General features: G+C 32.9%; 4 protein-coding genes and 1 long non-coding RNA gene across 8 annotated transcripts; 2 read left to right on the top strand and 3 right to left on the bottom strand.

The window, feature by feature from the left end:
- Window positions 1-7,504: 7,504 nt before the first annotated feature.
- Window positions 7,505-10,222, bottom strand: ASHR2 (ASH1-related protein 2). 2 transcript variants are annotated; one of them, XM_047299952.2, is made up of 3 exons: window positions 10,104-10,222; window positions 9,941-10,009; window positions 7,505-9,009 (listed from the first exon to the last, which is right to left on the bottom strand). In XM_047299952.2, the coding sequence occupies exon 3, from the start codon at window positions 8,767-8,769 to the stop codon at window positions 7,525-7,527; it is 1,245 nt and encodes a 414-aa protein (XP_047155908.1). In that variant the 5' UTR covers window positions 8,770-9,009; window positions 9,941-10,009; window positions 10,104-10,222; the 3' UTR covers window positions 7,505-7,524. The 2 variants fall into 2 exon arrangements, with proteins under 2 accessions (XP_047155908.1, XP_087960110.1); XM_088103984.1 differs by having other exon boundaries at window positions 7,505-9,061; window positions 10,104-10,220.
- A 7,585-nt stretch (window positions 10,223-17,807) lies between these two features.
- LOC148205963 (uncharacterized) lies at window positions 17,808-19,556 on the top strand (the record flags this gene model as incomplete). The annotated part of the gene is made up of 1 exon (XM_088105875.1): window positions 17,808-19,556. A coding segment is annotated over one exon (954 nt), but the record flags the coding sequence as incomplete, so codon positions are not given.
- A 5,231-nt stretch (window positions 19,557-24,787) lies between these two features.
- On the bottom strand, window positions 24,788-33,313 carry LOC124826982 (protein NRT1/ PTR FAMILY 8.3-like). Of its 2 annotated transcripts, XM_088103983.1 has the most exons (6): window positions 33,129-33,313; window positions 32,807-32,912; window positions 32,508-32,725; window positions 31,706-32,262; window positions 28,266-28,379; window positions 24,788-25,747 (listed from the first exon to the last, which is right to left on the bottom strand). In XM_088103983.1, the coding sequence occupies exons 1-6, from the start codon at window positions 33,177-33,179 to the stop codon at window positions 24,925-24,927; spliced, it is 1,869 nt and encodes a 622-aa protein (XP_087960109.1). In that variant the 5' UTR covers window positions 33,180-33,313; the 3' UTR covers window positions 24,788-24,924. The 2 variants fall into 2 exon arrangements, with proteins under 2 accessions (XP_087960109.1, XP_047155912.1); XM_047299956.2 differs by lacking the exon at window positions 28,266-28,379 and having other exon boundaries at window positions 33,129-33,311.
- A 1,161-nt stretch (window positions 33,314-34,474) lies between these two features.
- Window positions 34,475-40,336, bottom strand: LOC124826983 (protein NRT1/ PTR FAMILY 8.3-like). Its single transcript, XM_047299957.2, has 5 exons — window positions 39,987-40,336; window positions 38,968-39,073; window positions 38,672-38,889; window positions 37,430-37,986; window positions 34,475-35,643 (listed from the first exon to the last, which is right to left on the bottom strand). The coding sequence occupies exons 1-5, from the start codon at window positions 40,035-40,037 to the stop codon at window positions 34,821-34,823; spliced, it is 1,755 nt and encodes a 584-aa protein (XP_047155913.2). The 5' UTR covers window positions 40,038-40,336; the 3' UTR covers window positions 34,475-34,820.
- Window positions 40,337-49,533: 9,197 nt separating this feature from the next.
- LOC148205962 (uncharacterized) lies at window positions 49,534-53,379 on the top strand. 2 transcript variants are annotated; one of them, XR_015785895.1, is made up of 7 exons: window positions 49,534-49,808; window positions 49,894-50,058; window positions 51,893-51,977; window positions 52,074-52,144; window positions 52,428-52,489; window positions 52,943-53,018; window positions 53,113-53,379. It is a non-coding gene; the product is annotated as an uncharacterized LOC148205962 (long non-coding RNA). The 2 variants fall into 2 exon arrangements; XR_015785896.1 differs by having other exon boundaries at window positions 52,060-52,144.
- Window positions 53,380-62,135: the final 8,756 nt, after the last annotated feature.

Raw genomic sequence — 62,135 nt, 5'->3', positions numbered from 1 at the left:
TCTTTAATTTTGTTGTATTATGCTCTAGGTGCCTGTTTTAGGCCATATAAAGCCTTTTTAAGCAAGTACACATAATCTTCTTGCCCTTTTCACAGTGAAACCTTCAGGTTGTTCAACATAAATCTCCTCCTCCAATAAACCATTTAAGAACGCCGACTTAATATCAAGTCGGTAAACTTTCCAACCCTTTTGTACAACTATTGCAAGCATAAGTCTGATTTTTTCTAATCTTGCAACAAGAGCAAAAGTGTTAGAAAAATCAACACCAAAAATTTGAGCATACCCTTTTATAACAAGTTTGGCTTTATGCTTGTTGATTAGCCATCAGGATTCAACTTTGTTCTAAATACCCACTTCACACCAATCACTTTTCTATTTGTGGGTCGTGTCACTAACTTTCACGTTTCATTTTTTTCAATCATTAAGAGTTCTTCTTTCATTGTTGTAATCCATTTGGAATCTTTTTCTACTTCCCAAGAATTTGTTGGTTCAAGTACAACCACATTACATCTTTGGTAAATATCAGAAGTTGATCTCATACCTCTAATTGGAATGTCATCAATCAGCTCATTTGTATCCAGTTGAGAATTTTGAAACTTGATCATGAAATTCAACTACTTGTTATTCATCCCACTCATCATTTTCCATGAAATGAACATCTCTGCTTATTAAAATTTTGCTAATGTTTGGTTGGAAAATTCTATATGCTTTAGAGTTTGAGTTATACCCAACAAAAATCTCAGCTTTTGCTTTTTTGTTTAAGTTATATCATTTTATCTGTGGAATATAAACAAAACACAAGCAACCAAATACTTTGAGATTTTTCAAAGAGGGTTTAAAACCATACCAGGCTTCATATGGAGTTTTATTTATGACAACTTTTGTGCAAAGCCTGTTAAGAAGGAAATTGCAGTGTGTGCAGCTTCATCCCAATACTCTTTTGGCAAATGTTTCTCAAACATTAAACGTTGAGCCACCTCCATAATGGTGCAGTTCTTTCTTTCACTGACTCTATTTTGTTGTGGAGTAAATGGTGTTGTGAGTTGGTGTTCAATTCCCGCTTCTTCACAAAACGAATTAAATTGATTTGAAGTGTACTCCTTGTCGTTGTCAGATCTCAATGCTTGAATTTTATAACCACTTTGTGTTTCAATCAATTGCTTGAATTTCCAAAATATACTAGCAACTTCTGACTTGTATTTAAGAATATATATCCAACACATTCTGGAGTAGTCATCTATAAAAATCAAATAATACCTACTGTCATTTAGAGATGGAGTGTTGTGAGGTCCTGCCACATTTGTGTGTATCAATTGCAACTTTTCTACAGCTCTCCAAGTTGACTGTTTGAATGGAAGTCTTGGTTGCTTTCCTTGTTGACAAGTTCTACAGTCTGGAATTTCATATTCAAGACAAGGGAGATCTTGAACCAATTTTGTTCTTTGCAGATTCACAACGGCTGGATGATTGAAGTGTCCAAGCCTCTTGTGCCAAACTTCAGTGTGGACATTTGTTGTAGAGAACGATGTTTGCTCCTCCTTCATTGGATCAAGCGCAAAGCTTTTTCCTTTCATTTGTATGTTGAATACCTCGTTGTCATTTGTATCTTTGATCAAGCACTTATCACTTTCAAAGATGAATTTGAAATATTTTTGCATCAATTGGCCAACACTCAACAAATTATGACTGATTTTAGGTACAAATAACACATCTTTGATAAGTTTTGTACTTGAAACACTTTCAATTGCTATTGTGCCTTTTCCTTTGACTTCAATGTATTCTCCATTTCCAATCTTTATTATGGAAATCACAGAAGTATTCAATTTTTTAAAGAGATCACAATCAAATGTCATATGATTAGTGAAACCACTGTCAATTAGCCACTTCTTGCTTGAATTGGGAATGGCAAGGCAAGTGGCCACAAAAAGTTGCTCTTCTTCTTCATTAGCAACTTGAGCAACATTCTTTTGTTGGACATTCTCTTGTGTGACTATCTTTAGCTAATTGTTGCTTTTGAAAATTCTTTGATGGTGTCCCATTTTCAAGCATTTTTCACATTGCTACTCTAGTTTTCTCCAACACTTTGAAGATGGATGATTTTTCCTTCCACAATGTTTACAAGGAGAGAAATTAGATTTTTCCCTGTAAATTTCAATTTTTTTGTCTTTTCGCCCATAACTAGAGCTAGCCTTCGCAACCAGTGCTCCTTCAATAGGTCCTTCAGACCTCATAAGCCTTCTTTGTTCTTGTGCCTATAATGCATTCAACAATTATGCCAAACTAATATTGGACAGATTTCTAGAGTTTTCCAGGGAAGTAAAGGTAGCTTCAAACCTTTCAGGAATAGTCACAAGAATTTTTTGTACTAATCTGGAATCAGGAAATTCAGAACCAAGTAATCTTACTTTGTTTGCGATTTTGAATAATTTGTCAAAGTACTCCTTCACTATCTCAGATTCATCCATCTTTTGGAATTCAAATTCCCTAATAAGATTTACAATTTTCATTCCTTTAATCCTTTCATCGCCTTCATACTCCTTTTTTAAGAAATTACAGACTTCAAAAGCTGATTTTATCATCATGATTCTGAGAAAGATTTCAAGAGAGACGACAGCAAATAATGAAGCTCGTGCCTTCGATTTTCTTGATTTTCCCTCCTTATGAGTTTTGATTTGGGTCATTGTTTGGTTTGTAGGTAATTGAAGAAATTCATAGTCCTCCTACACAACTTCCCAGAGTTCATTTTCCTCAAGATGAGCCTCCATCCTTACTGCCCAAACATGATAGCCTTCACCGTAAACAACAGGTGGTGTCAGTGTCGTCTATGGTGTTTCTGAATCCATAGAGATGAAAAATGATTTTTCAAATGTCCCTCAAGAAGAGAGCTTTGATACTAATTTGTTGGAGGTTTTTTTAGTAAAAGCTACACTTTTATTGAATTGATGAATACTTAAAAAAGATTCAAACTGCACAAAATTGCACAAAGCAGGAAATAGATATACATGGGACACGATTCCATGTTTAATAACTTCCTAAGAAATCAGAAACTGACTAAACTGTTTGAAATAGTCAAACATCTTTAAAAAAATAAACAGAAATTAAATGAAAGAATAAATTGTTGTAACTGCTGCAACTAAAGTATAACTTTAACAAATTCAAATAAGTCTACAAAATTATATAACTTTAAATAAATAAAATTTTTATAGATATATTGTTCATAAAAATAAATATTGTAAAACATAAATACTTGTATTGTCATTAATTTTGATGTATTTCATTAAATATATAATAAATAAAAGAACTGTAGTAGTGGCGGAGGACTTAGGTTTTATTGTTTAGAAAAGGTTTAAACCCTCGGATGGTCCTCAAGTTTGTTGGGGAATCTCAAGTGGATCCTCGTATTTGAAACGCTCTCAATTGGGTCCAAATATTTGTAAAATTGAGCCAATTTTGCCTTGTCCGTTAAATTGTCACAGACAGCGTTAAAAGGAACTGACGTGTTTATGCTGATGTGCATCGTTTGATTAGGTGGAATTTTTATTTAAATTAAAGAATTATGATATGGAAAAATTGAATTGAAGACCATTAACCAACGCGCGTTCTTCATCCAGTCAAGCCATGGGCCTCGCCGCCAGCCGTCGGTCGCGGTTGGAGCTTCATTTACAGGTCTGATTTCATCAGTTTTACATTTTATACTCTAAAAATCGGAAGTCTTTGTGATCTATATGTACTAAATTAAACTTCTTACTCTTAATTGTTGTGATAACGAAGACTAGGTTCTTGTAACTACAATAACCAACCCAAAAACCACAATTGTCTCATCACAAACCATACACCTCCAATCCATCTCTTCTTTGAAAATCAAATACTGAAACGTAGCTGGCAACACAAAGCTAAGAATAACAAAGATGCTATTACCAATAAGTGATAAAAAATATGCAAAGTTAGGCACAAAAATTGCCACCAAACTCACCCCAACACCAACAACCACCTCAACCACAAATAGTACTTAGAATTCTTCACCAAAAGGAAAGTAACCTAAAGCAGCAAACGCTACAAACAATAGAGAAATGAGAAACATTGTCGCATCCAAAACCCCACCAAATTTCTCCTTATTCTTGGCCTCTAATTCTTGCACTCCATATGTCTCTTCACAAGACAACCTTGCAGATATTCTAACGAAGGGGTTAAACAACAACAACTTTGAGAGTATTGTTTCCAAGCTGGAAATGAAAAATACTTATTCATCAACTTAAGGGGGGTGTTAGAATCTATTTTATGTCAGAATCATTGTTTTTTATTAGTTATATTTTTTCCTTATTTAATAGATTATAATTATTGTGAATAATAGGGATATCCCTTAATCATAAGATCTGGTTATCTAGGAGTTATTATTATGCTTCCTAAAATAGCCTCTAACCTTGTATATATGGATTGTATTCTTGTCATAATAAAAATATAAAATTCTACCCTAAATTATGATATATATTTTTAACAATCCGTATCGTACTCTGAGTTTTATTATTTTCGCTGCGCAATATCAGTACCGATTGTTCCAACACTAAGGTTTGATTTCGATCACCAATTGGTGAGTTATAGGCTTTTTCTGGAGTTCCTTTGGATGGAAACATTGGCTGGGAGTTCTTTCTAAGGTAAGGAAAGCTAGGTGTCTACTTTTAATTGATGCTGTGTAAATGAGTTTGATGCTTGTATGTTTGTTAATGTTAAGAAGTGGATTTTAAGCCTAACTCAACCCCACAAAACTGGCTTTTAAGGTGAGGTTTGCACCCACTTATACATTATAAATTGGACTTATCTCTAATCAATGTAAGACTTCCAACAATTAAATTGATTGAGTTTAGAATTTCAAGAATCTTGTTATACTAATTTAGGTAATTAAGTATGTTTAGCTAATTTGATGATTCGTTCTAACTGTGGTTAAATTTGTTAAGTCGTTGTTGTTATGAATTACATGTTATAAAGTTGTTTGGATGATTCTATTTGACTCCTAAGTTGTTTAGAGTGGTGAATGATCAAATAACAGGGTTTTAAGGCTAAGAAGGGAGGGCTTTAATAGGTGAAAGTGTGAGATATGTACTAGTGTGAGGAAACAATTTTTCCATGTATGTTATGGGTAGGGATGGCAACGGGTCGGGTCGGGCACGGGTAGTGCCTACCCGCAACCCGACTCGCCGGATAAAATCGTACCCGCTATCCGACCCGCTACCAGCCGAGTTCCTGTTTAAAAAATACCCGCGGGTATTTTAAAACCCGCGGGCACCCGCGGATACCCGCAAAAAATTAAAAATATATATTTAATACATTTTAAAAATAAAATTTAAATAAAAATACAAATATATATATATATATATATATATATATATATATATATATATATATATATATATATATAATATAAATGAAATTAAATGTAAATTAAAATTTAATTTTAATTAAATTTAAACTAATAAAATATAATTTTATTTTATTTTTAATTAAATTTAATTAAAAAATATATAAATTATTTATTTTTAATTTTTTGCGGGTAACGGGTACCCGCGGGGCGGGTAGTATACTACCCGTACCCGACCCGTTTAGAAGTGGGTATTAAAATACCCGCTACCTGTTACCCGCGGGTAGTAAATATCCGCAGATAGTTACTACCCGCCACGGATTTTACCCGCGGGTAAAATTGTCATCCCTAGTTATGGGGCCAATTGAAATTTGTTAGAAGTATGTTTTGGATGAAAACTGATCTAGAACCAAAAAGGGTGGTCAATGGTTAGTTTTTGAGTGGTTTTGAGTGCAAATTGAAGGTTTGGTTAGTGAAATTTTGATGTAAGGAATTGAATTGGGGAGTTTAAGGTTTGTGTTTGAGTCATCTAGAACTTATGTAGGCCTTTAGTTTGTTGAAATTGGTGTAGTAAGTTATAGAAGTGAGTTTAGGTAGTCTAGAAAGATCAATTTGAGTTTAGAGTGATCAATTCAAGTTAGAAGTATGTTTTTAAATGTTTATCCGCAGTATGGAGCAATTCCACTAGTTTCACATACAAAAAGGTTTTTTTAGATCTCTAAATTATTTTCTTTTCTTCATTCTCTTAAATTATACAATTATTTTCTTTTTATACAATTTCATTCAATAGTATATCAAATTGTTTCTAACACACACTTTATTTTTATTTCTTTTGAATATTATTCTATTACTAAAATTATATAAAAAAATTGTTTACTATAAAATAATAATTTAATATTATTGTTATAAATTTTTCTTATCAGCATCCAACATATATTAAAAGTCAAATGATAAAATATTTATATAAAATTTCAATTATTATTAGTTTAACTTTTGTTCTTATTTCATTTATTACAATTTTTATTAATGTATAAAAAAGAAATTTTATTAGAATTTAAAGAATGAGAGAAAATGACATTTAAAACATTTTTAAATTTGAATATTTGTTTTGTTTTTGTAATCTTTTAAGAGTATTTTTTAATTTTATCAATATTGTTTCGTTAATTTTTACAAATTTAATAAATGTTTATTTTCATAAAATTTTATTTGGTATTATAATTTTAAAAATTAATGAAACAATATTGATAAAATTTAAAAATACTTTTAAAAGATTACAAAAAAAACAAATATTCAAATTTAATAAATGTTTATTTTCATAAAATTTTATTTGGTATTATAATTTTAAATATATAAAATTATAATTATAATTTATTTCTAAACATTTGACATTGAAGGAATGATAATAAGTTATTAAGCAATAAAGAAAGTACATGTACGGACATGGATACAAGGGTATTTCCGTTACCTTGGTGAGTATGAAAATAAGACAAAAATTTCATATTATTGGGTTTGGATGTTTGGATGGAGATAAGAATGGATTTTTTCATTAAGGATAACTATGGTATAGCAAAACTGGTCTCCGTCACGGTCTTTGTCCCGTCCCATTGTCATCCTTACTCAAGAATGATTGTTTGGCGGTAATTCAACATCATCTAAACATCTACAAGAGTACGAAAACATACTAGGTCAAACCAGAAATGAATAATAACAACAAAAATCAGTTTGACTCTGACTATCCATATGACCAGAAAGACTACTCATTCTTTTTCATTGATAACCAATTACTTCTACTACAATCATCTTAAAAGGCCCATGAAAAAAGATCCAGACTTTAAGAACGGGCTTCAGGCTCCTAAAACAAGTTCTTCAATTGTAAAAACACAATCAATGTTTTCTACAAAAAGAAAAAAACAGCGTTACTCAGTGACAAGTTTATGGGTAGGCCAATATGTGAGTGTCTGCGCCTGTAATAGAGTGAAAATGGTGATCACTGAAATTAATGAACATGTGTGTAAATATGTATGTGTGAAAATTGTGATCACCGAAAGTAATCAGCACATGCAAAGAATCATAGAAGTTAAAATCCAATGGTGCCAAAAAAAATCTATAATACTGATAATAAAAACATTTAGAGGAAAGCAGATTACTTACTCAAGTAGCATGCTAGATGCTTAGTCCTCCATAAGACCTTCATCTACATCAAAGGTATCGTCACTCTTCAATTTTCCACAGACATTGCATTCCATGAAATTAGATGGAGTATCACCCTCCGGAGGTAATGGAGCTAATGTTCCCCAGCAATTCGTTCTATCACACATGTATTTTAAAAAGAAATATGCATGTGGGAAATCATTATTATCTTCAAGAGCATGTTTATCAGTGTCTGACGCTTCCATAGTTTCAGATTGGTCCTCATCCATAACCTCCTCCTCATCCTCAGCATTATCTTCAACACTATCATTATCTGACCAATTTGACTCCACATTACATCGATCACAATTACAGGAGAAGCCATAGTCGTCAATCAGTCTCTTTTGCCTACTAGAATAGTTTTCATTCACAGGGAAATAACTCAAACAAATCTCCCTACCTTGGGGAACATCATGAATCATCCTAATAATAAAGTCAGTATTATGGCTGTCTTCATGTGGATTGATGTCCACATAATCAAATCTGCAGGCATTGGGAAGGCAGTCATGGTTAAAAAAGGAAGCATAGGGGTAAATACCATAGGCTCTGACAGACCTCTGGTCGTCATCTGCGGAGAAGGGCTGCATTATTCCAAAGGCATTGAGCTTGTCCTTGACAAGAAGTAAAGAGGTGAGTTCTAAAGAAAATCCATTCTGGGGACTAATGATAGATAGTGAGCAGAGAGATGAAATAAGGGGGTGTAGGAACTTGGATGCAGCAATGGTGGTATCATCAGGAGAACCCTGGAGAGAAAGCAAAATTTGGAAGTCTGAAGGGGAGATATTGGCAAGATTGTAGGCAGCTATGAGAAAATTAGCCTGGACTTGGCGCTCAAGCGGCTGTTCAAGCAGTAGAGAATTGGATCTGAGACTAGATAACGCTTGACATACCCAAGAAGAATGGGAGGAGTTCGATGCCTTTGAAAGACAACTTGAGCTGCAGAAACGATGGTAGCGACAATTGGGGCACAAAACTGTGGATGACGAAGAATCTCCCAGTAAAAATGGAGGCAAGGTTCTGAAGCAGTGATCACAGAAACATGAAGTTGAGGCAGAGGATGACGCTGACAAAGACTGTCTGATCAAGGGCAAAGCTGAATACAGCAGAATGGGGGAGTCTTTCAGGACAATTTGACCAGCTTTAAGAGGCTGAGATGCAACCATTCCCCTCCCTCTTCCTTGTATTTCCTCCACCTTCAAAAGGGAACTCGGAGCAGCCAAAGACATTTCTAAGTATTTTCAAACTGCCAACTGCCAAAACTAAATAGGTAACCTTGGGGAGGCTGCACCTTTTCTGAATTTCCACACTATCCCTGATAGCAATAAGTTTGTTGGCTATATTTTCTTGCTTTGCACTACTGGGATCGAAAGACAGCTTGAACTAAGTGACTTACAGATTGTGTACAAACTATACAACAAGAATGCGCTTTTCCTGTTCTCCGACTGACTGAAAGCCAGAAAAAATAGCTGCAAGATGAACCACAATAATGATGGGATGACAGGTTTCACAGTGAATTATCTGTTTTATAAAGCATTGTGGTAAATATTAGTCAATGTGCCTTTTCTTTTTCATAAAGATCCAATCCAAATCAGTACATCACATTAAAATGTCAGTAGCAGTATAGCCTATAACTAAATAAGTCATTAGGGAACTGCATTTCATCATAACGACAAAAACCGTCCAAATATTTTTTAATTTAGCTGAGTACAACAGAGATTTCACCTTTTCGTTATGCCATTTTCACTTAGTGGATATGTTTCGGTTAGTTTAAAGAACCAAGTACTATTTTCTTGTAAACTAACAAAACATAAGAATTCAAAACATTCATTTCTATCACTTAGATACCCAGATGAAATATATGCCGGGATTGATAGATGCATTTCTAGAGAAGAAATCATGATGAAAGCCAGGACAGTCATTCTCATTTTTCAATAATCAATATGCTCAAGGGGAGGATACTTATGCAGCTTGCTTCTTCTGAGTTCCTTGAGTTTAATGCTAATTAGCTCACCCTTCTTCATTTTTTTTTCTAAGTCACAGTGAACTGGGGTTCAATTAATCAGTACCACTTACGATGAAAACATTTATGGATAGACAAAGGGGATATAGGGATGGACTTGAAGGATTTCCAGGTTTTAATCTAACAATGCGAGAGCTAAATAGGACTGGTGAATGGGGCATTCAAACAGGAGATCATAATCCAATAACTATAAATTGCTTGTTTTTCCTCAATGCAGAGAAATAATGTGATTTTTGACAATTCCCCATTGTTTGATTTGTGGAACACAGCCCTTGTTCAAGAAGGTCTGTATTCTACAAAATTGGGATAAAAACAAACAGAAAAGGAGGAATTACAAATTACGCAAACAGAACATAACAATGATCAGTGTAACTTACCCGTCAGTCACAAAATTGGAGCTGCTTCCACACAAAAATCAATAAATATAGAGTGGTTGGAAAATGAAACTGCACAGCACAACAAGGAAGAAATAAAAGCGCTATTATTGTTATGATTATTGCGACCTTAAATCGAACGAGTATATAAGTGCATTTGACTCACCTCATTGACAACAAGATTTCAAGGAAGAACAGCCACTGATGCTTCTATAAACCCAGAAGAAAGAGAAACATTGAATTCATTCGCCATACAAAGGGTTTTTAAGAGTGGGTCGGGCCCTTTCATTATTGATTCGGTCTCCTTGGGTCCAAATATCTGGGCCTGAAACACCCGAGTAAAGGAGTTTTTCTACATTCCATAATTTCCATTTGCACCCTATAAATTTTAAAATTTCAAATTTGTCTTGATGGTATTAAATGTAAGCAAATGTGGTGTTGTGTTCTTTGAGTGTTGTTAGACACTTAAATCATTGGATGATGGCGTTTGGTAAATGATAGTATTTTATTATGATTTTTAAGGTTTACATCTTGAGCATTCAAAACTGAATGAGTTTATTCACAGGTGCATTTTATAAGCCCCAGTAAATTGTATTGTTATTTTTTAACCTTAACTGGTATTATTTAACCCTTTAGAGTTTGTATTTTCCTTAACTGATTTCAAGTATCATAAGTGGATATTTTTTGTAATTTTCTCCTGAGATTCTTAATAGTTTTAATGAATTATTTTGTTAGTAATTAACTAGCCTTATAAGTCTTAGATAAGTTACATTTTCTTTTAGAAAATTGGTACTCACTCTATAGTTGAGACTTTTTATTTCAGATAGATCATGAGTGTTCAATATAAAGTTAAAAAAGTTAAACTACAAAGTATTAGAATTAATAAAAGAACTTATATCTAAACATTGTAGTCACCGAATATAACATTAACATATTAAACTGTTACATGTAAAACTAATGAGATATTTGTGTCCTTACATAAAATTCAACAATAAAAAGCACATTAAAGATTTACATTTAGAACTGATTATAAATCATTATCCTTACATGTTACAAAATACAACAATACAGACACATACTTAAAACTTACTCAACTCATTTCTCAATTTTAATATATTTTTCAAGTGTCCTTAAAAGTTGGATAGAAAATAGTTGCACGTTCTCTTTTAAGTGGAGTGACTGTCATATAATTGCTTAAAACAATGTCAATACAAGTCAACAGTTTGGCTTGAATTCATTTGAAAACTTAGTTAACAAATTTTGTAAGAGAAATTCATGAAATTAGACTATACAAACTTTAATGATTCATATGATCTATAGTTTTGAACTATGAAAGAATACCTCTGCAATGAAAACACAGGAATCATCATTGAGTAAATGTTTTATTTTAATAAATTGTTCATTCTCATAATATACATGCTTCACACACATATCATGTAACTATTTACAACAAATTGAATATGAATAAGAAAGATACAAAACTACATATATGAAAGAATCAAGTACTTACCATTGTGCAACCATCATTTAACTTTTGAATGGATTTGTCATCAATACAAACTTTTTTAACTCTAAAAATATAGCTAAAATATGAAATTTTCCACATAGTAGTCATATATCATAGACCCATCAATTTGGTCCCTCTTACATGGTTTGATCCTGACTCACGTGAGTTGGGGGCAGAAAAGTTCACAGGACCAAAAAGTCTCATAGAGAAAGAAGGTTTCACCCCGCACCTCCAAGCATTTCATATTGCACCTCTAAGTATTTTCAGAATGTCAACTTTACCCCTACTTAAAACAGTATTAATATTTAAATCACTTAAGTGGTCAAAGATTCTCTGTAGTTTTTATTCTTCACGTTGCTTTCAAATATCATTGTCTCACTTTCACTCTTTCTCATTTTTGAAAAAAACCCTCTCTTTCGCATTTCATTTTCCAAGCACAGTTACATCTTTGTTTCGTATCTCATTTCACTAGAGCTATCAAAATGGGTCACAACCCGCGAGCCAACCTGACCCACCATGAGTTTGAGCCGGGTTGGGTTAGAAAAAATTGTACTTTTTTATGCGGGTCAAATTTCAACCCGGCTCGTTTAAACCCGGTTCATGTGGGTTGAACCCGTGGTGGGTCGGGTTGCCCCACCAACCCACCTACATAATATTATTTTATTAAAATTTAATTTTAATTTTATAAAAAAATATTTATTATTTTGTTTTTGCTTGAAAAAGTTATTTAAGTTCCTTATTTTCAAAATTAATTAAACACCCATGTTAGGAATGAAATTTGTTTAGATTTGTATTATAGAAAGTTTGTAATTCAACCTTATTTAAAAAAAATTGTAATTAAGTGAGCTAGTGAGCCAACCCGTTTACCCACCAACCCATGGTGGGTCGAGTCGGGTTCGAATTTTTCTGGCTCGCTAATAAATAAGCCGGGTTGGGTTGACTCACTAATTAACCAACCCGTGGTGGATCGGGTCGGGTGGCCCGTTTTGACAGCTTTACATTTCACTCTCGTGACACACGCAACATCATTCGTCTTCTTTCACTTCTTCGACGCACACTTCAGGCACACACAGGCACCACACCACCACTACTTCCACTGGTTTGTCTTCTCCCACTGCTCCCAAGGCACACAAACAGCATAGCAACACAACTTCTTGCTTCTTCTCGTTGGTGGCCAAAGATTGGTGGATTCTGCCATATTTATTTTGATACTTTGTTGTAGATATAGTAGTGTAGAGGACTAGAAGTTGTTACGGTGGTATGATCTGCGTTTGGTCGAATAGCAAAGGCGAAGGGGGATGAATCAGATCTACATATCTGATTCAGCCTATATCGAATATGGACATCCGATGTAGTCTGAATCGGATATGCAGATCCGATTCAGTCCCCTTCGCGCTTGCATATTCGACCAAATGCAGATTCGTCTTTGACCTTTATTTGTGCTCTTCTCTGTATCCTGTCTATTTTGTTCTTCGATCTTTCTCATATTTCTTCCTCTTTCTCTTTCCAACCTAAATTCTACATCATATTAGTATATATTAGTATGGAGAAGCAGTATATGTCGCATAGAGTTACATGTTTTCTCACGTTCCAGGTTTGCATGAGAAAGGTTGTGTTTTCATTGCATGTTTAAATAGAATGGGTCCCACGAAGAGGTTGGCAAAGAAGAATTTAATGTTTCTAAATGGTAGTACAAGGATTCTCTACATAGAGGCAAGTTCTTTGTTTTCGACATTTGTGTTCTTTTTAGAACTTATGGTGGATGAGTGGGGTCTTGTGATGTAAGATAAGTGATCGAGGGTTGGGTTTTGATGTACATAGGGGATTATAGTACAATAGATATATGAAAAAGGGTATAAGTAGTTGGTTTTAGGGTGAGGAAAAGAGAAGGAAGCTAGGAGAAAGAAAAGAGTATTTGGAATGTACCTAAAGCGAAGGGAGTGGTTTCATAAAATGAGAAGAGAAGTGGAATTGATTGGTCATTGTTATAAAGAAGAGTGAGGGTGGTGGAGCGTTTTGAAACCTAAGAAGATTATCTAAGGCATGTATTGGTTAGAATCATTTGATGTTGTGGAGGGTTAACATGTATTTTGGGGAAATGGTGTACGTAAGTTTGATTATGGGAGAAGAAAACAAAGAAAGAGAGGCAAGATTATGGGACTTGGCACTAGGTGGTGTTAGAAATAAAATTGGAGAGTTAAGTGAGGGAGCCACGGTGTTAGAAATCAAAATGCATCACCAACATAGGAGTCGCGGTGTTGCATAACAAAGAGTGTTATTTATATAAATATTTATTTATATAAATATTGCAATTCATTTTTTTAATTCTATAATTATTTGAATTGGTTATTTTTTTGTAATGTTTTTAATATAAGAAAATAGATATGGCTCGTACTTAAGGAGGTTCATCTTCACATCGCGGAGAGAGTTCCTCACAGGGTGAGAGAAGGAGACCTACTGCTTTTGCTCGTAGAAGACGTGGAGTAGTTGAGTCTGATGTTCACGTTGAGGACCATGAAGATGTGAGATTTCACGATGATGCAGTTGAGGATCATGCACTTGAGGAGCATGATATTGAGTAGGAGGAGGAGCATCAGGATGTTCCTGAAGGTGGACTTCCTGAAGGTCTAGTAGATGCTTAAGTATTGACACATTACATTCACCATATTGCTTATGTGACATGGTAGGCTCGAGTAACTGCCAAACTTTATTTTAATGATTATTGTTTAGTTGAAATAATTTTATATTAAATATTATTTTTTAGGATAGTGTAGTTGATCTCCCACGGGAAGAAGTTAAACAGATTAGGATCTTGTCACGAGGGCATTAGAGACATCGTTTATGGTTCCGGTTTGATGTCTCTGGTGGCATCTCATATGACTACGTCGATAGGGGTCTATTGTTAGCATTTGTAGAGAGATTTCATTTTGAGACCAGCAATTTTCATCTCCCCGTGGGTGAGATGTCTGTGACTTAGATGATGTGTCATCCTTATTGCACCTTCAAGTTTTAGGCCAATTATGTAATATAGAGGAAGTAGATTTTGAAGAAAGTCGACGCGCCATTGTGGAACTTTTAGATGTGGATGGCGGGAGAGTTGGTGATGAGTTACATGCAGCTCACGGTGCGAAAGTCAAATTGAGTTGGCTTTGAGACATCTATGTTGAGCACTATGAGCAGCAGTAGTGGGAGTATGTTGCCCTGAGATTTTTGTTGCATCTAGTTGGATGCAGTATATTTGCTGATAAGACTGCCACATTCATTCGCGTGTCTTACCTTCTTCTCTTTGGAGACGTACATGCATATGTTCGATATGCTTGGGACGTTGCTACACTAGCATATATGTATGAGAAGTTAGGAGATGCCAGCTTGGCTTCGACCAAGCAGATGACAGGTTATTTGACTTTGTTATAGGTACAAATTTAGTTTACACTTTATTTTGGTTGAATTGTTTCGATGTGGAATATGAAATAATTTGTAATTTTCTATTTTGTAGAGTTGGATATATGAGCACTTCCCTACTTTGGGAAGAAGGCGTATGGTGCCTTCAAACATGGAAGACAGATCGCGTGCTGCAAAGTGAGAGTCACTAAGGGAGGGTTTCACCCTCTTAGAGGTCAAGGTACACTTGGATGCGCTGACATATGATTCAGTCATTTGGTACCCTTATGAGTTACATCGGGAGACTCATCCTTTTTATGACATTTGTATGTTCTCAGGATGGATCAGGATTGGTGACATGCTATGCCAACATTTTTCTGAGCGTATTTTGAGACAGTTTGAGTTTCAACAGTCCATCCCTCGAGACCCACCCATTTTTTCAAATGTAGACATACTTGCGACTAATGATGCTTGATTGCACTATCAACATAATGTTATTAGGTGTGTGTCCGCAGCCAGATTCCCATCTGATTGTGTTGATGGTTACCTTTCATGTTATAAGATGATATCACATCCTTACATTATTCTGATGACGAACTGTCGAATCTTACATTATTCATGTGTAAACTTGTTTTATTGTAGTTACATTAAGATCATTATTTTGCTTGAGAGTCAACAAAATATTTGCAGGTCTTACTTGAGTTTTAGTCTAATCAACAAGTACTGCTTGTTTAGTAGGATTTAACCTATCAGCATAAAAATGTCTACTAAAGTTTCTACTAAATCGTGGTTGTGGTATCTACATATCACTTGCAATACCCACCCATCACCTTAAATTATATGCAATCCCTCTTATTCATTCAATTAAGTTATCACGAGAGTAAAATATTTCATTTGTTGTGAAATAATTCGTTAGATCTTCCTCAGCAACCTCATTTTTAAACGACGAAAACTTTGATACGTCTATTTGGAATATAATCACCTATAACAAAATAAAACACTAATACAATAAATCCAAAATTTATAATTATATTACAAAATCATAAACTTATACAATAAACTATACATTTATAAATTTATTAACAATGTAATCAACTTTAGAAAAAATACACCAAAATAAAAAAAAACATAAAACTATATAAAAAATTATAACAAATTTTCATATTAAATTTTCTATTTACAAATTTATATAAAATAAATATTTAAAATACATTGTTTATATTAAGAAAAAAACAAAAGTTAATAATTATAAAAGTTAACATAAGTCGTTGTATTAAATTTTTGTATAAAACAAACTTAGTTAAATAATATTAATAAATCAACATGAAAAAATCATAAAAAATCATAAGAATTATTTTTTAACAATTACATATTATTTAATTAAATTATTAATGGCTGACTTTAATTTTATTCAAAAACAGTTTTCTTCTTATAGAAAAACTGTTTTATTCTTATGGAAACTGTTTTTGAGCAACATCGAATTCTATACTTTTTGTTGTAAACTTATAGAGAATATATTACTAGGTGAGATTTTTTTTTACAGTAAATATAATTCCATTACATATTGTAGATCGAAAAGAAAATGTATACGATATATATATATATATATATATATATATTATATATATATATATATATATATATATATATATATATATATATATAAGGATTTTCATATTAAATATAATTTTATTAATTTTAATAAATTTATAGAAATTGTTTATGTTTAAAGCGAGTCTGAGGTCTCTACTGCACGTGCTTTTTCTCTTCTTGTGTACAATTAATGATTCAAATCTCCTTCTTCTAGTTTCGCAGAGCGACCTGCAAGAAAACACTCTGACGCTCAAGTTAGTGGGGTGTCCTCCAAGGTCCTCAATCAAATCAGAAAAATCCAAATGTACCTGGTTATTAGTGTTGTATTTATAGGTGTTACTATCGGCTTATAACCAACCGAACGGTAAAGATGCAGAAGAGTCAGCCGACCGATGATGTCTCTCAGGTCAATGAACCGATCCGTAAAAAGAGCCGTTAAGGTAATCAATAGTAATAACTGTCAGGGTGTTAATGAAAATAAGTGTCATTTAATGACAATTAATATTGTCATTCGGTGGTTAATGAGTCAGACCTAACAGTAAGCTCATTATAATTTATAAATATATTTCTGGCAAATGAGACAGGTAACTTTTAACTTGAAGTGAACTTAGAGCTCTGATAACTAATCTTGATTACAAGATTATTACGCAAAGTCACTGACTTGAGCGTCGGAGTCTCTTTTGCAGGCACCCTCCTCCGCGACTTGGACAAGGAGAAGAGAGAAGATAACACAACTGGACATCGGAGTAGACAACTTTGATGTTTTGGATCAGGGTTCTAAATCCTGCTGAAACATTTTGGCGTCCACCGTGAGACCGAGCGGCATTCCCATGAAACCACGAGAAACCAGACATGCCCTCAATCTCGATATCGTTACTTCGAATCAACATTAGGAAATTTCGTTATACGATGAGCACTTGTCAAATTCCACCAACAAGACACGTGTCAGAGGTCCCCTCAGTTTTTGGAGGAAAGCCCTTGAAAAGATAAGCACTTTCTTCTCAAACTATGAATAAGATTTTCGTTATAAAAAATATATTATATTGAATTTATTCTCTTTAGATTAATGTATATCACTGTGAATGAAAAGAAAAAACTTTTCGTCGCATAACGTTGCTTATGTTTTGCCATAGAAGTTAAAACATCTCATCACGGATTTCCTTACGTGATTTGCCATAGAAGTTAAAACATCTCATCACGGGTTTCCTTACGTGAGTTAATGGTCATTTTCAGATTATCAAAAAATCCATAACTTCAATTCATTAACAAAATCACAGATTCATCGTATGCTTAAAACCATTCATCCGAGTCATACAAACTCTACACATCACATACATATTTTACTAACTCTCTATCGTTCAATATTAATTTGGACCGTTCGGCCTTTAATTACATCTATTGTTCCTTACATCTAATCATACCGTTCAGCCCTTAAGTGCGTCTCCTGTTCAGTATATCTATGTTATTCCTTCCATTTGGAGGAAACAACAATGTCATGCTCCAATTATTCAAGAACGTGTTAAAAACAGGGACCGTGACGATGCGGAACAATATCCAGTTTCACCGTCTCCTTTGTCGGTAGACACGGGAAATCCTCATCAGAGAGGGCTGCCGCCTTCATCGTCGCCGCTGCGGCCGAATTTTCTGACAGCGAAGAAACCACTCCCAACCCCGTCCGCCGCGATTCTTTCCTCTCCTCCTCATGGGGTGATACTGTCAAGCCTGGACTCTCGGCCGCCCCACCAGCGCCAGCACCTTCATTGGCGTCACTCCTCAGATCCCAAAACGCGCAATCAAAACCAACCCCAATTCGAAAACTTCACAATCTCTACTGGCAAAAACAAAACAAGATCAAAACCACGATTCCAATCAATGAAAATCCAATTACAACAGAAACCCCTAATTTCCCAATTTCCACAAACCCCAATCCCCAAAATCGATGTCGCTGCCACGTTTACCTACGGCGCATTATCGGCCTCGGAGTTCGGTGGAATCTCGGCGGTTCAGATCCTCCGGCGGATATGTTGCAGCTCTGCGTTGGTCGTCGCTCGCGCCGACTGGGTGCCTAGGAACCTCCGCATGTTCCTGAATCATAGGTCTCACACCTTCGTCAGAATCTGGAACCATTCGGACCGCCGGAAGCTGAAGCGTTCGGAGCAGTGTCTGGATATGTGTTGCGATCCTCTGGATTTGAGGTATTTTGCGGAAACTGAGAACGTTGAGAGTCTCGTTCAAGATTCGGTGGAGGAGATAGTAGAGAGATGCCTTGGTTACATAGTGGAGAAAAGGAATGATGGTTTGGCATACCAGTTTGCTTATTTGAATTGCATTGAAAAGAAATGATTTTTAGAAGGAATTTAGGCAGGTCGCAACAGACCCTACCTCTAATGTTAAGTCACAATGAAATCTCCATACTTTTCAAAGAGCAAGAAACAGTAGTCCCTGGTGGTTTGGCTGTCGGCGAGAATCCATTTGGTGTTGTTCTCGGGACAAGCGTTGTGCATCTCTGCTGATTAAAGAGTTTAGCTTCTCAGACAATTGAAAAATTATTTGCGCCCGACAAGTGTGCTTGCCACTTCCACCAAAATATATAATACTTTTAGTACAAAAGCAAGAAAGCTGCAGCACTTTGGATGGCCATATACTATATATACACATTCGGATGCATTTCAGAATCACCAAATATTATATTATTATATAATATACACATTCGGGTGCATTTAAGAATCACCAAATATTATATTATTATATATGCTCAAATGCAGGTTTGAATTCAAAAGTAGGTTTGAAGATACAATTTCTTTCCGCTTAAGGTCGTCAATTAAGTTTATGACGTGGATATCTGCCTTATCACGTCAAACAGCCTTATCACGTCAAACAGTGAGAATGGTGGAAAGACCCTATTATGGGCTCAACGTTGGGCTCCGACAACTTGGCTCTTGTTCAAACCTTAACCAGGCACCTCAGCTCTTAGTTAACATTATTCGAGCGGTGATAATTTATATATTCATTATCAGTATTTTTGCAGTTTATTTTCTTTTATGCAGGTCACATGACTCGTTATTGAGAAACACGCGAGATACAATTGTAAAAGTTCTTCTGTTATATTCCGTAAATTCAAATTTAAGTTCTGACTCACTATAGCGGCGAGAAATGGACATTAAAGTCAATCACTACTTAACGGCGATGATCAAATGGATATTTTTTAAATATAAATTATATTTGTATTATATAATATAGGTCACGAGACTCTAAAGCAACTATATCATGACCGAACCGTCTCACTCGTTCGGTCGCCTAGCCTCAACTCAAAATAACCTAATTTTATTAGCTATATTTCTCTCACTGTTCAAAATTCGAGTGTTATTTTTCTTCGGTGTAGATAACACGACTCTATATACAAACTACTTGGCCAACTTTGACCAACCGATCGGCAGCGAACATTTTTCAACTCGGTGAGGCAGTCTCTTCGTGAGCTCTCACCTTGGTCTTAGGGCACGCTTCTAGAGAGCTCCTAAGACCTAAACCGAGCGGGTGAGGCAGATTTTTTTCGTAAACTCTCACCTTGGTCTTAGGGCATGCTTCTAGAGAGATCCTAAGGCCTAAATCAAGCGGCAAAGCAAGCTCTTTCGTGAACTCCCGCCTTGGTCTGGAACATTTCAAAGGAACTCTTAGCGCAAAACCCGCTCGGACGATAAAGAACACATGATAGTATGAATTGAAACTCAGGTATAATCCTCTACCGATCGATATAACTTTATAAACCCAACGCAACATCAAAATTTTTGCTAGGGCTTGGGGGGCTTATGTTACTATCGGCTTATAACCAACCGAACGGTAAAGGTGCAGAAGAGTCGGCCGACCGATGATGTCTCTCAGGTCAATGAACCGATCGGTAAAAAGAGCCGTTAAGGTAATCAATAGTAATAACTGTCGGGGTGTTAATGAAAATAAGTGTCATTTATTGACAATTAATATTGTCATTCATTGGTGGTTAATGAGTCAGACCTAATGGTAAGCTCATTATAATTTATAAATATATTTCTGGCATAGGAGACAGGTAACTTTTAACTTGAAGTGAACTTAGAGCTAATCTTGATTACAAGATTATTACGCAAAGTGACTGACTTGAGCGTCGGAGTCTCTTTTGCAGGCACCCTCCCCCGCGACTTGGACAAGGAGAAGAGAGAAGATAACACAACTGGACATCGGAGTAGACAACTTTGAATGTTTTGGATCAGGGTTCTAAATCCTGCTAAAACAATAGGTTTTGTAATTATCCGACCCATTGGGCATCATTAAATGCCCTTTAGTGCAATACATCTTGTGCCTAATCTTTCGCTAACGTCCTTATATCTGGCATAATATGCCTGATATTACCCATTAATTAGCTATAAAATGCCTTTCGCGCGATAGCCTACCGATCTGTTATTCCCTGTTGCGTTGGTCACCTCCGGTGGATCGTCCTCAACGTCCAGTACTGATCGTCCACCTCATATAGTACAAAAATTAATTTATATTAATTAAAAATTATATAATTACATTATGTACTTATAGAAAATCATACATAATTTTAAAAATAATTATAAACTAATAAAATAATTAAATAAGTAATATAATAAAATTTTATATAACATTTTAAACTTTAATCAAATTTTTACATCCGAAATAGTGGAAATTGGATATCTAGATTCGATTTTTTAGATTTGGATTTACATATAGGCTCATCTTAACTTTAATTTCATCAAAAACAGTTTTATTAATTTTAATAAATTCATAAAAATTATATAATTACATTATATACTTATACAAAATCATACATAATTCTATAAATAATTATAAACTAAACTAATAAAATAATTAAATAAGTAATATAATAAAATTTTATATAACATATTAAATTGCAGATTCAGATTTTCATATCCGATAGTCTCATCTTTTATTTTTATTTCAATAGTCGATGTGTGCATTTTTGGAATCATATGTGATTCATGTTTGTTGTCTTTTGTAATCATGCAATTGATTAACCAAAAATAAAATACTAACCTCCTTCCAACAATATCAATACAACCAACAACAACCAGCAGCAACCAGCAAGAACACCAAGAAGAGCACTCCAAGAGCACCACCACAAAGCACCCCAAGTGCACCACCACAAAGCAAGTCAAGCTTCCTGGATGCACCACTCCAAACTGCACTCGAACACTACCAACCCCTCTCAAATATCTTTAATTCTCAATATCACACTCACTCACGAATATAACTATTGATATGAGCTGCAAAGAAAAATACTCAAGAAAAAAAAAATTATCAGAGAGCTCCAACTTAAATGGGGTGTTGCGTCTCTTAATAAAAAAGAAATGGGGTGTAGGGATGCGAGGCGCAAGGGTGTAGTCAATGCACGGGTGCAAGGGTGCATGTTTGGTGATAGGAGGAAAATGGAGGTGCGGTCAACTAAGCACAAAAAATTTCAATAAACAAAATATTATTAAATAACCACCTAACTTAATTAAGGGTATATTAGGAAATTAGAGGTGTAGAGTGAAATGCTTGAAGGTGCCGGATGAAACACCCATATAGAAAAAGTCCACAAGACCAAGAGGGTTACTCCCTCCACCACCACATGTTGCTCTTTGCACCTCTTCATTCCCATTTTGCCCTGTAGATCAACGGATACGAGAGATCTGTTTGGCCTTCAACGAATCTTGACATCCGTCAACAGAAATCAAGATTTGTTTGGCCTTTGAATGATTTTCTTTTATACAGAACAAATTTTAAACAAATTAAATAATTATAATTAAATTAATAAATAACTCAAAATCTAAAATTATATACTACACTTAAAAATTTATACGAAAAATAAAATTAATAAACTAAAAAAAAAAATAAATAAAAGAAGCCAAACACGAAGACCTGAACGGATATGCGAGATCCGTTCGGCCTTCAACGGATCTTAAATCAAGATTCGTTCAAGGCCGAACGGATCTCCCATATCTATTCAAGCCTTTGTGTTTGACTTCTTCTACGTTTTTCAAACGACAGCACACAAATACCAGCATTTTTGGGGCGAAATAAACCACGAATCACACTCTTCTTCACGAACCAACCATCTCTAGAGCCAACTCAGTGACAATGGAATCGTCGAAAATGGAGGAGGAAACGGAAATCACAAATAAAAGAAGTATTGGGAGGAGAGGAAGAAGAGAATGAAAGGTACAAATAAAGTTTTTGTGAGGGTATGGGGTGTGGGGTTGCGATAGTGAAAAAGGAAAATAGGAAGAGAGGAAGAAGAGAAGTTTTTGTGGTGTGAGGCTGCGGTAAAGAGTGAAAGGGAGTGAGATTAGACTAAGGGTTTAGATTAAAATAAGTAAAAATAAAAAATAAATATTTAAATAAGGTCAATTTTAGAAATAAAAAAGTTGGGAAGACGTAAGGAGCAACATGTGATGGTGAAAGATGTAACCTTCCAAAACCAAAATATCTACAAAAATCCTATGGGTTAGGACCAACCTATAGGCTTTTTTTTAAGAAAAATAAATATTTTGATAAAAAGAAATATAATTAACTCGTAGTTTATTTTAATTTTTATATAAAATATTTCTCATATAATATATATATATATATATATATATATATAATATTATATATATATATATATATATATATATATATTATATTTCTCATATAAACATATTTAAGTAATTTATTATTATTAGAATGAATACTCAAAAATTATACACATTTTATATATTTGTTGTTATTAATTCAATTGTTCAACATATGTTTATTAGTTTCTTAATTTTCTATTCTTGTAATTTTTTTAATTGTACATATATATTTTAATTATTATTCACTTTCAAAGTAGAAAAAAGTAAATAAAAAATAATATGAAATATTTACTCTCTCCCGCTGTATTATTGTTCATTTTATTATTATTCATTCTTTTTAAGTATCCAATCATGTAAGTTCTTCGTTTAATAGTCAATATAAAAACTTATTTTTTTTATTTTTGTTCATCTTTCATTTTTGTTTTATATAAAAAACTTTTGTTTTTAAAAATTTATTAAAATTTTGTAATGGAACTAAACTCAACTTACTCTTCATCCTAACTTATTATAGAGAAGACTCTTGAGTTGAGGTTTTTTTTTTTCCACGTAAAAAGCTTCCTGGCTTTTTTAAGAATATAGGTTAGGATTGGTTGAATTAAATTGATAATTCTATATATCCATCAAAATTGCAAACTCCTTCTTAATATGACCAAAAACAGTGTTCTAAAAGAAAAAACATTGTTTACGTCATTCAATATTAAATATGTATAGAAGTAAAGAAATAGTAAATGAATAGTTTGGCACTTAACCTTGTCATGAGAATCAAAGATCTTTGCCCACAATTTCTTGAGGATGTGGTGGCATCGTAGTCAAAAACCACGAAATTGGTTAAATCTATTTGATTAATTATACAAAACCTTGATCTTACACCCTACATAGACATGTACAAATATACACATATATCCATTATATAATAATAGAATGTTAAGCAAAAAATTTGAAACTAACTTTCATGACACTCTTGTTGCATTTTTCACAAAAAAAAATAATATTTTGGAGTTTAGTTATACCACTCTATTATAAATGCAATTTAATTAAATTACTATCAATTAAAGCTGCCTCTGTTCCAAATTGCAATTTAATTTTATTAGGGTGGCGGTTTGTTTTGTAACACTGACCATTTGAGACAACATGGAAAGGTTGGATAAAATGCACACAACCCTTAGCAATTTCATTTTAGAATTAGTGAATTGAAGTCCTTCGCATGAATTCTAACTTCCTACATGAAGATTTTGAGTAAAGAACTTACAAATTAGAACACCCTTAAATTGTACAAAGAAGTATAAAAGTCACTATACAAGCTAAACAAATTGTGAGATATTATCTCTGTCTTCTAAGACTAATTTCCATTGAAAATGAGAACTTCTATTTAGTGAAATTTGCCATGAACCATAATCATATAACTTTGGCTATTAAATTTTAGTTTTCTTTTTTCAGGAGTGACTCGTACATAAAGTGAATTTGCTTTCTAATAGCAACATATTGAAATCACATCAATGTAATAGTAAAATTTTAAGCCGAAGAATGAAGTGAGTGAAAAGATAATAATAAAGAAATAAAGTTCATTAGTTTCAAAATGGATGTTTTGAAATCCTAATTCCTTCAGAATTGACTCTTTTGCAATTGACTCTTGTACCTAAAACAGAGAAATTTTAAGCCATAATATGAAAACAATGCTATAATCTGTATAAGAAAAGAAGATTCTAAATCCTAGTATGTTTAATGGCAAGTTTATTGAAAAAAAAAGAAAACTTTAAGACATGAGAAAAGAAAATTAGCGTACTGCTTTAGAAAGTTAGTTTGTTGGTAGCATATATACTTACAGAAAAATCATGACAATGACAGAAGGGTACTGTACATCAGAACATGCTTCCGCCCCAATAGATGCTGGAAAAATCTTAATAAGCCTTCTTCTGCTTGTACCTTTTGGCAACAACAATGTACGCCAATACATTTAAGAAGCTAAGTCCAGCTAAAAGAAAGAAAAAGTAATCAAGATGACCTTTGTTCAAGTTATCAGGAATCCAACCAAGATTTCCACCTTGTGTCGTAAAGTAAGTTACGGAAGTAAGAATGAAAGAGCTCAAGTAATTTCCCAATGAAAAACTCAGAAGTGGCAGTGCAGTACCAAGAGTCTTCATAGAACTTGGAGATTGGTCATACAAGAACTCAAGCTGCCCCACAAATGTTAATACTTCAGCTGCCCCTAAGAAGAAGTTCTGAGGGATTTGCCAAAATACACTAAGGGGCACTACAACAGGTTCATCAACCAGGTCAAACTCTCTTGCAAGGTCCAGACGCCTAATCTCCACAACAGCAGCTGATAACATGCACAGGACTGAAAAGCAAAGGCCAATGCCTATTCTTTGCAACTCTGAGAACCCCCTTTCTTTGCCTGTGAACTTCCTTGTGATTGGAACAATTACCTTGTCATAGAGAGGGACCCAAAAAATAACACTAATCACATCAAAAGTTGACAGAGAAGCTGGGGGTAATTTGAAGTTACCAATATATGTATCCATCATTATTGCTTGCTCCACAAACAATGTTGACATCTGAGCATAAACAGCAGAAAAAACTATCCCAGTAGCCCATATTGGAAGCAATTGAATCAAGGTTTTCAATTCTTCCACCTGTGTTACTGTACAAAGTCTCCATTGATTAGAGTAGTCACCACTTTTTCTCTCATAATCGGATACTATAGCTGCTCTGTCAAGACACCTTCATGAAAGAGAAAAAAAGAAAAGAAACCATTAGGATTGTAAGAAATGAAAAGACAAGAGCGGTAAAGAGAAATAGAACAATTGCTCTATTTGTTGCTGAACCATATTGTATTTTATATTCTGAATCTTATTTAAGAGTAATTACATGAGAAATGACAATCCATCATCATACTCATACATGTTCAGTAAAAGAGCATGTATGAGTATATCTTTTAGAATTCAAATCAATGGAGAAAACTAACACAAGAAATTCATGCTCTCATCATACTCATACATTACCCGCTACTTTTAGAGTTCAAATCTTCCCAAAATCAGAACATATATCAATGACTGAGCATTACCACTACTGACACAAGAAAACTAACTGAAATAAGTAAACATAATTACAGTAGTGAAAAAAAAGAGTCTAACAGCCCATCAATTTAACACTCCTCCTTATAACTTTTCCTGAAGATTCTCATCTAGCTTCTTAGCTCATTAAACTTCGCACTTGTAAGTGCCTGATTTGGTTAAAATGTGAGCAATTTGATCTTCATACCTGCAATGTAGCAATTGAACATTTTCATTCTGCTCAGATTCTCTTATAGTAGGAAATTTAACATTGATATGCATGGTTCTCCCATGTTGAATTGGATTTTCAGCTGCAATATATTTTGCTTCAGCTGAGGATTACATTTTGCCTCTTAGAATTCCATGAGAACACTTAACTGCCAAGTGAAAAAACATATCCCATTGTACCCTTTGAATCATCAATAGAATCAGCCTAATCACTATCAACATAACCTTCAAGCCTTCCATACCAAATACCAAAATCAACATTACCTTTCAAATATCTCAACACTCTTTTGCCTACACCAAAGTTTGTAAAACCTGGTGAGTACACGAACATTGAAAGCAAAATAACAAAGAATATCAAATTTGGTCTAGTACACAAGGCATACGACCAAGCTTCTATACTGAGTTACATTAGCGTTTTCATCACCATCATTGACAACTTTTCATTTACAATCAGAGTTGAAATAGGATTACAACTTTCCAATTTAAATTTTTTTTGGCAAATCATTTGTGTACTTCTCTGTGAGAGAATGACTTCATCTTACCTCAACACTCCAAAACCATTCATTTCAAAAACCTGCAACATGCTACTTTTAAATGTCATTTTATCAATATCATCACTTGTAACTAACAAATAATCGACATAAAGTGACAATAGTTTTCTTCCCATTGTCACAAACTTTCACATACAGAGTGGACTCATTTTGACTCTTCCTGAAATCAATTTCCAAAAAATGTGTCAGTTATGCAATTTTCATAAATTTTTGCCAAAAACTTGGTTTTGAGCACCGGAGAATCATATTTACCAATCTAGCATTCATCTTCCTTTGTAGCTTTCTATTGTTCTGTTTTCATGCTTCTTTAAACTCAATTATTTTCCATTCTCAATAAGCATTCTTGAATATCCCATCACACTTGATTTTAACTAGAGATTGTTCATCTATAACCTCTGGAGCTTGTAGCATTGCTTAGGAAACTTCCCATTTTAACTTTGTCATCCAATTTAAATCTTTTAGCTATTGCAACATGAACATAGCAGATTGATCCAAAAATCTTTGAGTGTTTTGTAGCGGGGGTTTCATTCCCATCCAAGCTTCATTCGCAACTCTTGTGGATAGCCTATTTAAGAGATTCACTGTTGTAATATCAGCCTCAACTCAGAAGTTTTGGTAGTTTTTTATGCAGTTAAACATCTTGCCATCTCTATAATTGTTCTGTTTTTTCTCTCAAAAACTTGATTGCGAACAGGAGTATAATTGACTATCAATTGATGAATAATACCCATATATATCTTCACAGAACATGTTGAATTCATTGGAAGTATACTCCATCCTATTATCCAAATCTCAACATGTTAATTTTGCCGCCACTTCGAAACTCCACCATATAGCTCTAAACTTTTTGAAGACATTAATTGTTTCAGTTTTGCTTTCCAAAAGACCCATTCATGTCATTTTGGTAATCATTAATAGTAAACAAAATGAAATATTTGCTATGGCTTAAAGAAGGTATACGCATAGGACCACACAAATCAGTGTGAACAAGCTCAATTTGTTCTTTTCCCATGTGACTTTTATTGAAGAATAATACTCCCTATGCATCATCCCAAATTGACAACCATCACATAAATCATTGATATTGCCTACCACAGGCATGTCTCTCACCATATCATGGGTTTGCAAAAATTTAAATGCATCCATATTAAAATGACCATATATATTATGTCAAGATGAATAATAATCATGTTCGGAAACAAGTGTTGATTGGTTCACGTGATTCACATTATTTGGAAAGCTATTATCACACATTTTAACCTAATAAACTCAGAATCATTAGCATCCAAAATGGCGCTGCCCTTGTTTTTAAAAGAGAGTGAGTATTTTTTCTTCATTAGCTGAGCAGTGCTAACAAATTCTTATCCAAGTCTAGAATCAACAAAACATCATGAATAAATTTAGTACCTTTGCGAGTGTGAAAAAAAATTGTACCTTCCCTTCAACTTAAACAATGTCTCCATTTCCAAGCTTAACTTTGGTTTGGACAGTGCTATCCAAAGAGGTGAAGATACTTGAATCCTGTGCCATGTGGTTTGTGCAATCACTATCAACATACCAAACATCCTTTGAACTTGAACCGCATGCTTGAGTAGCCATAAACAAGTGATCTTCAATTCAGGTTGGTTCTGCTTAAATCTCTCTAATACCTCCCCCTATGTCTCTACCATTTGCAGTTGTTACATGGAATGTGAGGCTTCCCCTTGAAACAACAATTTTATTGCAAGTGATTTGTTCTTTTACATGTAGTACAAGAAGGAAAACCTTCAGTTACATCATTCATCCTCATTGAGAACCTTTTCTCTTAAGCTTGCAATTTTCTAACCATCTCTTAAATAGTTAATTTCTTAAGATTACATGACTCTTTAATAGCAGCAAGTTTGGCTTCAAACTTTTTGGGTAGGCTAATCAACATTTTTTCTATAACCTTGTTGTCTTCTACAACCTCACCATATAGCCTCATTTGATTCACCAAATGGGACCGCTTTGAAGTGTACTCCTTTATAGACTCATTTTCCTTCATTCTTAGTATTTCAACTCTCTTTTAAGAGTCAAAAGCTTAGTGGACCTTATCCTTTCATCACCTACATATCTTTCTTTCAATTCATCCCATATTTGCTTGGCTTTTTTTAGATGCATGTAGACACCTCGTCTGTCAACAATGAATGTAGACATGAGACAACTTTCTCCTTCTTCGTAATCTCCTCATGTTGGTCGATTTGTTTATCTCTTAATGGTGATACTTGCTTATCATCTGCATAATCTCATAAGCCAAAGGACTTTAAACATTTTCTCATTTGGCTACCCCTATATGATAATATTCCCCAAAAAATTGAGAAACAGCCAAAACAACATTGCTCCCTGAAACCACTTGATCTTTCAATAGTGTTTTAAACCCAAAACCAACAAGAACACTACTCTAGATACCACTGCTAAACAAAGATAACTTGAACATTATAAACATAAAGTAGAACCACATCATGAAAAGAAAAGACTGTCAAGAGAAACAGAGCAATTTTCGTATTTGCTACTGAACCATATTTAAGCGTAACTAAATGACAATCCATCATCATAATCATACATGTTGTTAGCAAAAGATCATTACCCACTACATTCGGAATACAAATCTGTCCAAAATCAGAGTAAATCAATATCTGAACATTACCACCGACATTAGCAAACTAAAATAAGTAAACATAATTACAACAATAAAAAATAAGAGTTTACAGCCCATTAATTTAACAGTAGTTGACATTATGGGCGAAGCATTTTTAAGCAAGTGAGGATCCTACAAATTATTATTTGGAAGAAGAAAAAAATGTTAAAACAGCTCAAAACTTTAGCACAAGATTTCTCTACCCAACCAAGACAGGATAAAAGAAAAATGTTTAAACGCAATCTATCCTAGAAGTTTTGAAGACCACAACATGCTTACAATTGGGGAAAGGAGAAAAGATAACAATGAATTTGGCATAATGCTTACAAAATAACATAAAGCAAAGTGAAGTGAAAAGCATAAAAAGGTTTTCCCTATGCAAATAGATCTAATCGTACTATAATTCCATATAAAAAAATGAACAGAAGATTTTTGAGAAAACTCTCAATTTGGTCCTGAAATCTATATCCATTACAGCATTAATCCTTCAAGAAAAAAATACTTACTTAGACCTGCACAGATTTAAATTATCACCATATTTGTTCTTCCAAGATTTTGTCACAAAATTAGTCCCTCAAAGATTTAATCTGTCATCACTCAAGGTCTAAAGTGTCACCATATTTGTCTTTTTGGAGGACTGGTGACTAGCATTTTTGATAGGCTAATTTGGTGACACATGTAACTTTAGGAAGACCAAATTGAATGTTTTCCTTTTAGTTTTATGGTATACTAAACCATTTTCCTTTCTTGAGCTTGGCGTTGTTGAGCTCCCAGTTATGATAAAATCGCAGAATCACATGTGTTCATTGATGGTTAAATGAACTTGAGTGCACATACATTCTGTTACGTACCTGAGTACGTAGACTAGCCAAATACAACCTTTCACACTCTCACACACGTAATAGAACAATAAGCGAATGATGGTTGAATGAATCTCTTTTATTGATGGTAATATCTGAATAAACAAGGGTAAACAATAATTAGGAGCATAACCTCCGTCAATTATTTCTAATAACTGGGAGCAGGATCTCCCTCAGTTACCTAAGAGCATAACCTCTCTTACAAAACTCACAAATCAAAAGCATCCCTTTAACCCTAGACTCTAACTTTATTTATACTAATTATTTCCCTAGAATATATCTGCATTTAATATAAATATCTCTATGTTTAATATAAATATCTCCCCATATATTATCCTAGCATATATTCTTAATTATAAATATCTTATATTGAATATTTTCCTGAATATATATTTATTTACTCTAATTAACTTATACTATATTTATTTACTCTAATTAACTTATACTGAATATTCTCTCTACTTCCCACTGTTCAGCCTGGTTGCTCCCCGCCTCCCACTGTTCGGCCTAGTCGCTCCCTGTTGTCTACCGTTCGGCCTAACCTCTCCATGCCCTCAATCGTTCGGCCTTCACGGTCAATACCGTTCGACCTCACTTCCCCCTTTGTCCACTGTTCGGCCTAACCTCTCCATGCCTTCCACCGTTAGGCCTTTACGGTCAATGCCGTTCGGCCTCACTTCCCTCGTACCTTTCTTCTCCTTCTCATTACCTCCCACCTTATACCCTAACATTCCACCTTATACCCTAACACATTCATACTAACAAAATAAGCCCCAACAATATGATTGACCTTCACTATATAACTTCAAATAAACCTTAATTCACCTAAATAAGTGAACAACACTCCTATGCAAATTTTAAAAACCAGATAGTGAAATCATCTCAACCAAAAAAAATGTTCTAAATTTATAATTGCCTCAATGCTCTTTAGTGCTGCATCAGTAGTATCATACAATAACTAACTGATGGAAGGAAGGGATTCGATAGTGTTATGCAATTCAATGTGTTCCAAACATCAGATAAATGAGAATGATATTAGTTATTCCATCCTGTCAGACCTTACCACTAGGTGTGCCAGGCAACGCCCACACGTATAGCTAATTTGAATTTTGTAAGTGACCAATTAGACACTATAATTTACAACTGCATAACAATGTAGCAGGGCTCAGCTAATGAACATTTTCCCCATAAACACCTAATTCCAAATTTCATATCAGACTAGTCACACTTCAAAGAACATTTGAAAATCAACATGTATAACAAAGATAATCCTACGCCTACGTTATGGTAATGAAAGAAGGTCGTAATAATATGTCAGACAGTTTAATTACCTTAGATCTTCACTATGCTCCAGTTTGCGACTCCCTCTAATCGCATATCTCTCTTCTGGTAACTCATAAAGGAGATTACTGTCCCAAGGGACAACCAGATTACACTTCCAGATAGACGCATACAAAACCTGGGAAATTCTTGTAACAGGACTTCCCCTAGGTTTCTGAAACCTATAAAGACGTGTGCCCATGAAGAAGCTTACAATAGATAATCCCATAAACAAAGCAGGGATGCCAAATCCAAGACCCCATCCTGCGTTGTCTTGAATCCAAACGATTAAGCTGCATGACAATATGGCACCTAGATAGATAGAAAAATAATACCAATTGAAAAACGACCCCTTCTTAATTCTTTCCTCGGGATCAGTATCATCAAATTGATCTGCCCCAAAAGATGGCACACATGTTTTAACACCACCAGCCCCAAGCGCTATCACGTACAGACCAAAGTAGAACACAGCATATTGTGCAGGAGTAGCTGAAGGGCATGCAGAACCCAAACATTCAGCAGGCTTCAATGCTGGTAAAGATGCAGAAAGTGTCAAGGTACACAACCCCTGCACACAGTAGCCATGTCACAATTACAGCTTGAAAAGGCAACTAAACAACAAAGCATATATGCAATTAAGAGCTTAAAATAATAATTATAAAAGTCAAGAAATTTATCAAGTATACTATAGAGTTGATTAAAAACAGAATCAGGGGCTCTCATGTTGTTTATCTTTCATGATTTCCATATTACTGGAATATTAAGAGAAACATTTGACTAGGAAAAGAGGACTATCTGATCTTAGCTTATTACAATGAGATAAATGAAAGAGAAAACAGCAATTGTGCAGTATCGACCCCAGTAACCATCTCCCAGAACGGCTCCAATGAGAGGTGTGAGATAAGAAGTGCCTTGCCAGATGCTGACGTTTCTCGCAGCAGAAACGTTTCCTTGATGCAGTTTGGTAGTGAGATAGGTAACAAGATTTGAGGAAATTCCGAAGAAGGCCAAACGTTCACAACACTCGTTACCTGAGATTCACGTACAGATGAAGGATATAAACAAAAAATTTACTGTATAATAACGTGAGAGAAATGTAGAAGCATACCTACCTAGGATAAAAGGACAAGCCCTCCAATTGCCAGTATTCTTCTTAAGAACAGGCCTGCCTCTAAAGTCCTCTGTTCCATCTCCTGTGTACTCTTCACTCCTTCCATCCTTCACAGTTAAATAAACAAGAAAATCATATATCATAGAAAGATACCATTTTCTTGTTTCTTTAATTGGAATACTTGGACCAAACTATGCTATGAGTATGTGCTGTGTCGTGGAAAGGCTTGTACAGTTGTATTGTACACAAGTAATTAGCTTGACAAGAAGATAAAACATTTGAGGTGGTATGTATGGAGAAAGAAAGATGGAGTGAAGGAGAACCTCAAGAAGACCCTCTTCCAGAAGTGGTGCACCGTCAACAGTTGAACCCATGTCTTTGTCTTTGGTGGGAACTCTCTCTCTCTCTCTCTCACACACACACACACACACACTCTTCTTCTGAACGCAGCTAGACTCAGAAAATTTAGCTAAGAGTACGTTATTGAAAGGAAGTCAGTTCTTATCGTAATTCCAACATGCATAAAATATTCTAATTAAAATATACTAATAATATATAGATTTTTAATTTGATTTTGACAAGGCAAATATATTTTTGTCAGTAGTTAGTTAAAAATATCTTCTATAATTTTCAAAATTATTGTAAAACTCAACAATTTCAAAATACATGATGTTAAAAATTTACATTATTAATATAGTCTAAAAATTTTAGATTGTTTACATTATGGTTTACTTATAAATTGTTCTATATTATTTGTTTATTTATATAGTAATCATTTAAAAATCGTATTTAGGGCAGTCACTATCAGTACCAGAAAAAGATATCTTATACGTATCATTGAAGAAACAATAATGATAGAATATACAATGATTTCCTCATTTTCATTGTCCACTGGATGTAGTCATTTGCCAATTACTATATTAGCATTTTCGTATGCCTAGACTTAAAATATGCAATGAACTCAATCCAAAAACTGTGAAGAATATACAGTGATGAGATTCTGCATCTTCTGCAGTTCGATCTGGATGAATGAGAATTCAGAATGAGGTCACATTTCGTTATGCCATTTTTTTGTTTTTCTTTTGTTTCTTATGGAAAGTCTTACACGTGTGTGGCCCCAGTCTCGGGCATCCATTTATCATTAGCTAATAGCTATCTTCTGTGGTATCCGCTACTTTAAAATGCTGCCCAATTGTGTGGACAGAAACAAAAAACACTAATGCTATAATTCCAAAAAACACTCATTAGTTTTCTTTCATTTTGATTGTAATTTCTTCCTTTTATTATTTTATTCTGGAACTCGACCTAAATTAATTCAAATGAAATCGAGAAGTTCACTTCAAGTATTATTTCTAAAAGTTTGTCTGACACAAATTAACACTAATCAGTTTAGATTTAAATCTCTCCTAAACTCACTAAAAGTCAGAAAACTTATATGTAGTAATTTAAAATTAAATAACAGTGTAAAATGTTGTGATATCGGTGCACAGACTAGCTTCTCTAGTTAAAATCTCCTAAACAAAATGCTCTCAATCAGTCATTAGTTAAATTGTGACACAATTATTCCAGTCTAACAAATGTAGTTAGAGAAAAAGTATGAATTGTGAGAGGGAATTGGATTCTAAGTGTATGGAAGGATTTTAAGATAACTAATTGCACGCAACTCAAATGACAATCAATCCTTGTTGGAATTATGAAACGATGGAGCGCATAAAAGGAGTGTCAACCTTTTGTACATTAATAATTACAAGTGTGAATGTTGCAATGTAGATAAATTGAACATTAACTTCCCATAATAAGCTTACAAGGTTATCACGTAATCTCATCACTTCCAGGCTTCATGAGAGTGCAGAGAGCAGGCTGTTTTGAAGCGGGCATGACACAGATTTTCCTTTTAAAGTGAAAGAAACGTACATAATTGCAGAACATCATTATTCCACATACAGAACAATCACGACATTGACATTGGGAAATAGCAGAACGTCCTTCCAGTTCAAATAAATGTTTGAAAACTCTTAAGCAGACCTCTTTTGCTTGTACCTTTTGGCAGCAACAACGTACACTAACATATTTAAGAAGCTAAGTCCAGCTAAAAGCCAGAAAAAGTAATCGAGATGACCTTTGTTCAAGTTATCTGGAATCCATCCAGGATTTGCACCTCGTGTGGTTAAGTAAGTCACTACGGTAAGAATAAATGAGCTCAAGTAATTCCCCAGAGAAGTAGTCAGCAGAGACAAGGCACTGCACAAACTCCGCATGGCATCTGGGGATTGGTCATAGAAAAACTCAAGCTGTCCCACGAATGTGAATACTTCTGCTGCCCCCAATAAGAAATATTGAGGGACTTGCCAAAATATATTAAGGGGTACAGCAGCAGGTTCATCAACAAGATCAAGCTCTTGTGCAAGCTGCAGACGTACAATCTCCACTATAGCAGCTGCTGACATGCACAGGACTGAAACAAAAAGGCCAATTCCCATTCTTTGCAACTCTGAAAAACCCCTCTCTTTGCCTGTAAATTTCCTTGCAATGGGAACAATAACCCTGTCGTAGACGGGGACCCAGAAAATAACACTTATCACATCAAAACTTGAGAGGGAAGCGGGAGGAATCCTGAAGGAACCAATATTTGTTTTCATCATCGTCCCTTGTTCCACAAACAATGTTGACATCTGGGCATAAACAGCAGCAAAAACAATCCCAGTAGCCCAAATTGGAAACATGCGAATCAAGATTTTCAATTCCTCCACTTGTGTAACAGTGCAAATTCTCCACTTGTTAGAATAGTCACCAGTTTTGCCCTCAGCATCAGACACTATAGCCGCCCTATCAAGACACCTTCAATGAAATACAAGAAATGGGGTTTTAGATAATAGGAAGCCAACATTGAGTGTAAAATCTTCTGAAGAAGATAAGGCTATTTTAACTATTATCGATAGTAGAATAGAAAAACATTATTAGGACAATAGCTAAAAATTTAAAATTTTAGTAGAGGACCTCTCAACATAATATAAATTTTCTAAAAGAAAATTGGTTACAACTTACAGGAAATCCATCCAACACCATAATATTCTTAGGGAAAAGAAAAGCAAAACAACAACAAATCTGCCAGTATCCTTCTCAGAAGAGTAGAAACAGTCTGATGTATTTTTTATCCCTCTTGAATAAACAAATGCTTAAACATAGCAAGCTCATTCTTTGATAACATCAAAATAACACAAGCAAATAAACTTGTATAGTCATTTCTCACAATTCAGAATAGGAGAATATTATATGCAATGTTGAGCCATGAAGGAAAAATTTAATCACGAATAAGAAGGCAACAAAATGAGGACATCAGATGCGCACCCAATGATTATTTTTTTAAAATATACGCTTCCATGAGTTCCATATCAAATACACACCGCAATACAAACTTACGGGCAAAGAGAAATAAAAAGAAAACTTGTTACTTATATTCCTAGATATCAAAATGACAGCAATAATATATACCACTACATTTAATCAGCATTAATAAAAATTTTGTATACCTGGCGTTTGTTTACTCTCTTACGTTTAAGGACTTATTTTTCACACTGGAAAGGATAAGATTCACTGGATAAAGAAGTGGTAGGATAAAAACTATTCACCAAATAAGGATTTAAAACTATCATGTTTTGTCGAATGCTAACTAAGATTCAATGGGAAAAAATTTCACTAAAAACCTCAAGGTATCAAGACGCTACCAAATTTAATGCAAACTGTTTTCTTTTCTGTTGTAACTCGACAAAATTTCACAGACATGGGGAAACACACCTGACAATAAACTTCAACCATAGAACCAGAGAGATGTGAGAAATGGAATTTGAGATACGAAAAAGATATCAGAAAAAATAAAGGAAAAGAATAATAATTTTCTGTTGGGAACAAAAGAAATCCCCATTATGTAGTGACATTCTCAAACATCATTGTGTCTTTCTGGTACTCAATACATATTTAAAGATGATGATTTTAGTTAGTCAAAAACTTGCACCTAAAAGATTTGGCAAATGTGCAGATCCATTGATATTTGGATGAGATTATGAATGAACCCATTAGAAGGACAAAAGGTGTTACAGAAGTTGGAAATTGTTTGTACCCACCACAAAGTATTTCCAACTTAGATGATTGTGACAACTATGGCATTTAATGAGGGGATGTCAGCATATGGGTAACAATATATGGCAACAGTCTAGGGTAGAAAAAGAGGTTAACAAAGGTTACAGTGGGGTGTCACAAGAAATTATCTCACGAGTGTAAAAGAACAGATCGTGTTGTGCTCTCTGCATGCACTCCAAACACCCAATATTTGTTATCCTATTCCTATCTCCTCAGGCCTTATCTTGTGTGATAAGGCCTAAGCACTAAAGGTCTAGCTAACTGTAACTGGTTGGTCAGAGCCTAACATGAACAGTCTCTATTTACTAATCGGTAGTATCCTTAAACAATCAAGTTTGAATTTGGTTGGAAGACAAAGTGCACTTTAAATAGAATATCAGGAATAAGTTAACATGCATAATAAGACACTCCTTTTCCTGTATTGTGAGTTTGTGACCATCAAGCTAATGATACTGCAACAGTAAACGTAAAAGTAAAATAAAATTACTTTAGTTCATCACTATGCTCCAGTTTTCGACTTCCTTCAATAGCAGAGCTATCATCTGGTGTCTCATATAGGACACTACTATCCTCAGGGATAACCAGATTTCTCTTCCGGACAGATGCTACCACAACCTGGCACATTCTTGTAAGAGGGCTGCCACCTGGTTTTTGAAACCTGTAAAGGGGCGTGCCTAAAAAGAAACTCCCAATGGCTAATGCCATAAACAAAGCAGGAATGCCAAATCCAAGACCCCAGCCAGCATTTTCTTGAATCCAAACAATAAAAGTGCTGGATACAAAGGCACCTATGTTGATAGAAAAGTAAAACCAGTTGAAAAAGGATCCCTTCTTAATCCTTTCCTCGGCATCAGTATCATCAAACTGATCTGCCCCAAAAGATGACACACATGGTTTTATACCACCAGTCCCAAGTGCAATCAGGTAGAGACCAAAGAAGAACACAGCATATTGTGCAGGAGTAGCTGCAGGGCATGAAGTGCCCAGACACTCTGCAGGCTTGAGTGCAGGAACTGATGCAGAAAGAGTCAATGTACCCATTCCCTGGATGAAACGACCATGTTACACATTAAAATATGTATAGACCACTAAACAACAAAGCACATAGAAGCAAAATATGCACATAAACAAAATGATGACTGAGAATACCAACATGCTGATATAGAAATCCAAAGTGTTCCAGATATTAACCCTATAACTTCTCAAATGTGATGATGCATTTGAAAATATATTCAGTGCTCGAGAAATCTGTAAAAGTTCCTTATTTCATGGTAAGAAACTTGTATATTAAGTAGAGCAGAGCAATGGAAGAAAGAAGTTTGATCACAGTACACTCAAAACTAGTCTTCTAATTCTCCTTTTTCAATTTTTTTCTGACAGCATAATATTTGCCAACCTTCCACACCCTTCACTATTTTTATATTTTTTTTTTGTATTTTTATGTTGTGAGAAGCAATGTAAGAGAATCCATATTCTGCACATAAGCAATACCTAGAAAATGATCCAATAAGAACTTATCAGCACTAAAAATTACAAAGTAAAATAGTACAAAAATATTCCTCGACTGCGCAAATTCTGTTAATAGATAAATACTGAGTGTATGGCAGGCATATACTTTGCTTTATCTTAATGAAATTGTGTAGGACATTTCCAGCATTATATGAAGAGAGGGATGTATGTGGAAAATTATTTGATAAGAAAAATTAAGTTTATCTTCGTTAGTAATTACTAGGACATAAATCGTGGAGAAAACAGCAATTGTCCAGTATCGTCCCCAGTACGCATCTGCCAAAACGGCTCCAATGAGAGGTGTAAGATAGCAAGTGCCTTGCCAAGTGGTGACATTTCGTGCAGCAGAGACATTTCCTTGATGCAACTTCTGGGTAAGATAGGTAACAAGATTTGTTGCAATGCCATAGTATGCCAAACGTTCACAGCACTCGTTGCCTGCAATTCACATGACATAAAAATGTAATCAACATAAAAGAACAATCTCCTAAGCCTAACGGCAATGACAAAACTTACCTAAGATAAATGGACAAGCTTTCCAATTGCCAGTGTTCTGCTTTAGAACACGCCTCCCTTTAAAGTCGACTGATCCATCTCCTGTGTATTGTTTGCTCTCTTCGTCCTTCAGTATAAAACAACCAATTGTTCATCATGGTGAAAAATACCACGTTCTGGCAAAGATTCAAACAAGGAAGTGACAAGAAAGACACTGACTATATAAAATATTTCGTTGCCCCCACAACTTTATGTTTGACTATCAAGAATATAGGAAACCAGGACAGCATAAAAATGGACAACAACTAAATAGTAGATTTGAATATAAAAATAAGGCGGATGACATAACCATACTGTTAAAACATTTGACTCTGACTGATATTTTATTTTACCAAATCAAGTAACATAATTTTAGACTAGAAACACTGTTCTATTTACAACTACAAAATATCAAAGTGCAAAAAAATTACTGACGACCAATCCGAGAAGGGAACAGCAGACAAACCAATGAAATTGTCAGTGCACTTCATTTGTTTGAGTTTGAGTTACAACTATATCCACAAAGCATACCGCATCAAAATCAAAAGGATAGGGAAAAATTGATAGGTACGGCAATTATTTACCCTACCAAATCACCGGAAAATCCTTTGATCCCATTTTACCCTATGAACTTCTACAAGAAGCAGCTTCAATACGCTACAGTTCGTGTTTTCCATTTGTCAGTCAAAGATATTTCTTTAACCGATTAAACCTTGCACCAATTTTGATTCCACATTCCCAAGCACTTATAACATGAAGAGATAAACGATTCATCACACACAAATTTCGCTAATAAGCGACATCCACAAAACAAACACAAAACAAAAGTAATTTTGAATTAAACTCCTCGTATCAACCATAAATTACAAAATTATAGAACCTAGACCAAGTCAAAGCGCTCTTACGAGGACGTTGATTGAATACAGAAATACATTAAAAAATTAAAATTAATAACACCAATTGAACATGGCTGATGAAAAACGGTAGGGGAGGAAGATGACCTGAAGAAGAGCCTCTTCAGCGAGCGATAGATCATTCTCCGTGGAACCCATAACTCGTTCCTATCGCAAATGTGGAACGTTGAATTTAATGAGAATTAAAAAAAGAATTTTCCTCGGAATGCGAAGAAACGCCGCAATTGTTTTCTGATAGTACTTGCAAGTTGCAAGCAAATCAGTGGATTTCGTTTCACAGAGAGACGCAAGTTGAAAAGAAGAGAGAGAGAGTGAAAGGTGTCGTCTTCCTCAATCGAACCGACCACCGTGAGAAATCCGAGAGAGGAAGCAACCCAGATAAATTAAATAAGGAATAAACAAATAAATAAAAATAAATATATGAATTTTTATCTATTTCCCCATAACATGGCGTCACTCAATCATCAACAAACTCTTGTAACAGCTTGTCGTCTAATGCAATTAAACACCTTTCTCATCCTTTTTTAGCACTTTAAATAACTTTATTTATAACTTCCTTCCATAAAAATCTTATCAATATATTTTATTAAAACTTTTTCAAGATCCTTAGACTGAAGACAAATTTAAACTTCATACAAAAAGAATTACATTTTAATAATAATATTATTAATATATTCTAATAATTTACCTATTTATGTATATCTATATATATATCTAAGTATGTGTGCTTGTAAAACACTTAAAAGTAATTATTTTGCTGTTGATTATATTATTTATTTTATTTAATCTTACTTTTGATAAAAAGGTTTAATTAAGTTTTTCAATTTACATAAACTCATAATGTAATTTTTAATGTTCAGTAAAGTCACTGAATTTTTAATGCAATAATATTACTCTCTTATTTGTTGGAACAATGTACTGTCATCTGTTCATATGCTATAAATACATTAGCAGATTAAAATCTTGAATATTTATTTGCTAAGCATTTTATTAATAGTAAATTGAGTTGAATAAAATAAATAGCAATAATAATAATTATTATTATTATTATTATTTTATTGAGCATGATTGAGTGTGATAACAACACATGATTAATTAATAAAATAGATATTTTATTGAGGCAGTTTAGATATTATTTTGTGGTATAAATTTGTAATATTTATCGTGGTTGTTGGGAGATTGGGTAAGCAAATAATTTGTTGATGAATGAGTGATGTAGTCAAACCATTTTTAATCTGAAATATCTAAACTACAGAAAATCGTTATCCATTATCTAAAGATTTTTTTTGTTGGCATCAAATGCACATGCCTGCAATATCGACCATATTCAGATCTGCGGATAACCAATGAACAATATAAGTAAATTTTGTACTAATATTTTTCCTTTACTTTCCTTAAAACAAAAGTTGAGTTGAGTATGTTAAAATTCTAAGATAATCCTCCAATAAATTTCGTTGTTTTTTTTTAAGTTTAAATTGGTTCTTCAATTTAAAAAATGTGATATAATTTGATTATTTAAGTTAATATAGAATTAATGATGTTAATTTAATGTCACGAGTTAGTTTATTATTTTTTTTATTTTTTATTTTTATATGTATCTTATTTAAAAATATAAATTTTAAAATATTTTTATAACAATTTAAAAGAAATATATATAATTTAAAAACAAAATTTAAATAAAATCCAATGTAAAATATTAATTTAAATAAACTTAATCATTTTAAAAATATTAATAAATAATTAGATTTTAATAAAAATATTATTATGATAATTATAACGTTTATTAATTATAGAAATATCATTTAATAAAAATATTATTATAATATTTATTTTAAATTGTTATAAAACTATTTTAAAATTTTATGTTTGAATTTATAATATTATATTGTTATTTTTAAACCAACTCTAATGTTTGTATAAAAATTATTAGTATATAAATATTTTAAATAAAGTTAAATGTAAGATATAAATTTAATATTGCTAAAAATATTTAATAAAAACATAAAATATAATTATATATATAAGTTAAATTTGGTCTTAATTTAAAGATGGGTGAAATTGCTCCTATTTAAAAAAATTAGGACTAAAGTAAGACTAAATATAAATAAAAAGACTAATTTGAAATTTTCACATAATAATTTTTCAACATTGACACATATCACTGTCATTGTCGTATTACATTATCTCTATCCTCATTTGACATGTGATAAAGTTTTAAAAAAAATTAAAAATTAAAAAAACCATGTGCATTGAGTTAACATAGTCAATTATGTATTAACAGAAAATGTCAAATTACAGCACACTTTCAAAATTGAGGATTCAATTGAGAGAACTTAAAAGGAAATATGACCGAATTGATATTCATGTATAAACATGAGGACAATTAAAGGGTTTTAACTTTTCTTTTACCTATAATCCTTTAAAATTAAATAACTTAATGTGAATTTTTTTAGAGTTACTCCCTTCACCACCACACACTACTCCATGCACATCTTCATTCCTCTTTTGCCCTTCAGTAATATTTAAACGAATTTGAATATGCGTTGGATGAATTCTTAAACGGATGTCAACATTCGTGGACGGATATCAACATCCGTTTTAGGTTAGAAAGCCAAAAACTAGTAGAAAAATAAATGTTCCACATACAATTATCGTGGCAAAATACCTTTTATGTTGGGGGTGGGGGCACATTTACAGTCTCTACTTCTTCAGTTTTGAATTGCTCATCAACTTTATTTGAATCTGTGCATAGATTTCTCCCGCTGACTGACACTGTAGTTGTAGTGCAAGGTAAGAAGAAAAGGAAAAAACACATTTGAACTATAGCATTGTTTGCCTAAAGGATATAATTCAACATCTCATAATATCAACAACGTACATATACTTTTAAACAGAGAACCCGAAGGCCACAACGGAAGTTGGATATCCGTTAGGCCTTCGACGGATGCCCATATTGGTCGACAAATGTCGATAACCTTTGAAGGGCAAACAAATATCTGACTTCCGTTGTGGCCTTCGTAGGCTACGTTCACGCCAAAAACTCAACACACAGTGGTGCAAAATGAACAACAATAACAACACAACACACCATCATAGAACACACCAAACATCAAATGCATCTATCATTTATCATGCATGCAAGCATAGGAAATAACTATTAACTTGTTGGAGAGCAAATGCACGAACACGAGGTCGCGAGGATCGTAAGGTCGAACGAGATCCCTCAATTCTTCTTAGAGTCCCGCAAAGAAATACCCAAGCAGTTGTTTCTCCGCCACGCCAGTCGCCTAAGCCACCAAAGCCACCAGGATTTCAAATTCCCGCACATATTCCTCCACCGATTCCCTCTGTCGCACCGCCGCCAATTTTTCGAAGATCGTTCCCCGGTGTCTACCTCCGAACCTCCTGGCCATCGCCTCCGTCAATGTCACCTAGGTAGGCTTCTTAAGCTTCTTCCGCCAAAAGTGAAACCAATAGTTCGCTCCCCCTTCCATACAAATGTACCCCAGCTTCATCTTCTCTTTTTTTTTGTCACGCCTCCTCAGATTCATCATCCTCCGTGTCCCGATTTCCATTCACCGAATGACTGCCTTCAGAACGCCTCCCCTGGTTCCCTCTTCTCCCATGGTCGCGATTAACATTTCGTCTCCCTTGGTCGTGATTCATGTTTCGAGCCATTCCCTTCATCTCCGCTCGAATCTCCTCCAACGTCGCTTCCATGGAATCAAATCTTCCCTCCAGTGCGCTCACCATGTTCTCCATCTTGTCTCTCCTCCGATCTGGATCTGGCAGGTCGAACCAAATCTGTTAGGTTCTTTTATGCATAGAACCGTAACAGATGACTCTCCTCTCTCACAACACTCAAACAATAGCAAAGAAATGAATGTATACGTATTTCATTAATTTTGTAAAGTGTCTAAAACAGAATTACAAGTAAATGTCCCAAGAAAGCCTCCTTCCTCCACTGGAAAAAGTTCACTCTATTCCCAAAAGTAAAATATCTGATGAACCTCTCACCACTTATTCTGTTATTATTTATACTCCCCTTTCCCTCTAAGAAACTTCTAAAAGACATTTCCTCTTAATTTTCCTTCACGCCTTTATTTCTCCTTACATACACTTTTATTCCCCTGTGAGACTAATTCGTTGATTTGGAGTCCCCAAAGGCTCTATTATGCATGCGTGAGAGAGATTGAAGGAATAGGTGGCGTCCTTGTTTGAATTTAGCATCGGTACACCTGTGATAGCATGTGCTGTAGTTAGAAATTGAAATGGTGTGTTGGAAAGTGAGGGAGTGAAAAAAGAAAGAAGGAGAAAGAAGGAGAGTTAAAAGAGGGGAAGATGATTTTTTCTCAATTATTAGAAAGAGTGAAAATAAGTAGAGAGCAAGATGATTTTATGTTACTAATTATTGTAATCATTATAATAAAAAAAAATAAAAATATCATTATCGATTCTCAGAAGTTATAATCAATTATGTGTTTAAAATGAATGTAAATATCAATAAAATAATATTTACTACATAATCTATTATGTCATCTTTCTTCAACTTTCGTGCAGAAAGTTTATTGCATATATCCTTCTTGATTTTCTCACTTTCCATGCACATCACACCATCCAAACTCCCATTTTCACACTCTGTGCATTCCCTTTGCCATTGGTGGAATCAAACGGAGCCTAAGTGATTTGTAGGCAGTGATAAAAATATTGTCAAATCTAACAGCGTGTGTTTTAGAAATCTATAGGCTGTTGCATTACGCTGTTTTAGTTTTAATTTATTTCTGTTTGAATAGCAGAATATGGTAGTTGACTTTGGCTCAAGATAGACTTAACAGGAACTTGTGCGATTCTATTGGTACCTAACAAGCGTAACTTATGACTTAAGTTTGAATTGCTCAATTGCATGTGTGGAAAAAATTTTAGATTCTCTGTTGAGTTTTTGCTGTTATCTCTCTATTGAGTCTTTACAATACACTTATGGACACTAATTTTGATGTTTAAAATATTCTAATTTTTTTAATATATATTATGTATATTAAAGTTTTTACTAGGAAAACAGTACAAGAATCTCAGCAGAAAATCTAGACTGGTGTGGGAAAGACTAACTTTGGGACATATTTTCTCTCCCTCTCAAGAGATCTCTATTCTTAATAAAGGAAAGGAACCATCTATTTCCCACCATAGTGCATGTGTGGAAAAAATTATGGGTAAATTTTGCTTCTTTTCTGAGCAAGAAAAATCTAATAAAGATATTTTTAAATAGGGTGGACAAATAGAACTGAACCGCACTGTACTAATAAAATCTGTACTGAACTAAAAATTAATTTGTCTAAACTGAACTGTAAAACAGCTCAGATAAACTGAACTGTAAAATAGTTCGGATAAACTGAACTGAATTGTTTTTTGTTTTATCAAACTGGACTGAAATGAACTATACTAAATTGTATTAAACTACAATATAAACTAAACTGAACTACTAACTATACTAATTTTAAATTGAATTGTACTAATTTTAAATTGAATTATACTAGTTTTTAAACTGAATAGTATAACAATACATGTTCTTTTTAATTGAAATTTATTTTAATGTTTATTTTATTTAATTTATAAGTGTCTTACAAATCAACTTTTTAATTATTTGATATTATTATTTTCTATTTTATTTATATTTCTTTTATTATTATATGTGTATGGAAATTATTTTATTATTTATTTATTTATTTATTTATTTATTTTTTATTATTTTATTTATATTTATTTTGTCATGAATATTATTTTACTTTTATATTTAATTTTTTAAATTTTTTATTTATATTTTTTTGTTTTATATGTGTATATAATTTATTTTATCTTTTTATCTACTTATTTTATTTTAAGATAATTTTTTATTTATATTTATTTTGTTGAATCATAAAATTGTTTTATTAATCAATTATTTATTATTTATATTTTATTATGTAAAATTTAAACTAATATTTATTAATATTTATAATATAATAAAAGATGATACTAGAAAAGTTACTCTTAACAAACGGTTGTTAATTTTTTTCAATTTGATATTTCTATAATATTAATTATTTTTGCTATATTACTATTTTTTTATGATATTTTATTATATAGTCATTTAATAAAGTTTAACATTAAAAATATATTTTAGTTTTAGTCTGTAAAATACTATCATTTAAAAATAATAATATTGATATTTATTTTAAAGTAAGTCGATTTTTAAAATAAATAGTTATTTTAGTGTGTGTGCTTACACACATTTTAATATCATTAAAAGTTTTTTTAACGTATTTTTACATATTTAATAATATGTTAAAGAATATAATATATTTAAAGTATTTTTTTTATATAGTCTTTTTTTCTTTTATAATTTCTATTACTTAATCATTTAATAAAATTAAATTTTAAAAAATATTTTACTTTTATTACTTAAAATAATATTATTTAAAAAGTTATATATGTTTATTGATAAAAAAATATAAAAATTTGTGATAAAAAAATTTTATCTTAAAAATTTCATTATTAATTTTTTTATGTGAACGGTTTCTTTTATTAATATTTTATTATTAAATAACGTTTTTTGGCAGGAAGCAGTTGAACGGGAATTAGAAAAGAGAAAAGAGTAGATACAGTTCTCACAGTTAACTGAACCGAAACTGTCATAAGTTCAGTTTTCAAAAACTAAACCATAAAATAGTATATTGAACTTTTAGTAAAAGTGGATCAGTTTTTTTTAAGTATAATATAGTATAATTAATTATAGTACAGTACAAATCAATTATTTTTGCCCAACTTTCTATTTTTAAAATATCCACTAGAGCAAAAATGTCAGTTACAGTATGATTGCCTAGCGTATAATAGCTATGCTACCTTAGAATTTGATTTTGATATACTGTAACTGTGTGTTGTTGATGTTACTAGCTGCTTATTCCATTAGTCATTCAGTCACATACTATTTTTGACTTGACCGGCATGTAAATAAGTGATGAGGGGCTTAAACTTATATAGTAAATAATAAATTAGCAATGGAGCCTTCTGTATCATTTTTGTTGCGTGGCCTAAATTTCGTCCATAGAATGTTTGAATATTATTGATGATTGATGGGGTTATAGCCTATTCTTATGCTTCCAAGCAGTAGTCAATTGTCAGTGTATGAACTGGAGTGCCACACTACCAATAGAAGTGGAAGTGGTGACCAGATGAAAATATTTGTTTATAGTTTAGAATTCTTGCATTACTTCCTGGTAATTGTAGGGATTTTTAATCTTTCATGCATATATTTCTTAAACTTAATGGTGGCATTTCACATTTGAGTGAATTTTTGGTTTTGATGACATTTTGTGACTGTAACTTTATGCATGTGAAAGTGTTAACATGCCTACTCAGAGTATGAGGAAGTATGGCATCTTCTAGCTTTTATCCAGGTTTGGATTTTGACGTTCTGTTTTCTTGTGCATTCATTGTTTTCAGTGACAATGTCCTTTGGGTTAAAAGGAGAGTTGCGTAAGAGATCACAGAGAAAAATCTCCACCCCCACATATTGTCTCGTGGGTTTATTTAACTTGTAGTGCTCATGTCAACCGGAGAGCTTTGAGTGTGGATATTATGTCATGAGACACATGCACAAAATTATATCTACAAATGTTGTTGATTCATTGAATTTGGTGACATGAACATTTTATAACTAAGATCTTAACCCATTAATATTATAACTTGATTCAAACTATTCATTGTATAGATATTTGATGAAACATCTCCAATGGAGCAACATGTCATAAAGATTATTCGGGAGGAATGGGTTGCATTTATTTTAACCGTATGTAGTTTGTAAATGATTAGATGTTTTAATATTACATTTTGAGTTGAGGAACTATTTTATCTGTAATTATGTTATGTAAATATGTTTAAGGAACTTTGTCAGGTAAATATTACATTGAGAAACTATTTTGATATGTTAATAATAGAAACAATATTGATTCGGGAATGAATTTTATGTAGGTTTGAATATTGATATTAGCACATATAGATTAAATATGGGAAAAGCTAGAACACTTATAGAAAGTCTCAGTTTATACATGTTCTCAGAATATAAGGTATAAAAAGGCATACTATGATCCTTTTTCTGAACAAAATCGGTATAGAAAGTGAAATTTTTTTATATCTATTCTAAAACCAGTATAAAAATGTCGCTCACTTTCTATACTCTTGTTTTTTACCTACTCGAAAATCAGTATAAATTTTTTTTTAACAAATATAAAAAACTTTTTTTTGGCATAGTGATATGTAGATTTTGAATGATCTATCTCCATTCAAAATAAAGTATTAAACATTAAGAGTGATAAACATAAATCTTTTGAAGAATGTTTTACAACTAAATTTGTGTAGTTTTATTTATAATAAATTGTATATTTGTTTATCTTTTATATGAATATTAAGATTATGATATTTGTATACTTAAACATTTGTTTATATACTTGAATACATTATTAACATTTTAGTAAACTACGCTAAAATGATAACATTAATAGAAATTTAACAATCTTTATTTACGAATTATGTTTACGTGCATGAAAATATATATTAAAAATAACTAAAACAAATTAAATATTAAAAAGATAAACTTTTTATGTCAATTAAGACTATAATTAACCAGGAAATTAGTTGTAGCTAAGCTTTAATCATAGTAGAAATCGAGAAAAAAAAATAGATATTACAACATTTTGAAGTCTTTTATTGACGATTCTTTCAATTGACATGGGAAATTATTTTTGTTTAGAAATTTAATTGATATTAAAAATTCACGCTTTTTAAATTATTAGATCTATATTAATTATATAACTAACATAAGATAACTAATATTAAAAATTAGTAAAGAACCATTTATTCATATGTTGAAAATCTACCGAAAACCATTATTTAACTCCTTATGTTATGACTTTCTCATGTACTACACCCTCTATCTCCAAAGGAACTGCATCCAATTCAAAGAGAACTATAGTTCTAAAACTTCAAATGTGATTCCAAACCTATCACAATATCTAATATCATGTGCCTAACTCATGTTACAAAGATAAAAAAGAACGTAAGAAATATCCTTTTTGTTAATAAATTCTTGAAACTTCAAAATATAATTTTACCACTACTACATAATAATAAAAGATTTAAAGAATAATTTTGATGTATATTTCAAAGAGTAGAGTACCATATATATACATTCAAGGATCCTATAATTCTTCATCTATTAAAGGAATGACAGGTGCACAAATCTGCACAAATTATAATAATATCTAAATTATAACTAACACAATATTTGATTGCCTAATATCCTTTAATACAATATTTGGCATATCTTAACACCCTACTCACTACAAGAAATAATGAAATTACATACGGAAAATTATATACGGATGTAAATCCGTATATAAATGAAGTATTATATACGGAATTTATGTAGGGATACCAGAAAAGGCTTTATATACGGATATTATATACGGATATTTATATACGGAATTTTCCGTATATAAATTCTGTATATAAAGTTTGCACGTGGTGGCGGTTGTTAACTGCGGATATTATATACGGATGTGGGAAATTATTTTTAAAATTTTTTTTTCTGATTAATATATCACACTCTGAAGAAGCATTTCCCCTTTCTCGAACCCTAGAACTCTTTTCTCTCTCTCGAACTCTCTTGCTCTCAAACCCTCTTCTCTGTGGAGTCATCTTCATCAATCTTTCATCAACCATTCATTCACCTCTCCTCTCCAACCCTAGTGTGCAACATCTCTTTCCTTCACAGAGGGTCGGCTAGTGAGAGTGCTTCTTCGTTCAGTGCGTGTGACCTATCGGAGTCCTGCTACCGTTGTGGATGGTCGTCCATTCCGCCATCATTCTCGGCCAGTGGTAAGTGTTCCCATCCTTCTCCATCTTTTTTCCCCATCTCTGGAATAAACTGAGTGAAATTTGTGATTAATGTCTCAAACCTCAGGAAAACTCCCAAACCCGCCTTGCACTGGCGAGAGCCTTAATAGGTCTCAAAGCCAGTCGTTCGAAAAAAAGTTCGTGCGTGAAACCCGCTGCTGAGGAGGTCGAGCACGTGGTAGCAGTAATGCTTCTCCCGTGAAGGTTAAAGAAAGTGCTTTGATTCCTAAAGGTGAGATTTTTAAAATGGTACATTCTAAAATTGTAAGACTATTGTTTATTTTGATGCATTTTTGTGTTTGGAATTGGTATTGGTTTGGGTTTTGAGATTTCCAGTGATATCATTTGGTGTTCCAGTGGTAGTTGTAATTACACCTTCATTCTGTGTTTACTGGTTTAGGTTCTTCCTGTATATATGTGATTAGTTTATTGGGGAGAGTAGTTAGTGGTGAGTTTTAGCTTCTGGTAGTTAAATGAAGAGTGATTAGAACATGGGAGAAGGTGTATGGGTTGGTAGTTAAAGAAAAAGAGGCTGGTTGGGATTGAGATGAAAGAACCTTGTGTGTTAGAATCTCAGCAAGGGTGGTTCTGTGTGAGTAAGGGAGAGCTTTGATATTTTGTTTTGTTAAAGGGAAGGAGGAAGTAATTGGGTAGAGGAAGAAAGTGGATAGAATAGACTCGAGTTTCGTGGAATAATAAAATTCATGTTTTGCATGGAGGAGAGAAGACACGTCCAAGAGCTTTTGAAGTAAAGAAGATTGGAAGCTTTATTCTTTTATTAAAAAAGGGTCAAAAGTATATTTGTGGTGTCTCTAATTGTGGAGAAAAGCAGAGATCTTAATTGAATTAGGTGCAGAGGTTAATGTACTTAAGTATTATATTATATTAATATATATATATATATATATATATATATATATAAAAGAAGGTGACGTAAGTTTATATATATATTTTTAATATAGTTATATATATGTATATTAACTTGGGGTTACGTTTCAGGGGAGGGGTTTTCTTATTTTGAAAAAGTTACGGGTTTGTTTTCTTTCAAAGTAAAAGTTTGTTTTGGAAATTCTTGTGAGCGCAATCAATTATCAAGTGATAGTCATTCCACATGTATGAACCTCTATCCATTAACCTTATTTCTTTTTTCTTGCAGCCAATGAAATCACGTAGTGCATCACCTTTAATTTCATTTTTAGTTAGTGAATGATTTCCATATTGGCCGTAGTAAGTTCATAGTTCAAATTATAATATGTTTCCTATTAATGAGAATTAATTTACTGCAACCAGCTCCCAGATTATGAATGATGTATGGGATAATCTGCAATTTTTGAAGTGAGTTACTGTATTGGTATAAAAAATAGCAGAGAAAAAACTTACCTTACTAGTAGTGTTTATTTTAAATGTTAATCATTTGATGTCATGAATTAACTTCTCTTTTTTGTTTTGTATAGTTATTCCTTGCTTGTTAACTGTAATAGATCCTTATAGCTCATGCTATATAATCTTTGGTGATAACGAATTCTCATCCTTATAGCTCATGCAAAAATATTACTCACATTCAGAAACCTTTGGTTTTAATTATCCAGTAACGTGATTTGATTCTGAATAAGATGAATACAATGAGTATTAGGGGCAGGTATTGATGGTTTTGAATTTTCATGTAAGATACATACACTTACATGATTCTTTAAATATAGTACATTGCTCTGCTTGAGTTTCAGAGTTTTGATGTTCAATTGCTTTGTCCATATACTGGTTTGTACTTTTCTTTAAGGTTAATCAATGGTTGTTTTGCACAAGCTTATAGCATATGGTGATGTATTTATTAATGTAGCTGTTTTCCTTTCATCTTTGGTCACCTTTTATTTTTGGCATTTTTTTTTGTTTAAAACTGTCAAAATGGTTAAACTGTTATTAAACCATTAAAACATTTAAAAATAAGTTTCTAAAGACTGCTAGGTAAATAAGAACAGAGATCAGATCAATAGCTAAATAGGAAAAAATAAATCCTCTTGAACAAATGGCTAAATCTGAAATACAAGTTTGATTTGATGATTGTCTAGGTGGGCTTTGAGATGATTGATGCATTTGCTGAATCTTAGGGGATTCCTATGAACACTTCCTATTCCAAAGCCATTTTCGGAAAAGGTTTGCCCGCTGCCTTGCTTAGATATTTCTATTTTCTGTTTTTCTGTCTATGTTTATTGTATTGATAAATTTTTTTCGCAAGTTGGTTTGTTGCAGGTTTTGTTGGTGAAGTTCTTGTCTTCCTTGCAAAGCCTCCTCGGACTTACATGAATCTGAGTGGTGAATTAGTAAGGAAACAAGATGTGCTATTTTTTTTTCCTCTCTCTTAACCATGTGGATATTTAACTTTAGATTGTGCAAGTTGTGCTGTCTATATAGCTTGTCAATTTCCACTCACAATAATTTATTGACCACGAGTTCCTTTAATCGCTTAAGCTTATAGTCTACTTTGAAGGGTAGCTTTTCTAATCTGCACATTGAAATTTACTCTTATTAGTTGGCATTTTTGTGAAGTTATATGTACTATCAATAGTTGTAAACAGTTAAAAGATTGATGTTTATATTCTGCAGGTCAATTGCAGCAGAAAACAATTTCCCATCCACCTTGCAGTGCATTTTTGGTTGCATTTATGGTACTAGGATATCCTCTTATTTAATGATTGAGCTTATATTTGCTAATTAATGAGACTTGTGCACTTGAATTTGCAGCTTCATGGTATATAGTTTATATGATTATTGTACATATGAATATATTATCTTATAATTTGTCTCACTTTTCTTTGAGGTTGCTTGATTTTTTTCTTCTATTCTTTAAGTTGTTGAAATAGATTTTGTTACCAAGAAGGAAAGCTTATAGTACCTGCATAACTGTGTAACAATTTGCTTCATGGTATTTTGTACTCAATGATTTTAGTCTTCTGGTTTCAACATCTTCTTTCTGTCTGATAGTGTATCATTTGGCATAAATCCATATTCGTATAGATCATTCCATGTTGTTTATAGTTTCAGTTTAAGCATTTATCAAGACAAACATGCAAAAAGTTTACTCCCTGAACCCATTTGATATTTGTTTTCTGCTTTTGCAGATTTGCTTTATGTTTTCTCGAATCTGTCAAGGAATCTAAATTTCATTGAGCATACACACATTGCTGGTTGGAAATTGTAAGTGAATTTGATTATTATGCATCTGAAAATTTTTTGTAGACTATATTCTGCATGTTTTTCTCCCCTGACTTATATTACTTATTCTATGCAGGAATCAAAGAGCAAGGCCCATCATTATTGATCCTGCCCTTTACTTATCAAAGAAATCTGATTTAGCATTGACCACTCAACGAAGAACCCATCCCACGTCTTTTAAACTGTTTAGTGGTATGTCCCTATCGATTATCTAACATTTAAAAAACCTATTTTAGAGACAGTGAGTTCTGAGCTACTTGTTAATTTTTATTGGAACTGTTGATTAATAGTTGTTTAACTCTGAACTTGATAATATATTGGGGCTTTCTTAAGAGTCAGCAAATTACTCTTATTAGGTTGAGCTTCATTAAACTAAATATTAGACATCATTCCATTAAAGTGTTATACCATGAGTTTGAGGAATTTCAAGCATATGGTGAACATCACAATTTCTTTTTATATAATTTATATATATATATATATATATATATAAAATAACATATGCAGAGAAATTAGAATATATAGTGAATATTGGTTTAGATAGGTTAACATTAATTTTTATATTTATATTTATTGGTCTAATCCAGAAAGTTTGTCAATAGAATAAGAACTTTTATTCTGCTTGTATATTGTGCATGGAGAACTGCTATATACAGGGCATTTATTTAGCTCTTCTTAAGCCATTATATACGGATTTATCCGTATATAATTTATATACAGAAATTATATACGGATAAATCCGTATATAATTTATATACGGATAAATCCGTATATAATTTATATACGGATAAATCCGTATATAATTTCCGTACATAAATTATATGCGGATAAATCCGTATATAAACTAGCTACGACGGTATTATATACAGATTTTTGCCCGTATGTAATCCGTATATAAACACGTATTATATACGGATTTTTGCTGTATATAATACACCTTTTTCTTGTAGTGACTCAAGTTGGTGCATGGATATCACACATTCCCAACTTGAATAGAGACTCATTAAACAATCTTCTTGACACTCCTTTGGTGAGAACATCAGCCAACTGGAATTCTGATCTTACAAAAGAAAATGAAATTATTCCAACTTCAAGCTTCTCTTTGATGAAATGTCTATCAATCTCCACATGCTTTGTTCTATCATGTTGCACAGGATTGTGAGCAATTGTTATAGCTGAAGTATTGTCACTGTACAAACTCATAGCTTCATTTTGTTTAAAGCCCAAATCTGATAGCATATTTTTAATCCACAAAAGTTCACACACACCTAGTGCCATGCCTTTGAATTATGCTTCAGCACTAGATCTTGCTACTACAGGTTGTTTTTTACTTCTCCAAGTTACAAGATTCCTTCCTACAAAAGTAAAGTATCCAGAGGTAGATCTTCTATCATCTTTTGAACCTGCCCAATCTGCATCAGTGTACCCTTCTACCTTTAAGTTTTCATGATTTGAGAACAAAATTCCTTTTCCAGGAGCAGACTTCAAATATCTCAAAATCCTTTCAACAACATCCATATGAAGCTTCCGTGGGTCATGCATAAATTGACTAACAACATTCACTGCATAGGTGATATCTGGACTTGTATGGCACAAATAAATTAATTTTCCTACTAGCCTTTGGTATCTCCCTTTGTCTATGCTTGCTGAATCTGAGCATTGAAAGAGTTTATGATTTTGTTCAACTGGTGTATCGGCTGGTTTACTCCCAAGCAGCCCAGTTTCCGACAGTAAATCAATAGTATATTTTCTTTGGCAAAGAAAAATACCATGTTTTGATCTAGCTACTTCAATACCCAAAAAATATTTGAGGTTTCCAAGTTGTTTCATCTCAAATTCAGATGCAAGGTATTGTTGTAAATTAGAAATCTCATCTTGGTCATTTTTTGTAACAATCATGTCATCTACATATATAATCAAAGCTGTAATTTTTCCTTTTCCTCTCTTAAAAAATAAGGTGTGATCAGAGTTACTTTCTCTATAGCCAAAAGCCTTCATAGACTTGGTAAACCTTCCAAACCATGCTCTTTAGGATTGTTTTAATCCATATAGAGCCTTCTTTAATTTGCAAACCTTCATTCCAATTGAATCAGTCATGCCTGGTGGAGAATCCATATAAATTTCTTCTGAAATTTCTTCGTGTAGGAAAGCATTTTTCACATCAAATTGTAGAAGAGGCCAATCTTGGTTTGCAGCTAGCGACAAACGTATTCTCACAGTATTGAGCTTGGCTACTGGTGCGAACGTCTCTTGGTAATCTACACCATAAGATTGAGTGTAACCTTTAGCCACAAGTTGTGCTTTATACCTCTCAATAGTTCCATCAGCTTTATGCTTAATTGTAAAGACCCATTTGCAGCCCACAGTTTTCTTCCCTCTCGGTAAGGACACAAGATCCCAAGTGTTGTTTTTGTCTAAAGCTGCCATCTCCTTAACCATTGCTTCGGTCCATCTAGGATCTGCCAAAGCTTCCTGTACATTACTAGGAATAGAAATTGAAGATAATTGAGATACAAATGATGCATATGACTGAGATAACCTGTGAGATGACACATATTTACTAATGAGATATTTAACTTTGGCTTGGAGGTCTGGTTCATATTTAACTGGAGTTTGACCATGGTTAGAACGAGGTGGAAGAATATATTAAATAGTAGTAGACTCAGTGTTTGGTGTGTTGGTGGTCTCACACAGACAATAATCAATTCCATGATCAATTTCATCTAAATTAGTATTATCAGAGATAGGATCAGAAGGTACCTCTGAAAAGTCAAGTTGAACCTGTGGAGAAGATTGAGCCAATTGGTTATGATCAGAAGACAATATATTATCCAGAAAAGAAGGGTCCATATTTAGGATTGGCTCACTTCCTGCAGAATGATCCGCACACAATAATTTATCTTCACAATCAAACATACCAACATCATGATTATGCACTTCACTTTCATTGTCTCCTTGAAGTGGAGAATCAACATAAGAAAATTCATGCTCATTAAATGTCACATCCATAGAAATATAAAATTTCCTTGATGGTCGATGGTAAGCACGATAACCTTTTTGAGTTGATCCATACCCAACAAAAACACATTTGATCGCTCGTTCTTCAAGCTTTGTACGTTGATGTGGGTGTAAGTGAACATATATAACACATCCAAAAATATGAGGTGGTAAATAAACTATGAGAGGAAGGATACAATAATCAGACAACACATCAAAAGGCCTTCGAAAGTTAAGCACACTAGAAGGGGTTCGATTAATTAAATAAACGGCAGAGCTCACAACCTCACCCCATAAATGAGATGCAACATTACCATCTATCAAAAGTGATCTTGTCACCTCTAATATATGTCTATTTTTCCTCTTAGCCACTCCATTTTGTTGTGGTGAATAAGGACATGTAGTTTGATGCAAGATGCCTTTAGAGTTCATGAACTCTATTAATTCAGTCTTAAAATATTCCCCTCCATTGTCTGATCGAATGACCTTAATAGATGTGTTAAATTGTGTAACAATCAAATGATAGAAGGAACGAACCACATCACACACATCACTTTTATATTTAAGCAAATATACCCAGGTTAACCAGTACAATCATCAACAAAACTGATAAACTATTTTTTTCCATTATGTGTAGATTGCGGGGCAAGGCCCCAAACATCTGTGTGAATTAATGAAAAAGGAAAATCAGTTTTGTTATTGCTTAAAGGAAACACAACACGATGATTTTTTGCCAAAACACAAGTTTCACAAAAAAAATCAGAAATATTGCATTTATGAAATAGTGATGGAAATATTTTTTTTAAATAACCAAAAGAGGGATGTCCCAACCGTCTATGCCACAACCAAATTTCTTTTTTGTTTTTATCTTGTATGTGATCGTTCGCAAGACAAGCCAATCCTTTTTTATGGTTTGATTGTGAGACATTTTCAAGATAATACAGTCCTTCACTCTCTCTACCACTAGCAATCTTCTCCTTGGAATGGATGTTCTGAAAAAGACAATGGGTTGGGTAAAACAAGGCAGCACAAGAATGTGATTTGGTTAACTTGCTGACGAAGATAAGATTACAGTTTAATGTAGGAACAAATAAAACATCAGGAATCGATAAGGAGGGTGAGAGGGATATAGTACCTATACCTTCAATAGGACATGAGACCCTATTGACATTAATAATAACAGTTTTAGAACAATTAGAGGAAAAATTAGTAAATATATGAGGATCATAAGTCATATGATCAGTAGCACCCGAATCAATTATCCAATCACTATCCTTAGTAACAATAGAAAGATTAAGGGCAGAGTTAGATATACCTGACTTGGTCACAAATCCGGTAGCAGTAGAAATATAACTCTTGGAAGCAGCGAAAAATCCAGAATCATGTTTCTCCGATTGATTGTCATCAGAAGAAGCCATCAGAAATATTCAATGAAAAAAAGCACTGATTCCTATATCGTAGAGGATATCAATGTTGGCTTTGATACCATAATAAAAGATTTAAAGAATAATTCTGATGTATATTTAAAAGAGTAGAGTACCATATATATATATATATATATACATATATATATATATATACATATATATATACATATATATATACATATATATATATATATATATTAATCATTATGTGTTAAGATATGTCAAATATTTTATTAAAGGATATTAGACAATCAAATATTGTGTTAGTTATAATTTAGATATTATTATAATTTGTGCGCCTGTCATTCCTTTAATAGATGAAGAATTATAGGATCCTTGAATATATATATATATATATATATATATATATATATATATATATATTTATATTTATATTTATATAACAATTTAAATTTATTATTAACCTATTACTCTACTAAAGAATTATGTTTCACTTGAATTATAACTTTTCAATTTATACAAATCCAAATTTCATAACATTGAATGAGATCATGTAGAGTTCATATGTAACCTCATTAAATTATTTAATTTCGATAAAAAAGTAAAATATAAATTTTTTATCTTTAAGGTGAGTTTGAATTTAACATTTAAAATTATCTATTTAATAAATATTTTTGATAATATAAAATCAAAATTTTATAATCATAACTTAAATAATATTTAACGTCAAGTTAAAAAGAACTTATAAATATAAAACTTAATTGTTTAATTATGATATAAGATAAAGACTTTTTTAACAAAGGTTTAATTATTCAATAGGTCACAATTTTGGGTTAGAATATCAAATTGATTTTCTTATTTTTTGACGTCTCAATTGGGTTTTTATTTTGTGAAAATTGCATCAATTAGACCCTTACTATTAAATTGAACCTAACGATGTTAATGTATACTTGACGTGACACGGTGGACTATGTTTTTAATTGACGCGGCTGAATAATGTGGATTTGGATTATTTTAAAATTAAAAAATTGAGAAAAATTGGGATCTTTCTTTACAACATCATCATCTTCAACAATTTCATCTCCAGGATCCTTACTTGTCTGTTCCATCATATCCTCATCGTAATCACCATCCCTTCTCATATCATCCTTATCTCCAGGATCCTTATCCTCTAGAGGTATGCCCAAAGTCAAGGACTTTGTTCTTCTGTATCCGAGGTACATTTGTAAGAAAATCATAATCACTCTTTAAATCAACACCGTCACTGCCATTGTTACTTATTTCTACAACAATGATTGACAATCTTTAAAAGCCAGAAATAAACTAAGCTAAAAAAATAACAAGAACAAAATGAACTGTGATGTTGAAGCAACAACAAACATTTGATCATAATATATGAAACCAAGAACTCAATCTATTACTTCTCTAAATAACCTAGCCCCAATCAACGATGTGATAATCGAAACCGTTGGTGATTGTCACGTCCTCCCGACCACCTCCGTCGGTGCTGCTGGGGGCGACCAAATTCGAAGATACATCTCGTTGGCCTCACAATTACGGTCGCCACTCACCGCAACCATTTTATTCAAGGGCACGAGGGTTGGGGTTAAGCCAGCACCAAAGGTGGCAACTTTCTCGGCTAGAGGGCCTAATCCGGTTTCCCCTGAGATTTTGAAGCCCGATGTGATTGCGCATGGATTGAACATTCTTGCAGCATGACCTTCTTCCATTCCTCCTTCTTCCCTTCGTTCCGACCACCGTACCACTGACTTCAACATACACTTCGACACCTCTATGGCCTGCCCTCATGTCTCTGGTTTGGCTGCTCTTTGGAAAGCGGCCCACCCTGACTAGAGTCCCGCCGCCTAAGATCTACTCTCATCACACTAGTATAAAAACAACGTACAACGTCGAATATTTTTGGTCTTTTACGTCGAATTCGAGAACGACATCATATCCGGAGACGTTAAATTGGTGTCGAATTTAAAAAATTCAACGTTAATTTAGTGTCGAATTTTGTCAATATACGACGTTAATCAATTTTTATTTTTATTTTTTTTAATTAATTGTAATCCTTTTTTACAACTTTACGAGACCTGAAAAACAGAACTACGAACGATAATATAGGATCAACAAAAAATAACAATAACAAACAATAAACAAGTTTAATCAAACAACAACAACAAACAAGTTCAACCAAACAACAACAACAATAAAAAAGTTCAACAAAAAAAATAAACAAGTTCAACAAATAAGTTCTTCAAAACGAAAACGAAAATTAACCTTCAAAAGGTGGGTTCATCGGAATAAAGTGTTGCCACCAGTGAGAGAGAGCAGAATGCGCCTATGAAGGACAAGAACACGAAAATAATCAATGAAAACGAACGAAAATCATACCTAAAGTAGTTAATTAACATGCATTTGTATCAAATGAAAGAAAGATTACATGTGATGGTCGTCAAACTTCGTTCGAGAAAAGTTTGAGCAGAGAAGATGGTCTCGCGCGCTAAGATAAAGTGAATGAATTTTCAATCTCCCGCTCAAATTTTTATTGAATTCACTAACCTTTTGACGTCTAACGCTGTGACATTCAACGTTTTATATCCTTTTATGTCGAATTATAATTCTAAACGACGTTTAATAATTGCATTTATTTACAAAATTGTAACCAGTCATTTTTAATGTTGGCTATTGATTGATTAGACGTTGAACGCATGACGTTATACGTTATTTTTGCATTAGTGTCACCACTGCCTACACTCTCGACAATGGAGGAGGTGGAGGGACCTTGTTGGACGAGTCCACTGAGAATGCTTCTTTTATGGGGCTGGCCACGTTCACCCGGAGAAGGCCATCAACCTCGGTCTAGTCTATGACATTTCCACCTACGATTATGTCGATTTCCTCTGCAATTCCAACAACACTACCCATAATATTCAGGATATCGCCAGAAAGGCCGCAGACTGTAGTGGAGCAAAGAGGGTCGGTCACGCGACGTTTTTTGCACGAGTTGGGCGAAGATGATGATGGTGATTTGGTTTCGCGGCAACGATTTTTGCACGAGTTGCGTTGGTGTTAAAGGTTGATGGTTGTGGCGTGGATGGTTGATGAGACAGTGGCGACAGCTAGGGTTACGGTAAGAACAAGGAAGGGAAAAGGAATTAGGTTCTAGAGGTGGAAGCAACAATTCCTCTAATTTTTTAATTCAAAAATTAGAAATTACACGTCACAATAATCTAATTATCATATATACCATGTCACGTCATTTAAATATTACTGTCAGCATGTCACGTAAGGGATTCTTAAACGGCGTTTGTCAAATTTGACGGCAAGCCTCTATTTGATTCAATTTTTCAAAAATAAGGACTTAATTGAGACACCGAATAAATAAGGAACCTATTTGAAATTCTGGACGAAAAATGGGACTTGCCGAAACATTAAACCTTTAACAAAAGTATGATTTAGTGGAGTCTTGACCAGATAACTTATAAAACTATCTATTTAATATAAATTATGAAATACCATAATCATTTATTAGTCCTTACTTACTAATTATAAAAGTAGTAAATAATTTTCATTTTAATCATAAAGACATTATCAAAATCTAAATTTTATAGTAGTGTCTGACATGATGATATCTTAAATCAAGGGGTGGCCAAATAGAACTGAACTGCACTGTACTACTAAAATTTATACTGAACTAAAAACTAATTTGTCTAAACTGAACTGAGCTGTAAAACAGTTCAGACAAACTAAACTGAACTACTAACTATACTAATTTTAAATTGAATTGTACTAATTTTTAAACTGAATAGTATAACAATACATGTTCTTTTTAATTGAAATTTATTTTAATATTTATTTTATTTTATTAATAACTTTTTAATTATTTGATATTATTATTTTCGATTTTATTTATATTTCTTTTATTATTATATGTGTATGGAAATTATTTTATTATTTATTTATTTATTTATTTAATTTAATTTAATTTTAATTTTATTTTTTATTTTTTTATTTATATTATTTTGTCATGAATATTATTTTACTTTTATATTTATTTTTTTAATTTTTTATTTATATTTTTTGTTTTATATGTGTATATAATTGATTTTATCTTTGTATCTACTTATTTTATTTTAAATAATTTTTTATTTATATTTATTTTGTTGCCTCATAAAATTGTTTTATTAATCAATTATTTATTATTTATATTTTATTATGTAAAAATTAAAGTAATATTTATTAATTATTATAATATAATAAAAGATGATACTAGAAAAGTTAGTCTTAATAAACATTTGTTAATTTTTTTGTCGTTTGATATTTCTATAATATTAATTATTTTGCTATATTACTATTTTTTTTATGATATTTCATTATATAGTCATTTAACGTTAAAAAATATATTTTATTTTTAGTATGTAAAATACTATCATTTAAAAATAATAATATTGATATTTATTTTAAAGTAAGTTGATTTTTAAAGTAAATAGTTATTTTAGTATGTGTGCTTACACACATTTTAATATCATTAAAAGTTTTTTTAACATATTTTTACATATTTAATAATATGTTAAAGAATATAATATATTTAAATTATTATTTTGTTTATATAGTCTTTTTTCTTTTATGATTTCTATTACTTAATCATTTAATAAAATTAAATTTAAAAAAATATATTTTATTTTTATTACTAATTTTGTCTTAAAAA

Source organism: Vigna umbellata, chromosome 1 (genome assembly GCF_029865625.1).
Source record: "Vigna umbellata cultivar VRB3 chromosome 1, Vumbellata_1.0, whole genome shotgun sequence".
Classification (NCBI taxonomy): domain Eukaryota; kingdom Viridiplantae; phylum Streptophyta; class Magnoliopsida; order Fabales; family Fabaceae; genus Vigna; species Vigna umbellata.
Note: the sequence above shows the minus strand (reverse complement) of the source record. Positions and strands in the feature narration are given on the sequence as shown.

What these genes read in the sequence shown, in the direction of transcription:
- ASHR2 (XM_047299952.2), bottom strand. Translation starts at nt 8,769, where the DNA reads ATGTCTTTGGCTGCTCCGAGTTCCCTTTTGAAGGTGGAGGAAATACAA.
- LOC124826982 (XM_088103983.1), bottom strand. Translation starts at nt 33,179, where the DNA reads ATGGGTTCAACTGTTGACGGTGCACCACTTCTGGAAGAGGGTCTTCTT. An exon ending in GGCTTGTCCTTTTATCCTAG is followed by an intron (nt 32,726 to 32,806) that starts GTAGGTATGCTT and finishes CGTGAATCTCAG; the next exon opens with GTAACGAGTGTTGTGAACGT. An exon ending in GAGCATAGTGAAGATCTAAG is followed by an intron (nt 28,380 to 31,705) that starts GTAATTAAACTG and finishes CACATGGCACAG; the next exon opens with GATTCAAGTATCTTCACCTC.
- LOC124826983 (XM_047299957.2), bottom strand. Translation starts at nt 40,037, where the DNA reads ATGGGTTCCACGGAGAATGATCTATCGCTCGCTGAAGAGGCTCTTCTT. An exon ending in AGCTTGTCCATTTATCTTAG is followed by an intron (nt 38,890 to 38,967) that starts GTAAGTTTTGTC and finishes TGTGAATTGCAG; the next exon opens with GCAACGAGTGCTGTGAACGT. An exon ending in TCTCCACGATTTATGTCCTA is followed by an intron (nt 37,987 to 38,671) that starts GTAATTACTAAC and finishes CGTTTCATCCAG; the next exon opens with GGAATGGGTACATTGACTCT.